The 65,774-nt window shown below is 42.6% G+C and overlaps 2 protein-coding genes across 9 annotated transcripts; one reads left to right on the plus strand and one right to left on the minus strand.

Annotated features, from left to right (window-relative positions):
• The first annotated feature begins 3,400 nt into the window (after positions 1 to 3,400).
• On the plus strand, positions 3,401 to 7,977 carry Pcbd1 (pterin-4 alpha-carbinolamine dehydratase 1). Of its 5 annotated transcripts, none has more exons than XM_070020902.1 (4): positions 3,401 to 3,504; positions 5,751 to 5,882; positions 6,356 to 6,436; positions 7,446 to 7,977. In XM_070020902.1, the coding sequence occupies exons 1-4, from the start codon at positions 3,502 to 3,504 to the stop codon at positions 7,542 to 7,544; spliced, it is 315 nt and encodes a 104-aa protein (XP_069877003.1). In that variant the 5' UTR covers positions 3,401 to 3,501; the 3' UTR covers positions 7,545 to 7,977. The 5 variants fall into 5 exon arrangements, with proteins under 5 accessions (XP_069877003.1, XP_069877005.1, XP_069877007.1 ...); XM_070020904.1 differs by lacking the exon at positions 3,401 to 3,504 and adding an exon at positions 3,939 to 3,961; XM_070020906.1 differs by lacking the exon at positions 3,401 to 3,504 and adding an exon at positions 4,489 to 4,507.
• A 4,551-nt stretch (positions 7,978 to 12,528) lies between these two features.
• Positions 12,529 to 58,253, minus strand: Sgpl1 (sphingosine-1-phosphate lyase 1). Of its 4 annotated transcripts, none has more exons than XM_070020909.1 (15): positions 58,197 to 58,253; positions 57,603 to 57,675; positions 39,855 to 40,020; positions 35,894 to 35,961; positions 33,163 to 33,310; positions 31,706 to 31,782; positions 29,992 to 30,120; positions 23,193 to 23,281; positions 21,242 to 21,347; positions 20,547 to 20,645; positions 19,730 to 19,879; positions 18,039 to 18,277; positions 16,997 to 17,143; positions 15,867 to 15,987; positions 12,529 to 15,217 (listed from the first exon to the last, which is right to left on the minus strand). In XM_070020909.1, exons 2-15 carry the CDS (start codon positions 57,627 to 57,629, stop codon positions 15,077 to 15,079), a joined length of 1,707 nt encoding a protein of 568 aa, XP_069877010.1. In that variant the 5' UTR covers positions 57,630 to 57,675; positions 58,197 to 58,253; the 3' UTR covers positions 12,529 to 15,076. The 4 variants fall into 4 exon arrangements, with proteins under 4 accessions (XP_069877010.1, XP_069877012.1, XP_069877009.1 ...); XM_070020911.1 differs by having other exon boundaries at positions 39,855 to 40,017; positions 58,141 to 58,227; XM_070020908.1 differs by having other exon boundaries at positions 58,141 to 58,227.
• Positions 58,254 to 65,774: the final 7,521 nt, after the last annotated feature.

Raw genomic sequence — 65,774 nt, forward strand, 5'->3', positions numbered from 1 at the left:
TGGTTCATCAGATTTTCTTTTCTTTGTTTCCTTCTTTTTTCTTTCCTTTTTTTTATTTTGGTGGTACTGTGGTTTTTAAGTCATCGCCCTGAGCACCTGTTTTAATTTCACAAATAGGTTGTTCTTGAGGCTTTTTTGTAATGGGGCTTGAAATAAGGGCCTGGGTGCTGTCCCTGGGCTTCTGCACTCAAGGCTACTGCTCTATCCCTTCCAGCCACAGCACCACTTCTAGTTTCCGGGTGGTTAGTTGGAGATAAGAATCTCATGGACTTTCCTTCCCAGGCTGGCTTCAGATCTCAGCTTCCTGAGTAGTTTAGATATTTTGTAAGACCTGTAATCCATTCTATTGCTTCTGCCTTTTGATGCTAGTGCACAACAGTGCACAACCACACCTGGCAAGCACAAGGCTCTTGAGATTCCCCCATGGTTGAAGGTGACAGCGGCATGATCCTTTCTATTGCTGAGTGGCCTACCAGAGGATGAATGTGCCAGCCTTTGTTTATTCCTTTCCCTGATGAGGACACTTGGGTTGTTTTAAAATGTGGTTGTGTCAACGTCAGCACATAGGCTTGGGGTGGACATGTGTTCATTCCACTTGGAGTGAGGATGCAGCCCCATGAATAAGTGTATATTTAGCTGCACATTGTTTTCCAAAGTGGCTAAGCCAAGTGTTTCCCTGGTGATGTCTGAGTTTTTCATTGCACATGGTGCCTGGAGGCCTTTTCTCTAGAAAAGGTGTGCAGCAATGGCTTCTCCTGGTGATATTAATGATCATTTCCTCAGTGACCCACAGCAAGGGTGTCTCCAGTAATCCCCATACACATCCTCCCAGGTGACCTGTCCCACACCCACCCATCCCTACCTGGTGCTGGGCTAGAGATGGATGGTGAGCAGTGGGTCTGTGGCCCTGGGCAATGGAGCTTTCTCAGACCTCCTGTTCCTCATCTCTGACAGAAGCCTGTCTTCCATCTGGACCAGTCCTGTGTGACTGCTTCCAGCTCTTCCTTTTCTAGCCTAGTCCATCCAAACCCTTGGGCAGCTGGAACAGGTTTTTATATCTACAGTCAACCAAGCACAGTTTGGAAATATTTGGGGAAAAGACTTTCATCAGACACTTTTCTGCTGTTTCTTTTTTTCCCTAAACACACAGCATGATCCTTATTTACATTTACTTTCTATCAGGTATTATGAATAAACTAGTGATGATTTAAAGTATCTGGGAGAATGTGATAAGTTCTATGCAAAACTACAAACTTTCTAATTCTTTCTTCATGTTCTGGTACTGGGATTTAAACTCAAGGCACTTTTGCTCAGCTTGCTCACTCATGGATGATACTTTACTACTTGAGCCATGCCTCTAGTCTAACATTTTGCTGAGGGGACTCTCCCTCCCTTGGACTTTTCTGCCCAAGCTGGCATTGAACCTCGGATTACAAGTATGAGCCACCAGCCTTTTGCCCACACCATTTTATAGAAAGGACTGAAGTATTCTTGGATTCTGGTAGCCAAAGCGATCCTGAGCCAATTCCCTTTGGCCACCAGAGGGCAGACTTTGCTTGTTGTTACTGTGGGAATAACAATTTTCAATTTTCCACCTTGTAGGTAGAACCAGGAACCTATATTTGTTTTTTGGGTTGATTTTTGTTGTTGTTCCAATCCTGGGGCTTAAACTCAAGGCCTGAGCACTGTCCCTGAGCTTCTTTTTGCTCAAAGTTAGTGCTCTACCACTGAGTCACAGCTCCATTTCTACCCATTTCTACCTTTTTCTGAGTAGTTTACTAGAGGTAAGAGTCTCACAAACTTTCCTGCGCAGGCTGGCTTTGAGCCTCAATTCTCAGATCTCAGCCTCCTGAGTAGCTAGAATAACAGTCATAAGTCACCAGTGCCCAGCTGCCTAGCTTGTTTTAAATTATCCTTCTGCCTTCTCTTGCCATCCATTTAGAAATTAATACACCTCTTAGAATCAATAGGATTGCTTGATGGCTTGTTCTTATAGTTGCATCCTACTTTTTGATGACAACCTTTGTTCCTGTTGTCTACAAAATATCCAGAATTTGGTGACTTAAAACAACAACAACCAGGCTGGGAAGTTGGTTCAGTGGTAGAGTGCTTGCTTTGCATGCATGAGGCCCTGGGTTCGATTCCTCAACACCACATATGCAGGAAAAACAAAGTCGGAAGTGGTGCTGTGGCTCAAGTGGTAGGGTGCTAGCCTTGAGCTGAAGAGCTGAGGGACAGCACAGAGGCCCAGAGTTCAGGCCCCCCAACCGACCAAAAAATGAAAACAAAAACAAAACTCTCAATCTTCCTACCTCAGTCTCACAAGTGCTGGGATTACAAGCAAGCACTACCACAGCTTAAAACAAAAATTGTTCTTCCTCATGTTTCCATGGCTTGACTGGTCTCCCTTGGGATCTACGATGGGGTGGAATTCAGGTGCCTGCTGGTGCTGGGTTAGCAGGCCTTGAGAGTGGTGAGCAGAAGCCTTGTTGGTCAGACCTCCTTAATCAAGTCAACCAGGCACAGGGAAAGGATCTGTCAGATGTGACATTTCAAGAAACAAGCCTGAGAGGTGCTTACAATGAAGACCTGTGATGGAATTAACATGGTCAACATTGGCAACAGTACTTCACATACCTTACCTCTGGGCAGAATTGTTCCTTCTGATCTGCCTCTCTACCACTTGGTGAAAGCACTGTGACATTTTCCTAGTAGCTTCTAAATAAATGCACACCTGCCTTTGGACAATCCCTGGCAGTCCCTTCCTAGGTGTCAAACCAAGTACAAAAAAAGCATGTGTCCATCCAAATTCTGTTAAGTGGTTGTTCCTAACAACTTTTACTTTAGATGTCATAGCCCAAATGTCCATCCACAGAGAACTGGTTAAAAACAAACATACAGGCACTAAATAATACTATCCACCGATCACACTTCAAAACAGGGGACTAACATATAGGCATCATGGAGTCGAACCTCTGAATCCTGCGGGTGAGTTGCTACAGGTGTTTTCATCCACATAAACATGTAGGAACTGCCGTGGGTGGGTGGAGGAGAGGCTGGGAGGAGAGGGGGCAGGAACAGAGGAGGGAGGGAAGACTTCAGGGCTTCTGGGTACCCTCCTAATCATCTCCAGCGGGCTGAGGGTTCCACGGGAAACTTTTATCAAAGACTGTGCTTTCAATAGGTGCAAATTCATGTCTGTGCTAGCAGATTTGGTTTGAAGAAAAGGTGGGGTGGCTTTGCACTTTGTGGCTAGTTGGCAAATGACCATAGCGGGCTCTGGAGGGGTGGGGGGCGGCGCACCTCTGTCCGCTTGGTGCTTGCTGGATTGCGCAGCAGCAACAGCACCGCAAAGGGCTGAACCGGCGCCAGGCTCCGTCTGCCTGCGGTTAATCATTACCCGGTGCGGAGGGAGAGCGGCTCCGCCCCGGGGCGGCCTCCCGAGCGACCGGCCCTGCGCGCTCCTCTCCGCCGCCACCTGCTGCCAGCGCGCGCGTGGACATGGTGAGCAGCCGCCTGCGGGGCGCAAGCGCCTAGGCCCGGGGAGCGCGGGGTGCGGTGGAGGGGGGCAGGTGGGGGATCCCCGGGAACCCCCTGAGGAGCACGGTTTGGGGGGGGCGGGCTTGCAGAGTCGGAGTCTCTGGCCGCTGGCTCTTGGAGAAGCTGGGCCCCGGAAAGGGGCGGTGGCGGTCGGTGGCGAGCCCAGCGGGGCGGGCTGGCCTCCCAGGCCCGACTGCCAGGCTTCCGCTGCCCGGGAGGGTGGATGGGTGCGTCCTCGACGTGCCGGCTTGCTGCCTCTCCCGCCTGCACTTCGGGGTATGGAGTTTGGAGAGACTTGGGGCTCTGTGCACACTTGGGACACATCCTGCGTCTAGTCTGCACCCCTCGGCGGGGCCCGTGGTAGCTCAAGATCGCTGCCCCCAGATTGGAGGAGTTCAGGGCCTTTGCACTGCTTGTCCAGGTACCTCGAGACCCCCAGCTTTACCAATAAGCCCCTTTCTGGCCTTCTAGGCTAAAGCCGAGGACTTCAAGGTTATCTGGGTGGCTGCTGTGGCTTGGGGAAGGGCCCTAAGGCCTCAATGATGCGTGCTTGTGTAATCAGTAACCCCCTCTGCACACTTGACTGGAAGCTGACCTGATTTACTAAGCAAACAGGCACTTCCCCCTCTGACCCTAGAGCTCAGAGGTTGTCAGTCAGCTGTGAGATTTGGAGGCTCTAGAAAACCCCAAAGAGAAAGCTCCCTCCTTTCAAGCCATCTGATGCCTTGGCTGAAGTCTGGTTGCCCTGGATACAAAGCCTTATCAACCCCAGGAAAGGACTAGCTCTGGAAAGGAGACCTGCTATTGGGCCTTGGATGATGCGTATCTCTGCTGTCTACTCTGCAGCCCTCCACAGCCAGGGCAGGAGAGGGACCACAGCACCAGGAGAGAGGGAAAGGTTTCCAAGAGCGCATACATCTGTCACACCCATCCCAGGCCTCCTCCATCCAGGAAGCACTTATAACATGCAAGTGATATTTACTTGATAGTGCCCCAGTGGCCCCTCCTAATATGAGAGGTAGAGGTTCTTACCCTTCATCCAAGAAAGCAGGAGATATGGATGCCATTTGAATGGTAAATAGCAAAACCGAGCCCTAAGCCTGACCTGCAGTCCAGCTCAGACTGTGGGCTGCTTACAAAAGCTCAGCTCCCTCCCTCAGACGGAGGAAATTGATTTGCAGTTTGACATTCTGTCTGGGATGGGTGGATGGGGATGTGTGTCTATTTTTAGAAGCCTGGAGTCCTAGGGTCTCTTAAACTCTGAGACTGGGTGCCATGATGCTTGCTTCTGTGTTTCCTTTGCAGTCCACTTGTAGCCTGAATCTGGTGACGTGGGGGCTGCCTTGAGCACTTTCCGCACAGTAGGCAGATAGGATGGGCCACTGGGTATGCTGTCTGCCATCTCTGGACCAGCTACCCTCACGTTGGGACTGAGTACTGTGGCCTCCCTTCCTAAGCTGTGGCAGGAGAGAGAAAATCTGAGCCTGGTAGCTAGGGAACGGGAGGCTGCGTGGGGGTTTGATCAGGTACCTGTGGAGGTATGCCTGTGCTATCAACTGCAGGGTGGCTAACAGTGTCCTAAAGTCCTGCTGTGAATGCCCCAGGGCTGGAGATGCACAGATCATACTTTGAGAAGCTGCCTGTGCTGTCATAGTTTAGAGATGGAGGGAGAACAGTATGCACAGTGTATTCCCCTCTAGGCCCATTTCTTCTAAAGTACAACTGAAAGCTCTGGGTCAGTGAATGGGAGTAGACAGGACAAAGATGATAGGAAAAGGCCAGTGAGTCTTCCTGACAGGTCATCATAGAAAGCTGGATCTGGGATGGATTTGTTTTAGGCCCTCTTACCATAACAGAGCTTGCCTGGGGAGTCAGCCTGCTGGGGGTGGAGTGGGAGGGTGCTAGTATTTCTCTATCCTGGTGATTGGCATTTGGGGAGGGGGTCTTTCCCTAGGGGAAGTGTAACACCCAAGATCTGCAGCCTCACAGTCCACTACCACCTGGCAGGTGAGCGCCACCCTAAAGACCTCTAGATTTGTCAATGCTCCCTGGACTGTGTGAAGACCTGTTGAGGGGTCACCATGGTCAGAGCAGCTGGAAGGGGCTGATGAAATTCCCCCAAAGGTCAGGTCAGGAGTGATCTCCTTTGCCAGCCTGGACCTAATTCCCTATAAAAAGGAATGCCCTTGGACCTCTGTTTTGCCCTCTAGGCTGGCAAAGCACACAGGCTAAGTGCTGAGGAGCGGGATCAGCTGCTGCCAAACCTGAGGGCTGTGGGGTGGAATGAGCTGGAAGGAAGAGATGCTATCTTCAAGCAGTTCCATTTCAAAGACTTCAACAGGGTATGTGAGCTAAGCCTGGGGCCACACTCCAGGCTTGTTCCTCCCTTCCTGGGAAAAGAAAATGGCTGGGGGGTGGGGGGGCGCGGGGGAATCATTTCCCAAACCTGGCCAGGGCCATTCTCTGAGAGTGCAGAGTGGGAAGATGGGCCCTCGCTACAGAGAACTTAGAGAAGATAGGTCAGATAGCAAATGGGTGTACCTCTGAAGGCATTTTGATAGATAGCCAATGACTGGCCAAAACTCACTCTCTGGTGCATCTGCTGTTGTTAGCCATCTTAGCAAGAAGACCTTTTTCTGCTTCAGAGACAGCCTCTAACTCTTGCCTCAGAACCGGGTAACAACTCAGGATGTCACTCAGGAAATGACTTGAGCTCAAGGGTCCTTTGTAGGAAGCTAGGCCTTAACTGGCCATAAAAAGGTGCCAGGAGTCTTTCTCTCAGAACACTTAAAAGGGTCTCTCTTTCCTGAGATAGGCTTTTGGCTTCATGACAAGAGTGGCCCTTCAGGCTGAGAAGTTGGACCACCATCCTGAATGGTTTAACGTGTACAACAAGGTGAGCGGTCCTGTGTCCCTACTGTGTTCTGCCCTGTCTGATTCTGAAAATCACCAACTGATTGTGAAGGCTCTCCCTTGGACTTTGGCCCAGGCCTCTCCACCCATAGGTTGACTGTCCCCTCAATCCGTTCATCTCCTTCCTAAAACCAACATAAACATCTCTGGAAATGGTCAGTCTCTTTACAAATTAAGAAAATGCAAATTAGAACACTGAGATACTTGTGTTTGGAGCAGATCTTGACAAAAGCCCACAATACCTACGCATATCTAACAGATCAGATTGTCTACTTAATGAATTGAAACCATCATTAAATGGCTGCCACCCACCTATAGCTTTCTGTTGTACTGCTTTATAAAAACCATTAAAAAGAGGTAGGTGCCAAGGGTTTATGCCTGTAATCCTAGCCACTCAAGAAACTGAGATCTAAAGATTACAGTTCAAAGCCAGCCTGGGCAGGAAAGTCTGTGAGACTCTTATCTATAATTATAACCAGCAAAAATCTGGAAGTGGATTTGTGGCTCAAGTGGCACCAGCCTTAAGTAAAAAAGCACATCCAGGCCTTGCCAGTACCTGTACAAAGAACAACAACAACAAAATGCATTAAAGAAGAAGAGGTTATTTGTAAGTGGGTAGTGTTTAGGAATCTGTGACAGGTGTGGGTCTTGCCTTTAGCACTGAGGTTGCCTTTGACACCTATGTATTAAGGTTTTAATCTCAGTAGCTGACATCATTATTTTTGGAAAACATCTAAGGGAGATATAGAGGATGAATTTTGCATTGTTGTTACAGGGAAGTAGTCCCTAAGGACAGTATTGACTGGCTACCACCCCCAGGATGGAGCAGTGACCAGCTACTATCCCCCAAAGCACTGTTAGTGACTGGCTGCTGTCGCCAGAGGAAATGGCAGTGACTAGCTACTGTTCCCAGAGTAGACTGAGACAGCTGGAGGCTCTGTCTTCAGAGAAGTCAGTGGGTTGCAGGCGCTGAACTTGTGGTTTTGTTTCAGGTCCACATCACCTTGAGCACCCATGAGTGTGCAGGCCTGTCAGAAAGGGACATAAACCTGGCCAGCTTCATCGAACAAGTAGCAGTGTCCATGACATAGACATGGCTCCCCTCTGCAGGCCTCAAGGGAACAGGGTGATTCAACAAGGCAGCCCGTGTTCCCCAATGCTTGCTACAGTCAGAACGGCCAGGCTGACCCTACTGCCTCTGTTTAGGAGTGTCCTTGGCTGCCAAAAGATGCCAGCATTACTGCCAGCCCCAGGAATCGAGACATTTTCCCACCCTCCCCCTCTCTCCATCCTTGGAGCTCTGTTACACTATGCTAATTCAACAAGCTCTCCCTTTGCTTGCAATTTCCCAGAAACAGTAGTGGTGTCCTTTCTGGGTTATGTCCTATTATCTGGCTAGTTCATTTCCATGACTGAGGGTGAAATAAAGTCCCCTTGCAGAAGCCAGAATCCTAACAAACCCCCTCCTGTATGACAGAAATGCCTGTGCTTTCATGCTTCCAATAAAACTACTGTATCACTTCATCTCTGGCTCTAGAATCTTCTTTCGTTTCCACAGGTCAACCCAAATTTGGCAGTAGCCATTAGTTTGGTTTTCAGGTTATTTCTTCTTGCAGTTATGAGGATTAGACTTGCTAGGTGAGTGCTGTACCCTGAGATGTACCCTAAACCAATGGGCATTGAATGGAAAGTGCTTACTGTGTGTAAGCTGTATTCAGGGCACCTTCAGGCTCATTATCATGTAGGGCAATCAAACTGGAAAACCACTGACTCGTTAGGATTGACCAGGGCAATACCAGATGTCATGATAACAAACAAACCAGGAGCCGGTCGCCGACAGCTCACACCTGTAACCCTAGCTACTTAGGAGGCTGAGAACTGAGGATCTCAGTTCAAAGCCACCTAGGCAGGTAAGTCCGTGAGGCTCTTATCTCCAGTTGACCACCTTAAAACCAGAAGTGGCGCTGTGGTTCAAGTGCTAGAGTACAAACCTTGAGCAAAAAAGATCCCAGGAATAGAGCCCAGGCCCCAAGTTCAAGCCTGAGGACCAAGAAAGAAAAAAATGAACCAACAAGACATAAGAAAGTAATGGTGACAAGAGTGCATCTGAAACCCCAGGGTTCCTGAGACACAGACAGCCAGGTGGCATGGGAGCACAGGGAAAGTACATAGGGATCTATGTGTAGAAAGAAAGGCAGCCAGGGTCATATTTTCTTCCTACTTTAATGGCTGAATTTTCCTGTCAGCATGGCTAGGCCATGGAAAGCCCAAACATGATTCTGGGTTCTATGTGTGAGGGTATTTCTAGATGAGGCCCACGTTTGAATCCGTCCCTAGTAAGGCACACCACTTTCCCTAATATGGGTAGTGGTCTCAGTCAGTTGAAGCCCTTGGTAGAGCAAAAGGACTAATCTTCCTTCAAATAGCAGAGAACTCCTGTCTACCTTGAGCTGGGTCATTCATCTTTGCTCCTAGACTCAAACAGGAACACACAGACTTGCTGCAGGCCTTTGGACTGACAAATCAGCTCTCCCGGGGCTCTAGCCTCTGTAGACATAGGAGTTCATTCCTTCGGAAGTCTCCTTCCTTCTGTGTAAGTTGGTTGCTTCCCTGGAGAACTCTGACTGATGCACTGGCTCTAGTGTCAGAAGAGGCGATTTCTAATCCACGTGGCTTCCTGTTCTCAGATTGTCAGTGGAAGTCTCTATAGAGAGAAGACACCACAGTCCACGACACTGGCCATCTACCACCCAAGCAGCTAGACACTGTTATCAAGGTCAGGCCCCCAGCCAGGAGCAGAATATACCTAAGATGTACCAGGATGGGAGAAGGGTGTTTGGTGCTGTCTCTCACACACGTGCACAGCATACAAGCACCATGTCACTTGTGTCAGGCAGGTAGTCTTCTCCCAGCAGTCCTCACTAATGACACAAGATGTGACCCGCTGCTTGGGCACTGTGTGCCCAGGCATCTAGCAATGAATATCACAACCGGGTTGGCCTGAGTCCAAATGGAAGCAACATATTGTCAAACGGGTTAGCTGGATCCCTTCTAGGCATCTGCTAATCCAATCAGCAATACTCCATGGGCAACTCCACTGCAAAGCTTAACAGACATCACAACTTGGACATTGCCTCCTCTGTGCCATTTCTGACAAGGTTTCTAAGTGTGTCCTGATGAAGTGACTTGAGAGTTAAGGACAGCCACCATGGAGTTATGGGCTATGCTGTCATATAACTTCCTCAAAACAATACCCTCAACTAACAACAAAAAGATAACAGGCAGCTCTTTGGAAACAACTTTATTCAAAAGCTAATCTGAATAGCTGACATTTATAAGGGAGGATTTATGACAAGAGGACACACACACAAGTGAAAACAAGGAAGGGCATTAAAATTCCAAGTCAGGAAAAGGCTGAGGAAGCCTGATTGCTGTGGCTGTCACACTAGGTCATTGCTCCTGTCACTATCGCATCTAGCCGAATCCCAGAGAAGGCAAAGAAGTGCGCAGCTGCTAGGGAAGCCACCAGTATCCTCATCACTGTGTGAGGTACGCCCCTCCTGACGCAAGCATACCCCAGCCTCTCAGGCTGTGCAGGTGCTCAGGGAAGCAGGCTATTGGGTGATAACTACAGCAAATACAGCATTCCTTGCCTTCATTCTGGCAGTTGGAACACTCTGAGAGCCAGAACAAAAACTGCACTACCTGACAGCCTGCTGATCTGGACTAACTTTACTTCAGAACTTACCAAAATGGACCAAGATGCTGGGTGGCTATGCATGTGTGAAGATCATCCACAGAGTTAGTTCCATCATCCCCTAAACCAAACGTTTAGGCTTGAAATCAGATTAGGCTGGTTTTGGAGGTTCTCTCCAGCTGGGCAATGTGGCTCTCTGACCAAAGGATACTATCAGTAAGATGTAGGCCGAAGTGGATGATTAAGATGTCAGAAAGCATAAGAAAGGTTCCTGGGCCTGAGGATGTAAGGCCTTGAATTCCAGACTTCCACAAATAGGTCTGTTCTCACTCCTGGTATAGAGAAAGAATAATTAGCTCCCTATTAAAGCATGGGTTACTGCTGTCTTAGTGGTAGTGTCAGGGGCACACACAATTTCGCCAGTAGGGGGAGATCTCATGCCAGCAGTCCATCCAAAAGCCACCACTGTTTGCGATCTCATGTGTGCACAACACAAGAAAACAACAAAGAAATACACTATCCTTTTGAGGGACCTCCATGCTACTTTCCAAGTTTACACTCCCACCAACAGTGTAATAGGGTTCCCTTTTGGCCACATCCCCTCCAGCATGTTATTAGATTTCTTGATTATAACCATTCTAACTGGGGTGAGGTAGAATCTCAAGTTGTTTTGATTTGCATTTCTTTTATAGCCAGAGATGTTGAACATTTCTTCATGTGTCTATTGGACATTCTTATTTCCTCTTCAGAGAAGTCTTTGTCTTTAGCCCGCTTATTAATAAGAATTTTGTTTTGGTGGTGGTGGTAGTGTCATGGGGCTCGAACTCTGGGCCTGGACACTGTCCCTCAGCTCTTCAGCTCAAGGCGAGTGCTCTTCCACTTGAGCCACAGTGCCACTTCCAGTTTTCTGGTGGTTTATTGGACTTTACTACCCAGGCTGGCTTTGAACCGCTATCCTCAGAATTCAGCCTCCTGAGTAGGTAGGATTACAGGTGTGAACCACCAGTGCCCCACAAGGCAGTTTTCTTTGAAGATTTGTTGTTGGGGGATTTAATGTTTTGAGTTCTAAATATATTTTGGATATGAGGCCCTTGTCTATTGTATGGCTAGTGAAGAGCTCCTCCCAATCTGTGGGCTTTCTATTGATCTTGCTAGTTATGACTTTTGCCATGCAGAAGCTCTGCAGTTGTATGTAATCCCATTTGTTCAACCTTTCTTTGATTTGTTGTGTTTCTGGGTCTTTATTTTAAAGAAAATTTCAGCCTGTGCCAATGTGCCAAGGAACCCTAGAGTTTCTCCTATTCCTTCCTGTAATGTTTTTAGGGTGTCTGCTTTGACTTTGAGGTCTTTGATCCATTTGGAGTTGATTCTGGTGCAGAGTGATATATAAGGATCGAACTTTAATGTTCTACAAGTGTTTAATTTTGCCAGCACCATTTACTGAAGAGGCTTTCTTCCATCCTATTTTATTTTGGCTCCCTTATCAAAGACTAGGTGGCCATAGATCTGCAGGTTAATTTCTGAGTCTTCAGTTCAATTCCATTGGTCCTTAGGTCCGTTCTTGTGCCAGACCCAGCAATCCTACTTCTGGGCATTTACACAAATGACCACAAACAAGGCCATACTAAATTAGCTATGTTTATCACAGCATTATTCACCATAGCTAAGATGTCCTGCAGTAGATGAGTGGATCAAGAAAATGTGGTATATATACACAATGGAATTCTATGTTTTAATTACAAAGAATGACATTGCCCCATTTGTAAGGAAATGGAAGGACTTGGAAAAAAAATCATATTAACTGAAGTAAGCCAGACTCAAAGAAACATAGGTCCCATGGTTTCCCTTATTGGCAATAATTAGTATATGTCTAGGATAATCTTATCAGATAAGCAGAAAAGCTCTAAAGCTATGTACATATGACCATATATGATGCTAAGTGAAACAAACCCCAAGATATGGTTCAAAGAGGTTTTCTTTTGTTGTTCTCAACGTACTAGGTGATTTCATTTTTCTTTTGTGTTTCCCCCTCTATGGTTTATCCCCTGTTCTCACTGCATTTGATTTTGGTACACTAAGTATTTTATAAGTTTGTATCTGAATTAGGGAGGAAAAGGGAACAAAAAAATGGTGAGACAAAGGACAAAGGGAACCAATGCAACAGTGATACTCACAAGACACCGTGTTGGAAATGATCTTTATAAATAAACTTGGGGGGTCAATTAGGGAGGAGGGAAAGTGGGAGAAAACTGAGGGTGTAACAAGTTCAACAAGAAATGTACTCACTACCTTACTTATGTAACCATAACCCCTATGTACATCACCTCAACAATAAAATCTAAATTAAAAAAATTAAAGAAATTCACCATCCACAATGGTTACAATTTGGGACATTTAATTATTTAATTGCTTTTTAAGAAATTATTGCCGTAATTAGAAATGGGCATAGGGAAGAGGTTAGAGAAGACAAAACAGATTTAAAAGAGGCAAGTACCATTTTCCAAGTATAAAACTGGTAATATTAAAAGTGACATGGTAGTACATTCACAGGACTACTATTTCACTTTTCTGTTCTATCTGGGGATGGTACCCAGGGTCTGGGACATGCCGGGCAACCACTCCACCAATGAGCCATCCCGCAGGAACTACTTCCTTCTAATGCAATAAAAAGACAGTATAAAGTTTTACAGACTTTGCAGAAGCCAATGTGACTTCCTAACATGATATCACAAAGTCAATCTACTCACTTCTGCCACAGACTAGGTTTATGTGCACACATAAAATCACATATACAAAATGAAGAGCTCATAAAAGTGTTAAGTCAAACTAAGGCTCTGAATCACAATTAAAAGTGGCTATGGTAGGTCCCTTTAAAAACACCCTCATCCCCCTACCGCTCCCTAACCCCCCCCCCCACACACCAATGCTGTGACAGCATAGAGGAAGCAAGTGGCTCAGGTCTGGTCCCAGGGAATCGGAAGGATGCGTGACGCTCTAGGTTAGCTGCTGATAAGCCACAGCGGTGCCTTGTGGGGTGGCTCTGGGTCCCTGGGCCTCCTCCAACATGATGCACTAGAGACTGGAGACAGCTGCCACATAGCTCTGACCACAGCTACTCTCTCGAGGCTCCCTCCCTGAAGAAAGCATGTAGCTACAGATTTCAGCTACTCCTTGACACCTGTACACAAGAACAGCCACGACTCCTGAACCCTACAGTGTATCGTAAGGCAAACAGGAGGTAAGCATGCACGCACGCACACACACACACACACACCGCCATACGAAGCCATGGTCAGCTAGTCACAGTTCCTGGTGAGAAGTGCAATGCTAAAGAAAGACTGCTTCCAACAGATGTGCCAGAAGGAAAGCCTGGTGTGGAACTCCCCTTGCCTGCATTCCCAGTGAGCACACCTAGAAAACAAGCCAGGAGAGGATGAGCATTCAGGAGCCCTGGGCAGGGGAAGGGAACTCAGCAAAGCTTCTCCTGACTAGCCCTAAGTTCTCTTCTACCCAAACAGAAGCCTCAAGACTGGCCCATCCCCTATGAGTCAGAAACAGCTCACTGCTGAGGAGAAAGGCACATAGTATGATGTCATGAGAACAGGATAGTGACTCTACTTAGATCAAGGCCCCCAAAACAGAGAGAGTAGGAAGTGGACCCAAGGGTTTGGGCCTGTCCTGTACCATCCTGAGCAACTCGTCTTACAAATCAATCCCAGGCTGTGGGATGGCCAGGGCCTCCTACAGCTGTCTGCCACCATATTCTTGTAGCCCCCAAAAGGTTATCCCATTCCACAGTGCTCCATCAAGCCTGGGCAGAAAAAGGAACCGTACCTGAGGTAACTTGTCATAGTACCTCTGGAAGCTGAATAAAGGGTAAAGGCAGGAAGAGTACACTATTGGGGAGAAAAAAAATCTCTCCTATACCCTCCTCACTTTCACCTAAGATAAGTCAAGGCAACTTATGGAGATGCTTCAAGCCTGTCCTGCAAGCAAATATACTCTCATTACATCATGGCTTAAGGCAATGGGAGAAGGAGGCCCACCACCCACCACATGAGCCTGGGTGCTCAGCTATGCTGCTATTCAGGAAGGCACAGCAAAGGCTCTGACTCTCTCACCACCATCCAGGAAAGGGCCCAGCTGTGCATGACTACTGCCACTACTCATCCAGCAAATACTTAATTCTCTGGAAACCACATTCCTGTCCCATTCTACAACAAGAACAACAAGCAATGGGTGTATCTGCCAACAAGCATCTACAAAGATGGTGGCAACCAAGGTGAAGCAGGGCCTGAAGTACTCCCAGCCATGCCATGGGAGACTGAGCCATGTGCTCAGTTGCTCATCCTGCACCACACGCACCAACCACTTAGCCAACCTGGGTCCTGGAAAAATGAAACAAGTGGCAATGAAAGAGATTCTAAGAGACAACTGACTTACTCATAAACAGAGGGCTAAAATGGCCTCCTTCTCAGGACACATTTAATACCCACCTGGGGAAACATTAGTTACAAAAATGCCTCCCATCTGGCCACCAAAACATCTGCCTGAGGTAGCAAAGATCCCCATATGCTATCTCCTGGCTTTCCCAAGGGATCAGGACAAGTCAGAATGGCCACTCAGCCATTAAATAGAGATGAAAGCTAAAGAAGTTAGAAAAGGAAATGGCTCAAACAATTCCTAGGGCAACGTTTATATAACAAGGGCAAATTCATTATACTATGAAGAATCCTTCTGGGTCTTCCAATTGAAAACCCACAAAGTTAACAAAAGAGGAACCCAAATCCTGAGGCTGAAACTGTTACATGATCAATCTCGTGCCCTGTGGAGCAGGACCAGATGTCAAAGTTGTGTGTGGCCTGTTGCATATCCCAAGAACCTTCTGAAGGCCATAAGCCCCCTGGGACCAAAAAGGGCCCAAGCTCAGCGGGGTTTTGGAGAGCCATTCATCTGGTTGCTCTGAGTTATAGTGTCCGTACTGTACAGGCTGTCCAAGTAGATTGAGGAGAGTTCTGCCACCAACTTCCTGTCAACAACTGCCTGGGCCATCCCATAGATGGCACCCTGTGAATCCAAACAAAATGAGTCATTAGTGAGGATGCTGTGGATAGGACCCCTTCTCCCACCAGTGTTAGCTTCACACCTGTAAATCACAACCCGTCCTGCCCATTTCCTGCATCCTTTCATCATCAAAAAACAGCTAGCATGATTTTTACAGGTACTTCCTGGATAAAAGCACTATTCTGTGGGATACTCTGTGTGTGTGTGTGTGTAAAAGCACTATTCTGTGGGATACTCTGTGTGTGTGTGTGTGTGTGTGTGTGTAAATCTAGAGAAAAACTCCTGTCTTTCCTGTGTCAAAATTTTCTTTGCAAATGGACAAAACCACCTCCTGCTATATATATACATATATGTATGTGAGTGTATATGTCTCTATATGTGTATGTCTCTGTATGTATATGTATGTGTATGTGTGTATGTATGTATATATATATATATATAAATCTGAGAAAAAATGCTTATTGACTTTCCTGTATCAAAATTCTTTGCAAATTGACAAAATCAACTTCTGCTTTTGTAAAACCATTTCTAATTAACAAGGTACACCTCATCTTAGATGTCAGACAACCCTGGGAGAGCCAATATTATCAACAACAACTAACTTCTATGCCAGCACCCAACTTCTATGGGAAATTTCTCCAGGAGTTCTTACCATTCCTGTGGTCTTGGCTTTAGGGTTCTTCATGATTTGAGTGACAGATTCCCGGATGTCTTTTAGGAACTGGATTGCTACTCGCTTCTGGGTATGCACTAACGTGATGCAGAAATGAATGCTGCAGGGGAAGAAACAGAGACATCATTCTAAAAGCAAGCAGACCTGGATATGGGAGTTTGCTGACTGCCTCTTCACATTATTTCTATTGTTCCCTATCCTGGCCATTGATGTTCTCAAATACTTTGGTTGTCAAGTCTGAGTGGTTGAGGGCTTCTCAGCATGGTCAAGAAATATCCTCTGTTCTGCCTGCCCCAACTGTCAACCATGATTCCTTCAGCCATGACCTCTGAGACTTTTTTTTTTAGTGCAAGTACTGGGGCTTATCTGCCTGGACTAACTTCAAACCATGATCCTCAGATCTCAGCTAGAATTATAGGCATGAGCCACTAGCACCTGGCTTTATGAGACACTTTTACTTTTGAGGACATGCTTTCACAGGAAAAGGACCATATGGCTGGGGTCTCAAAGAACTGAATGAAGAAACTGTAAATCCCTGGAGGGATGATAGGGTGTAGAAAATTGTGAAGAGAAAAAGAGTCCAAATGGAGCTGGTAATGGCAGCAACCTTTGAAGAGTAAGCTGTACATAAAGGACACAGGACAGACCTGTTTGGTCTGAGGGGAGGACTTCATGGCATCATGGAAGGTTAGGTTAGAAAAGCATAGTGAAAAACACAGAAGCATGTCTGAGTGATCAGACACCTCCAACAGAATTTTAGCAAAACATTGTTCAGGTAGCATGCATCTTACATGCACAATTTCATGACTGTGTACATGAAGAATGAGAGTATGAGGTTGGGGAGAGGGGGAAGCCCACATGACCAACTACTTGTCTCAAGATGCTGGCACCCAATTCTACCAGCCTAAGGCTAGGTTCTTTCTTGTTCCTTATGTCTAATAACACCAGGTGGCATGACGGCAATCCTACGCATCATATTGCTGCTCATAGAGCTGCTACTGAAGTGCTAGAGCCGAGCAGCTAAACTGTGTGTGTCGGATCTTCTCACTCCTCAAATTGCCAAATGATGGGGAGCAAATAGGGAGGACAAGAGTCTTCCTCATGCATACCTGGGGGGGAACTGCAACTGGTTCAGGTTCCACCCCTTAGCAGTCATCAAGTTAGACAGTCGGTAGATATCAAAGTCCCGGGAGCCCAGTGCAATGACTGACAGTTGGGGATTCCCGAAAACAAAGATGCCTTTGATATTTTCTAGCCTGAAAACAAACAAACATAAAGGAAATTCAGTCACACAGATTCCTCTGACCGTATCTTTTAATCACCTAGTCTTCCCTATAACACAATCTGACATTCTGGAGCTTAACCTTCTCATCTTCTACACTAAACAGAGACAGGCTGGGATCAGTGGAACTTAGAGATCACAGTCACACACACAAAACCTTAGAAACAACCCATGTCCAAAACTCAAGACCTAATGAAAATGAACCCTTAAATATGTATTTTAATGTTTTCGTTTCTTTCATGCATGTGTTTCTAATGCATTTATAAGATTATTTCTTTGTTGCTTTGTATGTCCCTCCCCCACAGTGTAACCCCCGCTTTCACTATATTTGATGTCAGTATAACATGTGGAGGAGATGGGGACAAACAAGTCGTTTAAGGATTCAGGTGGACCTGTTGCAACAATGAGAAGTACAAAATGTCATGTCAAAACCAACTTTACAATGTCGGTGTGGGGGGGGAAGGGGGGGTATAATTGGGTGGGGGGAGGGGGGAGGCTGGGAAGGGAGGTGAAGGGTAAACAAAGGAGGAGGCTGCAATGCTTGGTAAGAAATGTATGCGTTATCCTCCCATGTAATTGTAGCCCCTCTGTATAGTATGTTCTCAAATAAAATTAAATTAAATTTAAAAAAAAAAGACCTAATGAATCAGAACCACTGGCTCACATATCTCTACATCCCTCCCAAGCTACAGCAGAGAAAAAAAAGTCCCTCTCCTCCCCCCAGCACTAACTCCTGCACTGCTGCCCTCAGCCCTGGTCCTTAAGAAGGTGATCAATAGACTAGGGCTAGGTGCACAATTAAGCACACACCCTGAACTGACTAGCAGAAAAAACAAGAGACAAGACAGGATCCCGTTCTCCACACATACTCTGACTTGAGGAAGCGAGTGGTTTTGATGATCTGTTTGGTAGCTTCAACATAGCCGTTCTCACCGAAGTACATCAAGGCGGCCCAACAGGCTGCAACAATGCCACCAGGTCGAGAGCCTGCAATGGTTGGGGAAGCGTAGATGCCACCCTGCCAATCTGTGTCAACGAAGAACTGGTAGCTCCTATACTTCTTGTCACTGTACAACAGCACTGATGAGCCTTTGGGGGCATAGCCATACTGAGGGGAGAAGCACATGGGTGAGAACGTAGCTCTGCCTGGAGGACCCAGTCACCCTCCCTTCATGTGTGCACACATGTACACACATGCACATACCCAAATATGACAGAGTCTCCAAGATGCTTCCCACTCAGTGAAAAGTTCAAACTACAGTGTTGAGGGGGAGAAGGAAACCTCTGTGTTGGGGCTGGGAATCTGATGTTAGGGAAGAGCAGTCTGGGCAGTGAATGGAATTCTGCCCAGTGTGTGGCTCTCCTTGTTTAAAATCTTTCTCTGAGGTGATGGGTTAGGGTAGAAATAAGGACAGATTTCTACTGCAAGCCAAGAGGAATGGGAACCAAATCACATGGAACAACTAAAATCATAATCTGGCTTACATCCCATCTTTTTTGCTGTGTGTGTGTGGTGTGTGTGGTGTGTGTGTTTGTGTGTGTGTGTGTGTGGCTTACATCCCATCTTTTTTGCTGTGTGTGTGTGGTGTGTGTGTGTGTGGCTTACATCCATCTTTTTTGCTGTGTGGTGTGTGTGTGTGTGTGTGTGTGTGTGTGTGTGTGTGTGTGTGTGTGTGTGTGTGTGTGTGTGTGTGTGTGTGTGTGTGTGTGTGTGTGTGTGTGTGTGTGTGTGTGTGTGTGTGTGTGTGTGTGTGTGTGTGTGTGTGTGTGTGTGTGTGTGTGTGTAGAGTAGTGGTGCCTGAACTCTGGGCCTGGGCACTGTCCCTTAGCTCTTGAGCTCAAGGCTAGCACTCTACCACTTGAGCCACAGTGCCACTTCCAGCTTTTTCTTCTAATGTGGTACTGAGTAATCAAACCTAGGGCTTCATGCATGCAAGGCAAACACTCTACCACTGAGCCACCTTCCCAGCCCCTGCACTTTCTTTTAAGAACAGAATGGTGCTAGAATATAGAGTCGACCCAGAAATCACACTGTGTAGCAAATGTGGACTCCTAGGTAACTCTTGCTGAGCTAACAACATGGAGCTAATCTGCTCCCAGACCCATACAGAACTAGATAGTTAAGGAAAAGGGCACTAAAGCTGATTGGGAAGGACAGATTCTGTTTACAAGTTTATTGTAAATAACTTCAGATTTTGAAGAGCAATCTTCACTATTCTAGTTCAGAACAGTTATGAAAATATAATCTGAACCAGGTACATAGTCTGAGCCCACTGACACTTTTTCCATCTCTGAATATTTGCAAGAATTGCCAAATGACCAAGACTTCACCTCACAACATCAAGGGTTGTGAACACAGGCATTTCAAACTTTGTAAGCCAACCATTCTAAGTGTATGGGGGTCCTCTTCCCAAGGAAAAGGACCTATATCACCTATATCCTGTCATCTGAATGCCTTGCCTAAGACCCTGATTTAATTTTGTACTTGTCAATTTATTTTGTGGTTAATAATCAAAATAAACACCCACAAGCATTTAATTTTATCTCCTCCTTAGCTCACCTTATGGGTATCAGCTGAAATGCTGGTCACACCTTTCACCCGGAAGTCAAATGGTTTGTCCAGTGGGTATCCTGCTTTCTCCATAAAGACAATGAGGAAGCCCCCCAGACAAGCATCCACGTGAAGGGGTATTTTGTATTTGACAGCCAGCTAGTTCCAAAAAACAAAGAAGAGAAGAGAATATAACTTTTGCAGAACATGGGTTGCACAGGTATGCTATAAACACAAGGCTATTCTGCATGTTCTCCCCCCCACCTCACCCCATGTAAGAACTTATTTCTGACATCTGACATTCCTAAACAAGTTTTATCTTTCAGTAGTATTTAGCCTTCAAAACAACCCAACTGGAATGTGACATCTACTTTATAGTTAAACATGTGCCATCTCAAGCTGCCAGCACCACTAAGCAGGAAATGAACAGAGCTGTGACTTAGGGAAAGTCCTCCTTTGCTACTTAAGATGAAGTGTGTGGAATGCTGGTGGGCATATATGCGGATTCTTCCTGATGAGAATATAAAAGTGAACACATTCTAGAATTCTCTTTCACAATCAGGCCTTCCCCAAGCAGATGCCAGTAACTTCAGAAGCTCCAAACAGAGCTCCAGGGCTTACTCTAACTATTCTGTGGTCAAATCTAAAATCAAACTGCCTCTAAGGGCTGCTTATTTGGCTAAAGTGGTAGAGCCTAGCAGGTGTGAAACCCTGGAGAGTTCAAACCCCAGAACTGCCAAACAAAAACTACTACTATTTGCCAACTGCTGTGCCATTCGATTCTATTTTAAAATTTCAATCTGTTGCAGTCTAGCTCTCTCATCACCTTGGCCACTTCGCAGACAGGATCTATCACACCATGAGGAAACTGTGGGGTGGAGCAGACGAGCATAGCAGTGTTCCTGGAGATGGCTCTTCTCATCGCCTAGGGATTTAAAGTTGAAGGGAAAATGAGAGTCCATGTCACAGATGTTCTCTTTTCTGCCACAAGAGGAAATGTGGGTCACTGACACAGAGTCTGGTCCACTAGTAGCTGCTAGTGGCCTGTCCATCACATACCTGGAAGACACCTCCCACTGTAGGGCAGGAGGTCAGGACACAGACATTGTGCATAGGAGCATGAGGGAAAACTGGCTGGGAGCACAATGCAACACTGTGGAGCTAAGGTCCAAAAATCCAAATGTTAAGTCCCCGCCCCACAAGCTACTAACAAACTCTAACCCAGTAAGGACTCACTCTCATTTATGCACTGCACTAACATAATAACTTCAGCAAGTATGGTTCTGATGGTATTCTAAAAAGTGCTTTTCTAAAATAGGGGGCATAAAAACAATTACTATTAAGATGACAATGAGTCTTGGAACAAGTTCATCCATTTGCATTTTACAAAATCTAAAGAAGTGCACTCATCAGCACAGCCACTGACAACTTTTTTACTGCTCCAGCTGTTACATACTTTTTTGGAGGGTGGGGAGAGGCTGTTTGTAACCAGAGAGGCAGTCAGTATGGCAAAGAACTCACCCGTATATCCACCTCCATCATCTTGTTCAGTGGAACCCGTACAATCTTCATCCCAAAGTAACAGGCTGCTTTGTCAAATGCGGCATGGGCACTTTGGGGAGCCACACTACATGATGAGAGGAGAATAATGAAACAGACAAAACAGGATTCAAGTGAGGACACATTAGCTAATTGAAATCACTAGGAGGAAAGTTCTGATTATTTTCCCTCAAACACATATCGTTTATATATTGTTTTCTAAGTATAAAGAAAAAGAGGTTAACTAAGTTTTCATAGAAACTTTCTCTTGCTATTTAGGAAGTTGTTGGCAACAAGAGAGAGAACTTAAAAAATAATTCTAAATGGAGAGGATCCAAGGTATGAATTGGGACTGACAGGACAAAGTCCAGGACCAGCAGGTTCAGATCATGGTGAAGGGTTAGCTACCAGTGTACTTCAATAAGAAGCAAGCTTCGAGACCCATGCTCTAGCAGACCTGTGAAGTTGCTCAATAGGGATGGGAGAGCAGAAGTCAAGCACAATCAGGCCAATGGATCCTTCCAAGTCAAAGACCACAACCCTACACAAAACTGAAATCTCCATTTTCCTACAAGTTCAAATTAGAATTGTAAACAGTGTTGAAAGAGAAACAGTCACAAGTACATATTTGCTTTCTGACCTCCCTCAGTTACTCCACTCTACAATTACTCTATTCTCTTAAAGGGAGAAATCACTCTATCATGAATGAATACCAAATATAAAACTTACCTAGGATGCAAATGGCAGCCTGTTATGTTCTCGTAAGGTAAATATGAGCCATACAGATTTTTGAGATCATGAACTACCCTAGTGACTGAGACTTGCAGTAAAAAAGATTAACCCAAGGGCTAGGAATGTGGCTTAGTGGTAGAGTGCTTGCCTTGCATTCATGAAGCCCTGGGTTTGATTCCTCAGCACCACATAAACAGAAAAAGCCAGAAGTGGCACTGTGGCTCAAGTGAGAGTGTTAGCCTTGAGCAAAACAAACTTAGGGACAGTGCCCAAGGCTCTAAGTTCAAGCCACAGGAGTAGAAAAAGAAATAACAACAACAACAAAAAAACAAAAACAAAAAGATTAACCCAAAATGTATAGTATAAGTACAATGTACAGGAAACAATCTAATGAAAAAAAAATTAACCAAACAATACAAACATACAAAGGTGGTAAAGTAAGGAGACTGGGTCTATGTTTCCCCTAGATAATTAGCCCTTGATTTCCCCTGTTAGTTCCCTAGATGGTTTGGTTTTCTATTAGGTTCATCTGGTTCACTTTGCTCATACATAACACTTCACACACTTTATGTGGTTTTGGCCTATATAAGCTTAATGCTAGCTGCATTCTGGGCTGCTGGTCTTTGAGACAAGAGTCCACCAGCAGTCCTCTGGCTTTCCAACAAAAACTAACAATTGGGCCTCTTAAATGGTGGCTTCTCTGTTTCTCATGACTGAGTTTCCTTGTAACAGTGGCAACATGAATAAATCTCAAAAACAGCATTAAAGTATTTTCTCCCAGAAACAGTTCTCAGACAGCATTCCCTAGGAAGCACCTGAGGTAACCTACGACATTTAAGAAATGTATACTCAAGTAAAGTAAGTGAACAGTTTTCCTTAGGCTCCAGATAACTTAAAAGCATTTAAGTTATTAAGGATTTAAAGTTGTGGCTCCTAAGTGGGTCCCCTCTGGAAGGAGGATCCCAAGTGATTGTGGTATAGTCACTACATGTAAAGGGTCAGGCAAGGTCTGTAATAGTAACTGGAGGATCCATTCAAAATTCTGCTAGATGTGAAAGGGTAAGGCAGAGGGACAAGGCAGAGAAAAGAGGACTGGAGGGCAAAGGAAGAGAAGCAGCACAAAAACAGATTCATGGGCTATTTCATACAGCAGTACTCCAAAGGAACAATATCAGAAAAGGAAACAGCCACATTTACATACATTTCTGGAGTCTTGATCCCCTTCTCTAAGGCCAGGTCCCGATAAGCTTTGCAGGCTATTAGGATGCTTTCTGTTCCCCCAGAGGTAACCTACAATAAATAAGAAGAGATGCAGATTTGAGCATGTTCTGCCACTTTGACCTTGACAATCTTTGATGAGGAAACAGATTAGGAGGTTGACTACATGCAGGAGAGCAGCTTCTGCTTTCTCTCTCAGAAGAAAACTTGACTTTGTTGCTAAGCCCAATTTTGGTTCAGAATGATAACTACTAAATAAGAATGAGTGGGCACTTAGCACTGTCTACAAATACCTACATTTGCCCACATACAACCCGATCACAATCCACTTATTTCTTCATTGAATCATTTCTTTTCGATAGGATAGGACATTTTGTACCACTCAAAATACCAGAATTACAATTTCCTCCCCAGTGTTGATTATCAAACTCAAGGCCTATGCATACTAAAGTACAAGTTTACCACTTAGGCACTAGCCCTAGTCTAGGATTATTAACTATAATTATTTGAGGTTGGGGGGGGGGGCATTCAGGGCTTTGTGCTTACTAGGCAGGTAGGTGTTCTACCACTTGAGCCATACCTATTTTTCAAATAGGTATGGCTTAATGCTCAGGCGGTAGCTGTGATGATAGGCAAGTACTACCACACTCATCTTTCTATTGGTTGAGATGGAGTCTTACATTTTCCTAGAAAATGTTGATGGCCTAGAACTTTTATTTCCTGATCTACACCTTATAAGCTGCTAGAATTAAAGCATGAGCCACCTCATCCAGCCTTCATTTTAATTCAGATTTCTACGACTGAACTGGGTAAGGTGGCTATGACCATAGATGTATGCCTATAGTACCATCTACTGGGGACACTGAGGTAGGAAGAGCACTTAGACCAGGAAGTTGGGTATACCATAGACAACATAGTAAGACTCCTATCTCAAAAAAATTTTTAACTCAATAGTGCTGAAAAATGTCCAATTGTAAAGTTACCATTCTAGTCAATTATGCAATACATTAGAAGATCAGAGACACTGGCTTTCCAAGGTGAACTAACTGCTAGGGTTTTTTTGTTTGTTTGTTTCTTTGTATTGCCAGTTCTGGAGCTTGAACTCAGAGAGGCTCAAGGACAGTGCCCAAGCCCTGTGCTCAAGGCTAGCACTCTACCATTTGAACCACAGCACCACTTTCGGCTTTTTCTGTTTATGTGGTACTGAGGAATTGGAAGCCAGGGCTTCATGCATGCTAGGCCAGCACTCTACCACTAAGCCATCTTCCCAGCCCTAACTTGTAGTTTTAGTAAGTTTGAAAGGTAGAAAAAAAGTGGAAGTTCCTACTTAGAAGTTTGTTTCCTTACTTACTTAAAACTGAAAGAAAAATCCTAATGTTTTAAGTGAAGCTGAAGTTTTCCTAAAGCTAGGTCCAGCCCTTCTGATGGACTGCTTGAATTCTACCAGAGCTGAAACAAGAAGGTACAGAGGTCTTTTCCTAATTTCCTAACTTGATAACAGACTTAGGCAGGTCAGAGGCCAATCTGTTCCTGACAATATTCCTTATACTTAACCTAGCAGTTGATACCTAACAGAGTTTCAATCAACATTCCTTTGTTTTGTTTCTTGAGACAGAGACTTGAAATATGTAGCTCCAGGTTGGCCTCAAACTCAAGATGTTCCTGCTTCTGCCTCTGCAATGCTAAGGTTACAGGTAAGCAACACTTCTTTTTCAGAAAAGGTCTTCCTATGTAGCCCAGGCTAGCCTAGAACTTATGTAGTTAGGATACTCTTGAACTTGTGATGCCTTGTCTCAGTTTCTCTAGTTTAAGGAGTACAGGTATGCAATCAGGCTTCAATCAGCAGTTTATTTCAGGTTTGTTTCGGGGGAGGGGTATTTTTTTCCAACTGTGGTGCCTGAACTCAGGGTCTGGGCACTGTCCCTGAGCTTTTTCACTCAAGGCTAGAACACTACCATTTTGAGCCTCAGCACCACTTCCAGTTTTTTGGTGGTTAATTGCTGATAAGACTCTCACACACTTTCCTGCCTGAGCTGGCTTTTAACCACGAATCTCAGATTTTAGCCTCCTGTAGCTAGGATTACAGGCATGAGCCACTGAAGCCAAATTAAACCAACATTTCTCAAAGCCTAACTTGACTCTCAATAATCTGTGACCCATACAGGCATGTCCTAGCTAACTGACTAGCTTTTGGTAATATCCGAGAATAAATAATTCTAAAACAAACAAAAAGCTATAGCACTGAGCTTTATTACCATCTGTGAAGTGAACTTTCTTTTTTTTTTTCTGGGGGTCCGGTCACGGGGCCTGAACTCTGGGCCTGGGTGCTGTCCCTCAGCTCTTCAGCTCAAGGCTAGCGCTCTACCACTTGAGCCACAGCGCCACTTCCAGCTTTTTTCTTTTTTGCTTATGTGGTGCTGAGGAATCGAACCCAGGGCCTCATGCATGCAAGGCAAGCACTCTACCACTGAGCCACCTTCCCAGCCCTGTGAAGTGAACTTTCTATGTTTTAGTTTTTTGTGAGATAGACTGGGAAAGAGTGATTACTAAGCTTTTCTAATATCCACATATAGGACAAAAATAGCATTGGATACAGAATCCCAGTGGTCAAGAACTGTATGGAAGCTTAGCTCAAGAAAGTCATTTTTTTGCCCATTTAATTGTAACCCCTCTGTACAGTATTTTCACAATAAAAAAGTCATTTTTTTTTTTTAACATAGATAGACTTGATGAAACGTGACCATGCTAGGATGGGACCCTTGTTTGTGGATCTCTACATTTCTATGTTGGTGAAGACTAAGTACTTATAGCTAAGATCAACTCTACAAGTCATGAGTATGTCTTGTGTCCTAGCACAAAACCACAGCGTGTCACATGAGAAGCTGTCTTCATCTTCACAAGATAGTTGTTAAGACAATTAGGGAAGACATAGAAAAGTCAAATCTCTAGCACACCACTCTCTTACTAATGGCAAGTAATAACCTAAACAAAATATTCCCCACCAAGGGGTTTCCTTATCTTCTGACCAATGACTGTGTTACTAGGGAGAAATGAGCAACTTGGGAGAAAGAACAATAGGCTTGACTCTATATATCAGAATTACTTCAGGGGTACAGTGTAGATTAGTTCAGTAGTTGAAGTTTTAAGTATGTAATTACTTTCTTCCAACTGGGCAAAGAGAACTTTTAATAGACTCTCAGAACAGATCTAGAAATTTTAACACAGAGCAAAGCTTTAGAGGATCCCTGCCTCCAACCAAACAGGGACAGAGAAATCACCCAACCATCTGGATAGAGCCACCTCAGGATGCATCAAGGTGAAGAAAATGGCAATTACGTAAATGTGGAAAGAGGAGATAGGGGTGTGTGCACATTAGAAATTAAAGCCCAACTCAGAAGGAAATAAGCTGAGGGACAGAAGGCATTTCTTTGTAACTGTCCTTCATTCTACGAAGAAATCTACAAATCATCCTTCAAGAAAACAAAGAGTTCAGATTGGACAACAAAACAACAAAATGAGACCAAAGACCAATGAAAGAAAAGTAGCAAATGGCACTAATACGGAACTAATCAATCATGGCAGGAATACCAAGAAGCATAACAAACATGGCTAAGAATGAAGCCTTGGCTTGAGGGGGGAAAAAAGTCTGAGATAAATTTAGAGGACCCAGATTTAGAAAAAGCTCAAGCCTGAAAGATCAGTGGTACTCCTCATGCAGAGAGCTGTGTTCATCTGGCCAGAGATGACTGGGATGGCTGCACACTCATAAAGTCATATTAGCATCTGCATAACATAGAAAAGATGTGGGAATGAGAAGGCTCAGAAAGACCTTCATGTGGGGGGAAAACAAACAAAAAGCACTATAATGGAACTGCTAGATCCAACAATATATATAAATGCTGCAGCAACCCTTCCAAGTGAAATAACTTAAAAGCTTGCCAAAACATTAAACTGTTGTTAGCCACCACTGAACTGAAACAAAGAAATATACCAAACACTAAAAGAGAGAAAAACCCAGAATCCTACAAGATAAAGTATCTGCCAAAGCTAGATGTTTCCCTCAGCGGGCACCAAGCCTGAAGATGCCTGAACCAAAACAAGGTATAGTGAGGGCCTACTCAAAGTCAGAGTCTAATAAGGGACGGCAAAAACTACCACACTTTTCCATGTGCAAGAAATAAACCTCACAAACACAAAAGAAGGTTTCTTTTCTGAACCCGACACTCAGAAGAAGAAAATCTCTCAAAACTATGCAAAATGATAGTACATAATGTGAATGTGATATCTGAATTCACAGTGCCTCCATGGTACAACATAGCAAGGGAAGATGGGCTTCAACTAGTTCCAGTGTAGTAGCAATTTCCAGTACTTCACAGCAACTGGAAAAAGTAATTTAAAGAATTTCTGTAAGTTACCAAGAAAAGGAGTAGCTCATATTGCAATAAATAAATAAATAAATAAATAAATAAATAAATAAATAGCACAAGTGTAAGGAAATCCACCCAGAGTGAAAAGCAACAGAATCAAGACAGGTAAGGCTCATGGACCTTGGAATTATCAAACACTGAATATAAAGTATGTGCAATATGCCTAATAAATGAATATAAACCAAAGAAAGGGATTATAACCAAACAACTTAAAAGAATTTTTAAAGTGAGTTCTCAAGAATAAGAAGCAAAGCCAGGTGCCAATGACTCATGCCTGTAATCCTAGCTACTCAGGAGGCTGAAATCTGAGAATCACGGTTCAAAGCCAGCCCAAGCAGGAAAGTCCGTGAGACTCTTATCTCCCATAAAACACTAGAAAACTGGAAGTGGCACTGTGGCTCAAGCGGTAGAGTGCTCATCTTGAGATGAAGAGCTAAGGGATAGCGCCCAGAGTTCAAGCCCCACAACTGACCAAAAAAAAAAAAAAAAAGAATAAAACACATACCATATACCATATGAATTTAAAAGCTTAATGGAAAAACCAGAATAGATGAAATTGAAAAGAGAGAACTCATAAAACCATCTACATATCATCCAGCTGAGATGCTCTAAGTAAAAGGCAATCTTTCATCTAAGCCATGCCTGCCCCAGCATCTGCTGCTGAAGAATACCTGTGCTTCTACCAGTCATAGTTTTCATGTTATCCATTTTCTCTGGCTGCTGTCAAATACAATAATGTGTGTTGGCTCTTATGAAGTACCTCTGAGCCTCTCTTTTCTACTTGTTTCTCTCTGGATTATTGTTAGGTGCCTTGTGTGGGGTTTTTTTGGGGGGGGAGAGGGTGGAGGGAGGAAGGTGTAGATGACAAGGAGGGGTCTGTTTTGTTCCCTAAGTATAACTTTGAAATCATATAAATATTTTACAGAGTTCTAACTCAACCAGCGCTCCTTAGAAAAAGGGTGATTCTAGATCTGGAGTAAGATAACCCGAAATATTTTGTCAAAAAGAAAGAAAAGCTTTCAAAGACTATTTGGACAGCTGGTTTGTTAAAAAGTACCTTGGAGCCAAAATGGAGACAATCCTAGTGGCCAAAAATGAAATACTTTGAACATCATGCAGACTGATCACTGCAATGGCCTCAAGCACACGGTGCCTATGATTTTCTCTATGCTGGACATGTATGTGAATTATTTCCAGTTCTGGCGCTCATAAATTAATTGCTAATATAAGTGCCCATGTACATACATCCTGATGCACACCTTTTTTTTTTCTATAGCTTATCTGGAGTAGCCAAATTTCTAGGTCACAATTTACTAGGTATCTTCAATTTAGTAGGTAAGGCCAAGTTGTTTTGTGGCTATTTGATCTGTGACCTCTTAAAAGTTTAGAAAGACACTAATGACAAAAAAAAAACCAAAACGTGTACATTATCACCATCTCTGTCCATGAGTTACCACATTTAGAGTGTAATTCATTGCCAGATTAGTGATGGTTCAGTTTCTCACAATTTTGGAATTTTGTTTTGAAAATAAATGCCAGACATACTACTATTGTTAGGTACCAAATACTTGATTATGTTGATTTTCATGGTGAAATGTAATAGTAAAATTAAAAAAAAATACTTGCTGTTAAAAAAACTAAAATAACATTTTTGTCTTCTAATGGGTCCCCCATAATTAAATATGCAGACTTTATTATGATTGTAAAGTATAAGACAGGGTCTCTAGGCTACCATCCTCAGCACATTGAGTCAAATCTAAGCTCAGTTTGTTCTAGAGGAGGCAATATGACAGAGTAGTGACAAACCTAAGCAGAAGTTCATCTATCATCGTTTAGGAAAACTAACCATGTCTACTTGAAAGAGCAGAGAACACGAACTCCTCATGTATGTCCAAGACAGAATGATACCAACTAAATCAGTCAGTTTACAGCAAAATAATCAGCTTCTGGTTCAGGAAGAGTGAAAAGACATTAGAAAGACTGGTAGGGGGATCGATAGAACTATAAACATAGAGGTTGTGGAATAGGGGTGTAGGTGAGAAAGAATGACAGGGGGAGCAAAAGAAGTGGAAAGACAGAGAAAAATGCTGACATTGCTGGTGTTCTCTATACCATCCCAGCATCTTTATGGAGATTTAAGTATTATAAAGAAGAAGGGAAAAAAAAATGTCTAGAAGAATATACACCAAAATGCTCATGTTCTAGATTACAAAATTTCAAGTAACATTTTAAACTGTACTTTATATCAATCTTTCTACAATAACACATCAATTACTTGTAATAAAATAGTTTTAATGGTCTTCAATTTAAGGTTTAAAAATGTACCATCATTTTATGGCACCCACAAATACTTACACACCCACAGCAATCTGGGCCCCCATTGAACAGGGAGCAGCTCATCCTCACAATTTCTGCTTCTAGCTTACGTAGTCCTGGGAAGACATCTGGATGCAGTGGGTTACTCCATGCAAAATTTCCATAAGCCTGTAAAAAAAAATGCAAGGAGATGCAAGGTAAGAGTATTACCTTGCACAGAATAAAGCGTCATGCACTAAAAGTCTCTAGGTATTAAGCCCAATGCTAGGAATTAGAAAGAGAAGATACTATTCCTCTCAGAATTAGAAAGAGAAGATTATTTCTCTCAACTTAAAGATTAAGCCAGGTGCCAATGGCTTTCACCTGTAATCCTAGACCCAAGGAATGTAGTTCGAAGCCAGCCCAGGCAGGAAAGTCTGTGAAAGTTATCTCCAAATAATCACAGAAAAAGCCAGAAGTGGCACTGTGGATCCCGTGGTAGAGTGCTAGCCTTAAACAAAAAGGAGCTCAGGGACAGCGCCTAGGCCCAGAATTCAAGCCCCAGGACTGGCACAAAATTTTTTTTAAAAAAGATTTAAAATATAGTGGAAGAGACAACATCAAATCTTATAATGTGGCAAGGTAAGTATAAATGTAGTTAAAGGTAGGCTATAAAGGTGGACCAACGGACCACTATTAAGTCACCGCTTTGCCTATTATTCCTAATTAGATGTGCACACAGTGCTAAGGGACACAAAGAAGAAATAGCTAACACCCTGAGTACTTCGGAGGTGTCTGTTTAGTGGAACCTTGAGAAATGAGTTCAAATTTATCATCTAGAACAGGAGGACCAACAAGACTGAGCATAAGCATTTATTTAAAAATGGCAGAATACTCATTTACAAGGGGAGGTGCAGAAATAGTTAAAATAAGATAGGAGAAAAGTAGCTCATGAAGGAACTCATATGCAAGCACATGAGAACATGATCAATATAGATCATGTAAACTTGTGAAAGACTTCAAGAATAACCAAATTTAGTCAAGCAGAACCACTAATACTTAGTAAGGTACATGCAATTTTATAATTATAGACATAAAGGCTTTAAGAATCAAGAGTCAAGTCGTTATGTGGGGGGGGGTGGAGATTGGGTGGGGGGCGGGGGGAGGATGGGAAGGGATGGGAAGGGGAAACAAAGGAGGAGACTACAATGCTTGATAAGAAATGTACTCATTGTCTTGCCCATGTAATTGTAACCCCTCTGTACAGTATTTTCACAATAAAAAAATTAAAATTAAAAAAACAATAAAACAAAAAAAGAATCAAGAGTCAATTCCTGATATTATAGGATGATCAGGGTTTTTTTTTTAATTTAACTAGAAATAAAAAACAGCTAAAGACCGTTCTAGGGTCACCCAAGAATAATTAACACATAAGAGAAACCACTGCTTACCTTGAGCTGTGTGATTTGAGGCTCTCCCCTGAATCTCCTTATCGAACAAAATTATCCTAGCATCAAAAATCTCAAATGACAAGATACCCCTTTATAGGAGACTGCCTTCTACATGGGCCTTGTAAAGCCAACAAGCATAAATTTTGCTTTTATACTGAGAAAGCATTTTTAAATACTATTATGTATATTTACTATATCTGCACAAGAGAAATCTTCTAAACCTGTTTTATATCAACAATAAGCTTTCCTGAAGTCAGAGGGAAGGAAGAAAGAGTGCAAGTAAACTGGCACAGAGCTCAAGCATCCACCAGCATGACACTCACCTGCACCAGCAGCTCTGTGAGCTTCTGCTCCCCACTGTACACTGTTCCCGAGGCTCTCCCTTCTTGCCAGAGGACATCTGCAGAGAAAGTCAAGGTCACTTGGCCAACAAGTGGGTAACTCCAAGACAGTTAAGTTCTAATAAAGAAGATAAACCCTCTGGACACAGAAATTGCATAGAAATCCAATGTCATTCTTAAAAGAAAATTATTTCAGTAAAGCTCTAGAGTCAAAATAAAGACAAAAGATTATGAACTAGTGTCAACCACAGCATGAAAAGTTCAACAGCATTAATAGTGTAACAAAGGTAAAAGCTCATTTAATAAAAACTATGTAGCTCAAGCAGCAGAGTACCTGCCTGGCAAACACAAATCCCTGAGTCCAAACTCCAATATTGCCCCCAAAACCCAGTATTTTAATATGATCTTAAACATGCATGTGTTTGTGTTCATAAGAGCAGTAATAACTAACATTCATTGAATACCTACTATATACCAGATACTATACATTCCCATGTATGATCTCAATCACTATAATCATTCTTCTGATGAAGCAGAAGTTACAAAAAGTAAATATTCTTCCTAAGATCATAATTTAAGTGGCAAAACCATGCTGTGATTGCATAGGTTATGATTGCATAGGTTATGCTCTTCAACAGTAAGCTATCTGGTATACTTCTCCTCATATGAGCTCATGCTCCTATGTGCATATACTATACAAATACTACTAACCTTTTGAGATAGATGGCAATTAGATAGGTAGGTAAATAGGTGGGTGGGTGGGTAGGTAGACAAATATCTCTCTGTAGGCATAGTTACTGATGTATACAAATGTATCTATCTAGATATATGTCATCTGTCTTCCTCTGTTTATGATGGAATGTGATTTTTTATTTTGTGGCTTCATAAAAATTTTACAATATTAGCCGGGCGCTGGTGGCTCACGCCTGTAATCCTAGCTACTCAGGAGGCTGAGATCTGAGAATCGCGGTTCAAAGCCAGCCCAGGCAGGAGAGACAGTGAGACTCCTATCTCCAATAAACCACCAGAAAACCAGAAGTGGCGCTGTAGCTCAAGTGGTAGAGCGCTCACCTTGAGCTGAAGAGCTGAGGGACAGCGCCCAGGCCCAGAGTTCAAGCCCCACAACCGACAAAAAAAAAAAAAATTTACAATATTGACATCTATACTTTACTGTATTATATATGTACTTTTTAAAATACAAATTTATCTGTTTTATTCATATTGACAAAAGGAAATGGAACCAAGTTCTACTGTTTGAAATCTACTTTCTCTATAGATGAAAGATAAATCAAAAAGTAATTTTTACAGTATGAGATTCAGTCTTTGAAACAGGAACAGGACATCCTGAATACAGTAAGCACCAGGGATGAATTACTCTTAACCTATGGGAAACACAGAATGGTAACAAGGAAAGAGAGTGCCTATACCAAGCATCTTACCCATGGAGCTGTATTCCTTGAGTTTCTCCAGAACTGCAGGTGCACTCAAACCCTGGGAGGGCAGAGCTTTCACATACTCTTTGTCCACTTTCAAGAATGACATGTTCTTGCTGATATCCTCCTTGGCCTTATTCAACTTTTCTTGGATCTTGAAAGTTATAAAAAAAAAAATCTCATTTTGATTTTTTTGATTATTTGTTTTGCCCATCCTGAAGCTTGAACTCTGGGCCTGGACACTGTCCCTGAGCTTCTTTTACTCAAGGTTAGCAATCTACCACTTGAGCCACAGTGCCACTTCTGCCTTTTTTTGAATAATTTCGTGGAGGGAAGAGTCTCATGGACTTGCCTGCCTAGGCTGGCTTCAAACCACGATCCTCAGATCTCAGCCCCTTGAAAAGCTAGAATTATATGTGTGAGCCACCAGCACCTGGCTCCTTTTGATTATTTTAACAAGAAGATGAACCTGAAGTACAGAAGTGCAGAAAAACCCAGGTATAAAATATTCTAGTGAACTATGACATCTCTTTCTTAAAGAGATGTGAGTTATCAGAGATGCACTCCATTTCCTCATGCCCCTTTCCTGACATGGTTTTAGCTGGTTTGCATTTTCTGCTTTAAGTGCTGATCTGAGTGGAATATTTGGCCCCTTGTATTGCCTAAGCAGCAGTTGTAGTGAGCCAAAGAGACAAAAGGTAGAGTCATGAAACCAGCCAAGCCACAGTAAAAGGGATCCTGTTCAATGTGCAAGCAATAAGCAACTTCAACCAACATCCAAGGAGGTCCCATAAAACTCCTTCTGTACAAGCAGAGATGTTAGGAAGAGCCAGGGTGACTATACTGACCAGGTACTGTCTGACCCTGAAATACAAGGGGGAGCTAAGGTCCTTTCTGCTACATATGTTATTAGTTACGATTATTTTTTTCTAACTTCCTAGCCACAGCTTCTGAGTGTTCATCCTGTCTCTTTCTCTCTCTGATTCAACAGGTATTTACATTCTAACACTCTCACTCTCTCAACATGGTATTTGCTAAATAATTGCTGAAGGCCAGGCACAGATACATGGTAAACAAACTTAGGTAGTGAGATGCATGATGAAAAACCCCTCCTGGTCTCATGAAGCTTATTTTAGCATGAGAGACAGAGAGGAAGTCAGGTAATAGAAAAATGCTACGATAAAGTGAGAATGTGTAGACCAAATTGTAGAGCTGAAATTATAAAAAGCTTGAGTGGAAAGTGTAGAGAGAAAGGCTATATGTCATAATTAGTGTATGGCAAGATGCTGTGGCTTCATCAATGTATTTGGTAATGTCTGATGCCCAAGATCTTATTCCAAACAACGTGAGATTAGAATACACCAGAATCTTCTCAGACATGGCCTTCAATGAGACCACAGGAAAGCTGCTCCTGGAAAGCTCACCATCCTTGCTTGTCCATGCTGTGTTATGTTGAGATATGCCATGGACATGGGTATATTAAGTTGTAAATTAAAAATTCTGTGCATACACTGGGTTATTCTAAATTTTAAAAAATTAAAATGAAAAGTTTACCAAAAAGGACAGCAAGTACTTTTTCACCCCCCAATTCTTACCTCTATATTACCCAATTTTAATTTCTTAATAGTACTTATTTCAGTGATGTCCTTTTTTTTTTTTTTTTTTTGCCGGTCGTGAGTCTGAACTCTGGGCCTGGGCACTGTTCCTCAGCTCTTCAGCTCAAGGTGAGCACTCTACCACTTGAGCCAGAGCGCCACTTCCTAGTACTTATTTCAAAACAATATTTATATGCATTTGTTTACTTGTTTACTTTTTGTCACTTCTACTATCAATTCTACAGGAGAAAGAATATGGTACTGTTCACCACTTTCTCTTCAACACTCAGAAAAGTACCTGACATCAAGCAAGTACTCAAGAAATATGTTCACTGAGCAATTGAGATGTGAGTTTATATATATACAGACAGACAGAAACACACACACACACACACAGAGAAAATACCATTCTGTCTCTAAAGATTATCCGATCTCCATTTTTCAAAAGCAGATTCTTAGGTTTAAAGAGTTTCCAATTCTATTATCTTACAAATTTTATCTCAAAAAATCTTAAAACTGAAGGAAAAAAGTGAGGTGGACAAGATGAGGGAAAATGCAGGGAAGACTCAGGAAGGTCCCAATTTCCTTTGTCATAGTTTCTCCTCCATATTATCTCCCTTCACCCCAAGAAAGTGAAGGCAACAGTAAAAGAATACTTAAGCAAGTAAAGTTGAGGGACAGGGCAGAACACTGGGGCAGATAGGACACTTCCTGAGCCTGGCAAGGAGCCTGCTTGGCATATCTCCACCTGAGATATAAAAAAAAAGAAAACCACAGAAGAGAGATAATCTGAGTATGACAGAGGGCAGAGAGGACACTATGGCAAAACAGGCACAAAGAGCAAGCTATAATCAGGAACCAAAGCTGCCTGCCTGCTGTGTTTGTGACTGTTTTTCCTGTAGCACAGCCAGGCTCACTCTTTAACCTGTCCACTTCTCACACAATATATGCAGTATAAATATTTGCTTTACAGAAACTTTACCAATCCCTTATTCCTTAGGTGCCCCACTCCACCAAGTAGAGACAACATAATTGCCTCCAAACATGGCCAACATACATTCTTCCCCTTAAAACTATTAGTTATAACAAACAGAAAAAGGCATGGTTCTAGGAGTGAAAAGACCTTTGAAGATCCCACCTACCTTACGACCAATAATTGGCATCTTCCTGATGACTTTAAAGAATTTCTTTTTAAACCTTGACCATAAACCTATGAGAAATAAGTTTCTATTAGTCCTATGAACTTCCAAGAATGTGACCTGATCATCAATAGTGAACAGAGTAAATTATATACTCAAACACTGCTAAGAAAATCAATTTTTTTAATCAGTCTTGCTTGGTTTTTTATTTTTTATTTTTTTGTCAGTCGTGGGGCTTGAACTCTGGGCCTGGGCACAGTCCCTGTGCTCTTCAGTTCATGGCAAGAGCTCTCCCTCTTGAGCCACAGCACTACTTCCTGTTTTCTGAGAGTTAATTGGAAATGAGAGTCTGACTTTCCTGCCCGGGCTGGCTTGAACCTTAATACTCAGATCTCAGCCTCCTGAGTAGCTAGAATTACAGGCATGAGCCCACGGCACCCAGCTCTTATTTTGTTTTGCCACTCCTGGGGCTTGAACTCGGGCCCTGTGCACTGACCCTGAGCTTCTTTTGCTCAAGGCTAGCACTCTATCACTTGAGCCACAGCACCACTTCTGTTTTTTTCTGTTTATGTGGTACTGAGGAATCGAACCCAGATCTTCATGCATGCTAGGCATGCATTCCCAGCCAAGAAAATCTATTTTTAAGTGTTTTCACCATGGGGGAAAAAAGGGTATGTAAGTTAATGAATATGCTACTTAGTCTGATTTAGCCAGTCCTTATCATACACATCCTTCAAACATCATGTTGTACATCATAAATATAACCTTTGTCAGTTAAAATTTTTTAATTTAAAATAACAAGTGCAAGTGTAAAAACAGTTCATGACTTTTCATAATTCACAAATTCCTCTCGCAGACCCAATACTCATGTAACCCATGATTATTGTGATTAAGATTACTATGCCCATTCAATTATGGGGAAACAGGCTAAGAGAGATTAGGGTGCTGCCCAACACACCCACAGACATCTAGAGTTTATCCTCCCCAACACATCAAGCTAACTGCTGCTGATACACTGTAGACAACCTCACAGTTAAAACCAGAACCCAACAGTTCAGGAGCAAGCCATGAGCTGATGATCACAGAGTGCAAGCAACTAAGGGAGGCAGTGCCCCGAGTGCTATCAGCTCTACCTCTAGCTCCCAGGATCTAGCTCAACCACTTCTCCTCCACTTTCCATATTTTGTTCCAGAACTACCCTCTCCCCCCTCAGGAAGGGATTCAGAGATTAAAGCTAAATTTAATATTAGTAGATTTCAGCCTCCAGTAAAATATACTAAGCACTACAGGATTGTGTTCAGTAGCTCACAGCATACTTCTACTTGAGTAAGATGCTGGAAGAAAAAGGTGAATTTATCAAAATTGTCACTAATCTTTGGAGAAAAGATATCCTTAATTATGTCTGGAATTCAATTCAGAAATTATTTTGTGTGTATATGTGAAGCAAAAGGAAATTGTTAATATTCAACAACTCTTGTTGGGGGGGAGGGTGTCTGCACTTAGGATCTCCAACTTGTTAGGCTCATATGCTACTACTGGAGCTCCAGACCTGACTTTTGCTGCTGTTGTTTTGAGAAAGGATCTCAAAACTGGCAGTTAGTCCTCTAGCTCTCACACAAATTACCCCTCAAGCCAGCTAGAATTACAGGTGTGAGTCACCATTACCACCCAGTATTCAACAGTTTTTTACCTTTAGAAACTATACTCATAAGTCAGGCACCAGTGGCTCATACCTATAATCCTAGCTACTCAGGAGGCTGAGAACTGAAAACTGAGGTTTAGATCCAGCCTAGGCAGACAAATCAAGAGATTTTAATCTCCAAATAACCAGCAAAAAGCCAGAAATAAAGGTGTTGGGCCAAGTGGTAGAGTGACAAAATCAAGAGTACAAGGACCTGAGTTCAAGCCCCAGCACTAGCAACAAAAAAGGAAAATAAAAACAAAAAGTATCCTACACTCATGTTCAAAGTGATTCAGACTGACACAAATATAAATAAACAGTATCACTTAGTAAGAAGATCATTTGGTAAACATGTATTCTTATTACTAAACAATACATATTATTAAAAACCAACCAACTAGGCTGGGAATATGGCTTAGTGGTAGAGTGCTTGCCTAGCATTCATGAAACCCTGGGTTCCATTCCTCAGTACTACATAAACAGAAAAAGCCAGAAGTGGTGCTGTGGTTCAAGTGGTAGAGTGCTAGCCTTAAGCAAAAGAAGCTCAGGGGCAGTGCCCCAGCCCTGAGTTCAAGCCCAAGACTGGCAAAAAAAAAAAAAAAAAAAAAAAATGACTTATGGTTCATCCCAAATAGTTTTATATGGCACATCTCATTAGTATCTTTCTGCTAACAGTTTTCTCCTAGAAAGCTAGGGTCAACAGATAAGTAAGCACCAGGACCTAAGACGGCCACACTTGAGCTAGCAGTTAGCAAAACAAATAACACAGTGAGCTGTGAGAGTAAGGACAGAAGGAAATTCCTGAGCCAAAAAATGTGGGAAATTTTACTAATCCACTTCAGTAATTCCACAATATGTACATATTCTAAAACATCAGGTTGTATACAATAACAAATTTTATTTGCCAATTAAGTAAAAATTTTAAGACACAAATACTTAAAAGTATTACTAATCATAACAAATGAATAAAATCTCAACAGCTCTAACTTGAATGATTTGGTTTCATAAATTTATCATAGTATACAGAATGGCTGTTTCTAGGGGTCTGGAAAGAAAGGGGAGTGAGAATGTTTTTTTTTTTCCCTTGTCTGTCTTTACTGTTGTTAGTATGAGGCAGGGTCTCACTATGTTGCTCAGGCTGGCTTTGAACTTTTAGACTTCCTACCTCAGCCTCCTGAGTGCTGAGATTAAAGGTATACATATATAATGATGCCTGGCTCAGATATTTTTGTCATCTCAAACTAAAACTGTGTCATTAAACAAAAACTTCTAGGATGAATGGTAGTGCTGACTGTACAACAATGGGAATTTACTTAATGCCACTGAACTGTATACTTAAAAATGGTTAAACTAGGACTGGAGGCATAGGTCAAGTGGCAGTGGTGTAATACAGGTTGAGCAAGTGCAAGTGCAAGGCCCAGAGTTCTAATGACAAATGTTTAAATCCTTTGTAATGTTACTGCCTTCTCATACCAAGGAAGTTAGGCCTGACCCACTAGTAAAAGTGGGGAAGGAGTACAGAGTAGAGTTACAGAAAACCCACCTCCAACTTCCACTACTGGATTTAGGTATAATCAAACAAAACTTAAGCAAGCACAGCCTGTGGGGGCACATTCCCCCCAGGTCTCCAGGTGAGGAGGAGGTAAGGAGTAAGAGAAGGGCTTAGACCTCCAGAAGAGTGCTAGATTTACAAGCAGATCATTAAGAGACTTGTCAGATGCACTCCCTGAGAATGGTCTCCTCCTTCCCATGTCTATCTTGCTCCTGACTCACTACCACTGTCCCTTGACTACAAAGGACAGGGACCCTGTCCTACTTATGCAAATATCCCCAGAGCCTAGTACATGTTTACACACAGCAGGCACACAAACAGTGTGGAGTGAGTGCTGGTCCAATATCACCTAATCATTACTGAAAAGGATGGCCCAAAATGAAGCAATGAATTTCTGCTCCATAAACAACTATTACATTCTAGAGAGGACACTGGTCCTGATGAGGCTTTATACATACTAAGACATCTGTAGACCCTAACAATGACTAATTTGGGGAGCTTTTATAAAAGCTGCAAATATGCAAAAGAAAAATCACTGTAAACAATCATTACACATGAGCCCTATTATAATTTTACCTACATGAAGACAAAATTCCAATTGCCATTTAAACTAAGTTTTAAAATGGAACCCAACAAAAGGCAAGAAATTAGTTCAAACCCATCAGTCATGAGATCCAAGACCAAGAGACATTTACTCTACTATACTTTCACAGAAGAGACAGTGTACTTACTCTCTGGCTGGAAAACAAACTCATACACCCAGACTACCAACAGGGTCCATGCAACACTCCATGCAATTAGCTGCCAGGGCTCATATTTGGTGCAATGTCCATTGACATAATTCTTGGCTTTGGTGGAGTATGCTTCCAAAATCTCGAAGTAAGGCTCAAAGGCCTTCTAGAAACACAGGTGAAAAAAGAACAGAAACATAACACTCAGAGAGAAAAACAAAGGTCTAGTTTGTTCTTCAATTCACACTTTCAAAGGCAAGGCCATTTCACAATATGGTCCACCTCAGCATTCATCTTATCAAAGCCCCATACCAGTTGCTCCCATATAATACTACCACTTATAACCTATGAGGACTTTGACACGCTTTTTTATCTTCTGCTTATTTTGTAAAATAGAGGAATACACTTGATCATGTCAGCCCTAAAGTTTTTATGTGACTGTCAATTTACTCTGGCAGTCTTCAAGATGAATCTCTATAAAAACATATACAGGCCCATCATACACAAATGAAGTATGAATGCCATTTCTCTTCTTCATTTGAATCTTCCATTCTCTAAAACAGCCATCTGCAGACCAGTCATATATAAGTAGTGAATATTTCAGATGATGCAAACCAAACATTATGTTATAGCTACTCACCTCTCCTGCAAAAGTCATAAAAATACTTACATTGTGCAAATGAAATACGGCTACATTCCTACATAATTTATGCTCACTGAAATCAGAAGTTCATATAGTTCTTCCATGTCACAAAGTATCCTTTTTTTGACATTTTTTTAAATCTAGAAATCAGCTAACTGCCAGTGGCTCTCACTTGTAATCCTTTCTGGTGAAATCCAGAGGCTCAATCACATCTGAAGCCAGCCCAAGCAGAAAAGCCCACAAGACTCCATCTTAAAGAAGCAAAAAAGCCCTGCTCTGGTGGCTCAAACCTGTAATCCTAGCCACTCAGGAGGCTGAGATCTGAGGATCACAGTTCAAAAACAGCCTGGGTAGAAAATGTCCTCATAAGACTCTTATCTCTAATTAATCACTCAAAAACCAGAACTGGAGATGTAGCTCAAAGTGGCAGAGTACTAGCCTTGGGTAAAAGAGAGATAGCACCCAGTCCCTAAATTCAAACCCCACAACCACCACCACTACCAACAACAACAAAAAAAACTCAGCAAAAAGTGGGGCTGAAGATGTGGTTCATGTGATAGAATACCAGCCAAACAAGCAAGCTGAGCAAATATGAAGTTCTGAATTCAAACACCAGAAACACCAAATTAATATAATAATAATAATAATATAGAAAGTATTCTTATTTCTTAGGCTATACAAAAAAAAAACAAGCAGAGTATTCATTTAGCCCCCAGGCTGAAGTTTGAACAATCCTTACTCTAAGAATCAACTTAACTACAAAAGTCAGGGGCATTATTTATCATTATTGCATACCTCTCAATACCTGACACAAACAAGATAAGGAACCAGTAAAATTACAAAAACTCATCTCTCCCTTTAAAGTCGAAAGTAGTCACTTGTGATAAGCTTTATATGGAGCAGAGCTTATCACAATGTCTTATAGTCTACTCATCTACTTCTTATCTCTCTGACTACACAGTAAGGTCCTTCTATTTACCACCCCCATAGCACTGTGCAAAACTAGTTTCATCTGAGAGCTTTGTTATTCAATTCACCTTTCCAGTGTTTTTAAGACACTAAGTTGGGAAGCACTCAGGTAAATGTCACAGGTCCATGTCCTTGCTGAGTGTGTCTGTGTACACATATACGCAGGTGCATCATACACAAATGACTAATCAGAACTCTTCAGGGAAAGACTATAGGAGGAGGCCAGTACATACTAAAAGAGTACTGAGAGAGGCTCTAAAATTTAAGCTAAAGAGAAAAAGAAAAAAGGTCTCTAGGCAGGAGAGTTAAAAGAAACAAAAAGCATACCAGATGGCAAAACAACAACTGCAAATGCAAACAGAGATGGGAATGGGCAAAGTTCCCTGTGCTAAGAATAAAGCTACATGGGGGCAGGACCATTTTTTTCCTTATCCAATGCTAAGTCCCAATCACATAGCAGAGTGCCTGAACAAAATGTATACTGAACACAAAGCTGGGCAGTGGTTGACAGTGCCTGAGTAAATGAGGAAACAAGTCAGAGAACTTAGCCTGCAAAAAGGATACTAGGTCCACAGTAAAAATGGGCTTGATAGGAATGGGGGGAGTGGCTCAAGTGGTAGTGTGCCTGCCTAGTAAGTGTCATGTACTGAGTTCAAACCCCAGCACTGCCAAAAAGGGGGCAGAGGGGAGGAAGAAAGGGAAGCGTTGAGAATGTAACTCAGTGGTAGAGTGCTTGCCCACAAGCATACAGCCCTGAGTTCAATCCAAAGAACCACACAAAAAATAAAGTGAAATGTAGGGGAAAACAAATTATGAAGTATAAATTTGGTAGAACTTTTTATACAACAATTTATTGGCATTTACCAATATTGTAAATGAATGCTCATTTTGACACAGAAATGCTAATTGTCAGCCCCTACAGATGTGCACAGAGAAATATCAAGGAAATTCATCCCGATATTCTTTGTAATATAGCAAAACAAAATTGTAAAAAATGTCCACCCATAGGAGAAAGGCTAAACTCTAAATACACAGTATTTTATGTACCCCACACTGTGAACCACTAAAAAGAGAGAGGACAGACTATATTTTACATGAAACATTTTCCATAACAAAACTGAACAAAAGGAAGCAAACAAAATTTTGGTTGCAAGGTTGGCTAGAAAGTCCAGGGAGAAACACTCTAGAGATTTTAAAGAATAATATGGATTTCAAAGATATTTGTGGAGGCAAACAGAATTTGATAACTTATTAGACATGAAGTTAACATAATACAGGTAATTCCACATTTTCAAGCTCAAGTTCAAAAGACTAGTAATGATGGTACCATTAACTATGGTAATACTAGAATAGCTAGGGAAGCTGAGAAAAAATAACATGGTTTGAATTGTGATGTCTTAGATATCCATCTGTACCGCAGTAGTAGGAATGTAAAAACTTAGGAGGAGGAGAGGTGCTAAGCAAATGCATTTTTAATCTTTCATGGACTGAATGCTTATATTCCCCTAAAACTTCTATGGTGAAATCTATCGCCTAAGCTTATGCTATTCGAAAGTGGAACCTCTGGGAAGTGATCAGAAGATGAAAATGCAGCCCTCATGGATAGGATAGTGCTTTAGAAGACACCTCTTTTTCGTAGGAATAATTTCCTTTGTTTGGCATTTTGTTATAATGGCCCAAATGGACAACAACAATACCCATAGTAATTAGACTGTGGTAAAACACAATTAACACAAGGGAAGTACTGGATCCCATGAGGGCTGTCCATGGAAACTGCCTATCAGCAGCACCTCTGCCACCAACAAAGTTCTTTGAGACCATTCCCGAGAGCCCATTGTTGCCATCAACAACTTCAATTTTGCCAAGCAGTGGCAGTTCCAATGGAAACCTGGCCAAGACCAGAGATCTCTGTCATCAAAGGTATGCCATGACTTCCATTAGCTAAAAAGTCACCTTGTGTTACAGCTGTGGTCACTCTATAATTAAGCAGTGTGGTGTGTATGCATGGAAAGAATCATGACTCCAATCAGCTTTCCTTCTGCAGACATTAATTTCAAATTAAACATTAGAAAGTAACAATGTCAAAAGATGTCTGAAGACATCAGCAACTCTTCAAAGCATTGACTGAAAAATAACAGAACCACTATTAAAGTTAGCCAAGAAAATACAAATACCAGAAAATACAAACCAATTTTTAAAGGCCTTTAGAATAATATATGAAGACATTCTTCATTAACATTATAAAAATTAAATTAAGCAAGCATACATGTTTTTGTTATTGGTTTGATTCTTAATACAAGCCCTGGGATTCAAACAAATACTTTTAAGAAGAGATATAGATTAGATATCTGTAAGTTTTCTAAGTCCAGAAACAGAATAATATGTTTAATGTAGTTGGGTGGGCCTTGACAATCTTATTGAGTCAGCATCTAAGTGATCACAGAAATTTCATCTGCTGGCATCATTCTAAGTCCCTCTAGGTTACCACAAATAACCTAGGCTCAGTCCCCAATGAAAAAGCACCTCACCACACCAACACTCATTGTGCTCATTGGGCTCTGAGTGATACAGCTTTCTCCTTGGAAAAAAAGGGATGAGGCATTTTTGGGGGGCCTTGACAACAGCACAAACCCCAGAATGGGCCCTGATGCAATTCTCAGCCCCTGGGAAGCATAGAATCTAGCTGCTGAGGAGAACCTTAAGTATCTAGTGCAACATTCTCACTTTGTAAGCAGAAGCCAAAGGGAAAAAGGTGTGCCTAAGCTCATTCATATAGGCTTGTGAGAGAGCAGAGCTCAGGAATCTAAGCCTCCTGACTTGGTTTTTTTCTCAAAACTCCAGTCCCTTTCTTCCTCTCACATTCTTCACTTCTAACACAACTGCAAGATTTAACCCCAACAGTTTTCCCAGAAGAGTAGAAGTCTAAATTTTAAAGCAGGAATGGCAGGGAATGAGGGAGAGATTGATGAAAAACAGTTTTACCAAGTACTTAGAAGATTCTTAAGATCATTTAGATTAAAGACCCAGCATCACTATCCTTACTCTATTTCTGTCCTAAAAATACAAAAACCAAAGACTGTGGTTTTCTTCCATAAAGTACACCAGTACACAAACACTATTGTCTTTGGTGACTGAAATAGCATTAGTATTATCAGCAAAAACAGATCACAAGCCCAAAGGAAAAACTCCCTTGGGTCATTAAAGAAGAAGTGACAATTGAGCAACAAAGCCAAACAGCTATTCCAAGCAACCAGTAGTGATTATGACAAAAATGTTTGAAGTAACAGATTCATCATTTCTTAGGAGATCAAGAGCAAACCACACACTTCCTCTAAAATTCTACTATGTTGGTCAAGATGCCCAGAATCTGAGAGTTGGTCTCAAGAAGTTTAATGATCAACAGGTTCCCTTCCAAATGTACCTGGTCAGTCAGAACTGTCTGTCACTAAGTACTATTCCACACGCACTTCCAGGTTTACCTGCTCAGCACCCAGCACTGGAGCACTAGGGCAATGCACCTTTCTACCACTAAGATAGTAAACCACCTGGCCTCAGAAAGGAGACAAAATGCCTTGTTTCAAATCATCAGAAGTGCACTCATGGAAAATCAAAGCCTTTAAATGTATAAAAGCTGATGGGACAAAACTACTAACAGTTTGTTTATATCAAGACAAGGCATCAAATAAGGACAGATGCCGATTCCTTTAACAATTCCAAGTACTTGTAAAATACATCAACAGGTACTGGAGGGCTCTTAAACTAGGAGAGAAGAATAAAATGCATAAAACTGAGTTTAGTAAGCAGAATTGCTATGAGCTGTAGAGATTAACAGTAACTACAGGGTTTGCAGGTAATACACTATCTAGCCAAGTGGGCAAGAAGAAAGAGAAAACATATTCAAGCATGACCCTGGTGTCTAAATAAACTGCACCATGAGTTCCCAAAGTCCCCCCAAATAAATAACTAACTGGCTTTCTGTGCAGGCACAGAGAAGCTATCTTTCAAAGCTCAAAAGAAAGGCATTATCCTTTAAAGACAAGAATAGAGTTCCTTAGATAACAAGCAATATCTATTGAAAAAGTCACCTATTCCTCCCAAAGGAACGTCTATTCCTCTAAGCAATTGGAGAAGTGAGCTAAGCTTTTCCCTTACTATTAGTATTATATATCTTTCAGAGTTAAAGAAACCTAACAAATTTTAACTTCTTATAGAAATGCTTTCCCTATAATAGTCCTGCTATCACAGACAGCAGATAGATAAGACATAGATAGGTACTGAAAACACATAAAACCTAAGTTGCTGAGACTACTTCCCTCGAGATTTCTGACACAGAATTCTGTTCAAAAGATCAAACAGTGGCCCATCCAAGTTCTCTGATAGACTTCAATGACACCAATACCTTTGGAAAGTCTGTCTTTCAAATCAAGACATCAGCAAATGACTTTTAAAAACTGAAATAAGCAAAGGAGGAATTTAATCATTGGAAGAGTTTCAGATGTTTTGATAACATGAAAGGCAAGTGTGGGCTACCTGATTCTGACCAGAAGCTAACTCTTATAAAGAGATTTTAACTTTGTAGATAATTGATGGAAATGCAAACAAGTTTTCATTTGTAAACAAGCCAATTCTGCAAGATTGAGTAACAGTTCAGCTGATTCCTTCCTCAGTGAGGAAGAACCTAGTTTTGCTGCCATTTTGCATTTATTTCAATAGTCCTTACATAAAAATCCTTCTGTGTTGCCGGGCGCCGGTGGCTCACGCCTGTAATCCTAGCTACTCAGGAGGCTGAGATCTGAGAATCGCGGTTCAAAGCCAGCCCGGGCAGGAAAGACCGTGAGACTCCTATCTCCAATAAACCACTAGAAAACCAGAAGTGGCGCTGTAGCTCAAGTGGTAGAGCGCTCGCCTTGAGCTGAAGAGCTGAGGGACAGCGCCCAAGCCCAGAGTTCAAGCCCCATGACCGACAAAAAAAAAAAAAAAAAAATTAAAAAAAAATCTTTCTGTGGACTTCTTTTGAAAACATAATTATCTGCCTAAGTAAATTCAAATCTTTAGCACCATCATTTTATATCTATCTAGGAATCACATTTTCACTTTATTAAAACTATCTTTTAACAAAAGCTAGAAATTACAAAGACAACACCTAAATTCCCACCAGAAAATGCTCATGAACAAAAAATTTTGAAAATGAATCACAAAGAGTTCAGGACATATTCTCCAGTCAATAACACCTTCTCCACTGAATTACAGAGGTAGCCTTAGTATGTAAAAAGGTCACATTACATGGAAACACAATTGACTACAGGAACTACTTAAATTCCTCTAGGAAAGCTCTGCAATTACAGAGTGCAAAGATCCACACTACAGGGCTAGGAAGTTGGCTCAGTGGTAGAGTGCTTGTCTTGCATGCCTGAGGCCCTGGGTTTGATTCCTCAGTAACACATAAGCAAAAAGAAAAAAGCCGGAAGTGGCGCTGTGGCTCAAGTGGTAGAGCGCTAGCCTTGAGCTGAAGAGCTGAGGGACAGCGCCCAGGCCGAGTTCAGGCCCCACAACTGGACCCCCCCCCCAAAAAAAAAAGATCCACACTATAAAAGGATGCCTGTTGAAAATGTTACAATGAGAAGGGGAAAAAAACAAGAGACCACATAATTTCATATGAAATTATTAAACACTTGAATGAAAGCACAAAAATCTATAGGCAGAAAAGAAACTGGTAGTCTCCTGGGACTGAGGAACCAGGGGGAAATAGGGAAGTGACTGCTGAGTACAGGTTTCTTTGGAAAATGTTCCAAAACTGGCTGTGGTAAATTGAGCACAGTGGTGCAAGCTTGTAATCCCAATCCCTAAGAGGTAGAAAGGAGGACTAGGAGTTTGATGCCTGCCATACACAGCAATTTTCAGGCCAGCCATGGCCTACACAGAAATCCTGCCTCAAAAAAAATTTTTTGATTGTGGTAATGGCCAACACAGCTCTGTAAATATACAAAAATTCACTCAGTTACACATTTCCAAAAGCATGATAGCCTAGCAATCCCCTCTGTGGTCACCAAATGTTTTCTCAGTTGAAGCTAACCATCTAAGATTCTTTGGATTCATTGGCAATCTCTCTTTCTCTCTTTCTCTCTCTCTCTCAGAAAAAAAGTCTGCCTTTTTAAGTTCTAAAAAAAATGGGCCAAAGACAGACATTGTAATTTCAGAAATACAGTGTAAAATTCTGAATACATAAAAGCAGCCATAAGTGTCTAGGTAACTTAGAAATTTACAGATTATATTATAAACTAGATACAACAGGTATTAAGCTATGGGATTTTTTAGAAGAGTCTATGAACAGAATTACTAGCTAAAAGGATGAAACTTTGTAAAACTACATTTGCACTGGCAATTCCTGAGTATAGGAAAGTGAGAGAGACAGTGACCTCTGAATCCTCCCTCCTTGGGTGGTGTGGCAGGCAAGCTGGCTGCGATGCACAGTGGCAGTTGTGTGGTCACAGAAAGTCACCACTGAGAATAAAAAGCTTTGGCTCTACCTCAAGCCCTCACCTACAGGCTGTGATTATTAGCACATTACTGAACTTCTACGTGACTGGATTTTGCTTGATTGTAAAAATAAAGAGTTCAAAAGAAAAAAAAAGGTTGTTATGAATACTAAATGAGAAAATGACTGCAGATAATAAAACACTTATTATTAAGTACTGGATGAATCTGAAATCACTGATGATAAATATTCCCCTTTATTCTTCATAAGCAGCAAGAGAAAGCAATCTTAACAGAGTCCAAGCCAAGTCATAAAGAAGCTGGGAAAAGCCTTAACTAGCTAACACCAGTGTTTATGTTGTATTTTCTTGCAGATAGATGGTAGTAATAAAATACTTCTTAGTAATGAGCTCCCTTCAGTTTGGTAAGAAGTATGCAAAGACAACTCTTAACCTTTATCAATCTACCAAATCAATCAGAAGGTTTCAAGTGCCCTCTTACCTACCAAAAAACAAGACTAAACCAGTTACCTGCTATGTTTGTGGATCATAAACTTGTATGTTTCAGTAACCCAAACAAATTGCTGTTGACTACTATACGGTCATGACTCCTAAGAGAGCATGGGAAAATGCATTTAGAAAGGGCTGGCTAAGGGCTGGGAGATGTGGCTCAGCAGTGGAGCACTCACCTAGCCTGAGATCCTTTGTTCAAACCCCAGCCCAGAAAAGGAAAGATATATATGGATATACATTTATGGAAATAATAAACTTTCCCATTTTAGACCCATCTACTGACATGCAGTTTACAATAGTAAATTTGTTTCAGAAAGTTTCCAGAGAATATGCTTCTCTAATACTGGATGTAAAATGTAAATATACTACAAGTGTCACTAAGATTCTAAAATATCCCAGAGGGATAATGACTATGAATGGTGTTTCACAACTCTAAATTCACTCAACAGGGCCTAATAATATCAGTAAGAACTAAGGTTGATAAAGATTTATTGTACTCATAGATTGACATGTTGAATTGAAACCCTTCTGCACAACTATTTAAAGATATTTAAAAATAAATTAAGTAGAAACTGTGATGTTTCAAAAAAATAAGGTTACTTTATTCCCATCAAATGTTTATTAATATTTATAGACTAGATAAACAAGAATATGCTAGGCATTGCTCTCTGGAAGAACTACAGAAAAGAAAGGGCCATTTCACACTTACAAAGTACCTATACTACTTCACAAGGAGTCCTCAATGCTCTCTTCAATGTGGTATGTAAACATCAAAAAATATTAATAATAATCCAACATTTGTTGCTCAAAACAAAATCCAAAAGTTATATATTAAGACAACCATAGGGCTGGGAAGGTGGCTCAGTGGTAAAGTGATTGCCTTGTATACATGAGGCCCTGGGTTCGATTCCTCAGCACCACATAAACAGAAAAGCCAGAAGTGGCACTGTGGCTAAAGTGGTAGAGCACTAGCCTTGAGCTGAAGAGCTGAGGGACAGCGCCCAGGCCCATAATTCAGGCCCCACAACTGACACAAAAAAAAAGAAAGAAAGAAAGAAAGAAAGCAAACCATAGCAGGACACTGGTGGCTCATGCCTGTAATCCTAACTACTCAGGAGGCTGAGATCTGAGGATCACGGTTCAAAGCCAGCCCAGGCAAGAATGTCCATGAGACTCTTTATCTCCAATTGGCCACCAGAAAACCGGAAGTGGCGCTGTGGCTAAAGTGGTGGAAGGCTTGCTTTGAGCTGAAGAGCTGAGGGACAGCGCCAAGGCCCAGATTTCAAGCCCCACAACCAACAAAAAATAAAATAAAAAGAAAACCATGGTTGGGCACCAGTAGCTCACCCTGTAATAGCAGCTACACAGAGGCTGAGATTCAGAATATCACAGTTCAAAGCCAGCAAAAAGCCAGAAATGAAGCTATAGTTCAGATGGTAGAATACCAGCCTTGAGCAAAAATGCTAAGAAACAGCACCCAGGCCCCGAGTTCAAGCCCTATAACTGGTGTGTGTGCGCGTGCACACATGCACACATGCACACATGCACACACACACCTACTACTTTAGGTTTCTCTGTTATATAAAGTTAAATCTAATCCTATCTGATACCGTGATTTGGAAATACAAGGAACTTTCTAACAATGCCATCCAATAGAAGGAAATGCCTCCCTAAGAAAGGATTCAGGACTCAATTTTGCTAGGGCACTGTGCAAAGAGTATCCTATCAGCAAGAAAGTTGGGACTTCAGGCTTCTAAAAGCCCTTCAGGAAAGCAATTAAGATTCTAAGGCTACTTCTGGGACAGAGCAGCTCTGGGCTTGCCAGAGTTCTGGCAACAAAGACTCTGCCTGTGAATCTATGCTTCTGGTATGACCTTTTCTGTAAGAATTCTAGCCTATCCATTTTCAAGATTCTGTTCAGGCACCAACTTCTCATTTGTGCCTTTAAAAACTATCTTGTACTCAACTTCAACATGCTAGGCATTCTCCCTTTCTCTTCTACATTCCCCATCCAACTTTTTCCAACTCTGCCATGTGCCTCATGAGGCTGACCTGTATGAATTAAATCTACGCTGCTTTCCAGCTGGGTTGGACAGATGCTTTGCTCCAGTCAGAAATGAGAGGATGGGAAATCAGTCTAATTTGCTTCCAGCGGGCTCACTGCTCCCAGTGGCTACTTCTTCCCCACCCCACCTTTAGCTAAACTTCCAAGGTTCCAGACAGTATTCCCTTCCTGGCCCTTCAAGCCTGGGTGATAAAGGCTTGCTGGCTGATGGATGGATGTCCTGCCATCCCTTCAGCTTTCTTCAGGCCTGCCCAGCCTTGGACAGGCCCTTGATACTCTGTCACACTGCTGGAGTATGCCAGATGACTGACACAGCCTTCCCTACTCCTTCCCAGATGGCTCCTATCTCCCCCTCATCCCACAGCAGGATTTTTCTCAGTAATTGGACTCTGGTATGTTTACACACACACTCACTACAAATCAATTCCCTATGGAAAAGTCTTAACCCCAAGCTGCCTCTCAACTCTACTACCTCTGTGTGCAAACTGTATGTAATATTAGATTGAACAAAGAAAGTCTAATTAAGAAAACAAATGTTACTAAAAATTCCTGACACACAGATTGCAAGCTAAGTCAGATAATGGGGTTTGGGGTTTCATCTATTTATAACTCCACTTCTCTTTAGCAAAAAAGGCTGGATAAACTTAGTTTCAATTCACTTATACCATGCTCACTCTCTAATGGTCACTCAAATGTGAACAAACATGTCCCAAAGAATTTCCCTTTGCCTTAATCTTACAAACAAGAAACCAGGCTCAAATTATAGAAATGAGCTTTCAATGTTCATCTTCAAGCTTACTGCTTAAATACCACTTAGGATTCAGAAAGAAAGCATTCTTGACTTGGAAAGATTAGTTTTAGCCAAAATCCCAAACTAAGTGAGGTTTACTGTTTTCAAAACATGGAAAGAGTACTGAAAAAAAATGTTGAAAAGTATTTGGAGGAGGCTGCAATGCTTAGTAAGAAATGTATGCATTATCCTGCCCATGTAATTGTAATCCCTCTGTACAGTATGTTCACAAATAAAATTAAATTAAATTAAAAAAAAAAAGAATTTTGCACTAGGGCTGGGAAGGTGGCTCAGTGGTAGAGCATTTGCCTTGCATGCATGAGGCCCTGGGTTCGATTCCTCGGCACCACATAAGCAGAAAAAAGCTGGAAGTGGCACTGTGGCTCAAGTAGTAGAGCGCTAGCCTTGAGCTGAAGAGCTGAGGGACAGCGCCCAGGCCCAGAGTTCAGGCCCACGACCGGACCCCCCCAAAAAAAAATTGCACTATTTTTCTTTTCTTTTTGTCTTGTTCATTTATCTTTGAGGGGACAAGAAAGCATAGAAATAGAGGTACAGAGGGAGAACAAATGCAGTAGTGGTACTCAGTAGACACTATGTTGAAAATGAACTATACAACTTGTGAGTAGAGACAGGTGGGAAAAATAAGAGAGCAAAGGAAAGGGGGGACATTATGGAAAAAGAAATATACTCATTAGCTATCTTATGTAACTGTAACGTACCATTTTAAGTGACGTACCATTTTAAGCCAGGCGCTGATGACTAACACCTGTAATCCTAGCTACTCAGAAGGCTGAGATCTGAGAATCAAGGTTCAAAGCCAACCCAGGCAAGAAAAATTCATGCGATTCTTATCTTTCACTAACCACTCAAAAACCCTAAGTGGCTCAAAGTGGGAGAGGCCTAGCCTTGAGCAAAAGAACTCAGGAACAGCGCTTAGACCCAGAACTGAAGCCCTATGGCCAACAAAAAAGAACTCTGCACTGCTACTAATGGAACCAAAGGCATAACCTCTCTGAACATTTAAAAGACTATTAAAAATGAACTCCGGGAAATGGAAGCATAGGTTTTTGTTGTTGTTGTTATTGGTGGTGGTGGAATTTGTGTTTTGTTTTGTTTTCCTTTGGAGGGCCAAAGGGGAGCACAGAAAGGAAGGAAAGGTAAACAAATGCAAGCGTGCTATTCAGAATACTTTATGTTGAAAATGACCTCTGTAATTGTGGGCAGGGATGGGAGGGAAAAATTGGGGGGAAAGCAAAGGAAGAAATGATGTTGTCCAAAAAAGAAATGTACTTATTACCTGGTTTATGAAATGGTAATTCCTCTGTACAACCCCTTCATAATAATAAAATTATATTTTTTTTAAAATTTTATTTTATTTTATTTTAGAACATACTGTACAGAGGGGCTACAATTACATGGGCAGGATAATGCATACATTTCTTACCAAGCATTGCAGCCTCCTCCTTTGTTTACCCTTCACCTCCCTTCCCAGCCTCCCCCCTCCCCCCACCCAATTATACCCCCCTCCCCCCCCCCCACCGACATTGTAAAGTTGGTTTTGACATGACATTTTGTACTTCTCATTGTTCCAACAGGTCCACCTGAATCCTTAAACGACTTGTTTGTCCCCATCTCCTCCACATGTTATACTGACATCAAATATAGTGAAAGCGGGGGTTACACTGTGGGGGAGGGACATACAAAGCAAAAAAAAATAATAATAAAATTATATTTTTAGACAAAGAATTTTGCACTGCTACATAGATTGTGGTGTATATTCTCCAAGATACATTTGCAGAGTAGCAAGACTTGATCTGTGGGCAAAATAACCCTAAGTAACACTAGAAGAGACCCATTAAACACTGACTCATTCCCACAGACACTGGAATGAAGAGCCCTCACTGATACTCTTTATCTTTGTTACAGACCTTAGACTAGGGTTTCTCAATCTCAGCAGGACTGATATTCTACGCCAGATCACTGTTGGCTATGGAGGACTGTGTACATTACTGGATCTTTAATTGCATCCCTGGCCTCTACAAATAGATACTCATAGCATTTCTCAGGTGTGTCAACCAAAAATGTCTCCAGAGATTTTTTTACAAGTCCTTGGAGAACAACATTGCCCTTGGTCAAGAACAACTGCCCTAAACAAACAATTATCCTCAAAGGCCCAATACTAACTGTGATTCACCTATGAACACTAGCCAACTCATTTATCTACCATCTTCCAATGGGAAAAGTACCTTTTCCATCTTGAAAAAATTACAAGTGTTTGGCAACTTGCACTGAGAACACAGATGAAAAGAATGGCTGCCAAGGTAAGAAAAGCTGCCACACAATTGCCTGGTTTGACTACCCCCTGGAAGCATCACAAGCCTCAGTAGATGAACACACTCATGTATGAGTTTCCCTAAGACACAGGTAGAAATATTAGAGGCCATGACATGTCACATAAGCACAAACAAACCACCCAAATTAAACAAGGACAAAACTCAGGAAACAGCCCAAGCTCCTTGGACTCAATGGAAGCTGTTATGTGTGGGCTCCAGGTTATCTTCACATTCATTTATGGTAGTATCCACACAAGTGGTTTTCATCCCTATCAGACACAGTGCTTTAAAAAAAAACACACACACACACAAAAACCACAAATGTTTTCTAATGTCCTTCAAAGATTGTAACACTGTATCTATAGACACAAATGATTAAATTTCAAAATAAAGTCCTAGTTTCATGTAAAAGAAAATAGACAAGATTTTATAACAAAACACACAATTTCAGACAAGACTATTATAATGAAGTATCTTCTCCGAACCCAAAGCTCACATTTCCAAATTGATCTAGGGCAGAACAATTCCACCCCTTCTGTCTATCCAAACCCTCTCCTTATTAGTCACAATAGTCAGCAACTTCTGACCCCCTACTAGGAATGGAGTCCAAAGGCTGTGTCACAAAGTAGATGGGGGAAGGGATCTGAAGTCAGACCACTTCAAGTAGATGGGGGAAGGGATCTGAAGTCAGACCACTTTAAGATAACTGCTCTACTTAACTGCAACGTAGTCACGAAAGTCACTATAAACCTAGTTTTTCATCTATTAGTGGGGGATGCCAGCATACTTTTCGAGAGTTTGTTGTTTGTTTTGGGATTTATTTTTATTTTTTATTTTTATTTTTTTGCCAGTCCTTGGGCTTGAACTCAGGGTCTGGGCACTGTCCCTGAGCTTCTTTTGCTCAAGGCTAGAACTCTACCATTTGATCCACAACACCACTTCTGGCTTTTTCTGTTTATGTAGTACTGAGGAATCGAAACCAGGACTTCATGCATGCTAAGCAAGCCCTCTACCACTAACCCACCTTCCCAGCCCCAGAGCTTTTATAAAAGTTAAATGAGAGGGCTGGGATGGTAGCTCAGTGGTAGAGGGCTTGCCTTGCATGTACAAGGCCCTGGGTTTGATTCCTCAGCAGCACATAAGCAGAAAAAAGCCAGAAGTGGCACTGTGGCTCAAGTGGTAGAGTGCTAGCCTTGAACTGAAGAGCTAAGGGACAGCGAGCACCCAGGCCCAGAGTTCAGGCCTACAACCAGGGGGAAAAAAAAAAAAAAGTGAGAATGTAGAGAAGCTACTGATGCACCTACAGTGCATATACTTGATAAATTTTACCTATAGAAGTTGTATTATTATTCTTGAATCCACAGTTTCCTAACTTTTGCTCATTTTATTCTAGTAGAAAGGATGGGTGACTGAATATCTATTTATCAGAGACAGTTTTTCATTCACTTATGACCTTTCATCCCAGTTGGAGAGCCAATCTGCCTTACATGTCATAAAGAGTAGATAACCTGGAGCTCAGATTATAGGTAGTTTCATGTACAACTGATACCCAGCCACGGTCACTGTCTCTACATAATTTAGGCCCATACAGTCCATTAGCCAAGAAAAGATGACAACTCTTCCAATAAAAGTACTACATGCAACCTGTATGTTGTCTCAGAAAATGACTGTTGAAGGCCACTCATATCTATGTGAATTAATTCCTTAGAGCCACAAACACCACCCCTAAACATCCTAGTGAGAAAGTTGACAAAGTATGGCAACAGCTAGAGACATATTTTAAAATAAACTTATTCCAAATAAGTATTCTGAATAAATATAATCATAGCACATACTTAAAGTAAGTTCATGGGCCCCCAAAGAAATAAGCACAACTCTGTACGTGGAGAAATACCCTACCTATAAATAGAAATGGAAGCTGTAATTTACATAAACACCAATCTATAAGAAGAAAACCAGAAACTGCCAATTGTTACAAGCCATCCTACGTTAACCCTCCAAGATGTTAACAACTTCTGCTGAGATTACTAAGGGACTGCTGAGGGGTGAGCAATGGAGGGATGGGAGGACTTGATTCCTTTGCTTATTTATAGTTTCCAATGTTTCTAACAGTGCTCTTATAAATAAAAAATTTATTGTCTACTGAAAATTCATGAGATTTGGGGCAAGAATTTATTTTAGGTGAACTCTTCCTTAGACTCTGAAGGATAAACCAAGTATCTCTATCTCTTACACATGGCCTAAGATTACTCTTGCTCCCCTCCTTAAACCAGAAAGGCTCACAACTTAACTGCTTTCTTCTTCTTTTTTTTTGGTCAGATGTGGGCCTGGGTGCTGTGCCTGAGCTTTTCAGCTCAAGGTGAGCACTCTACCACTTCAGCCAGAGCCACTTCCTTGGCTAACTTCCTTCTTCTTCATCCTCCTGTAGACCTCACAGGTTTGCCACTATAAGAAGGCAGCATGGGGTACAAGAAAATCTCACCACTAGTTTTGGCTAATTTCTGAAGGACAACAGACAACACTGTGTAGTGAGATATTGTTCCTAAATCACTGACACTGCATAAGGGCATATCCACCTCAGAGGAGTGACTTACTAAATAAAAACTAAACCCAGATTTTTTTTTATGTTGCTATTTGAAACCTATAGGCTCCCCTATATTTTCACACCAAAAGCTTATGTGGAATAATATGTGTGCCAAGAATAAAAAACCATTCTGATAAGCATACATTTGGATAGTTAGCTAGGGGAAAAAATACACCATGAAGATGTCAAGAGCCAACTGGGCAGTGGCTCAGGCTTGTAATCCTAACCGCCCAGGAGGTGAATAGGGAAGATGTCAACTTGAGACCTGTCTGGGCAAAAAGTTCATGAGAACCTACCTCACCCAATTTAAAAAAATAAATAAATAAATAAATAAAAGGTAGGCCAGTCACAAGAGGTTTACCCCCTGTCATACTAAGGTACTTAGAGGTGGAGGAAGATAGTGTATCTGGGGCAGCCATAGCAGTAAAGCTTCTCAACAAAAAGAAAGTGGGCATAGGAGTACACAGCTATTATCCCAACTATGGGGTGGGGAGAAAAAAATAGGATTGTCAAAGTTCTAGCACATGCCAGAGCAGAAAGACCCTATCTTGATTTTTTTTTTAAATAAAAATTTTTTAAAAGGCTGGAGGCATGGCTCATGAATTCCTGAGTTCAAACCTCAGAACTGTCAAAGATGAAGAAGAGGAGAGAAAAACTGACCTCCATCAAAGTAGGGAGCAACAGAACTTAAACTCAGACTATCTGAAGCCTTTATTAAAAAGGTCCTATATTCAGAGCACTACAAAAAGATACACTAGTTGTCTTCCAAAGAATCCTGACTGTAGTCTAAAAACTAGTGTACTCAAAACTAATACATGGCAGACCCTGATAAAAAGTAATACTAGTTTAAAACTGTTCTAATAGTATAAGAGAGGAGAGTCACCTGCAATAATCTTGGGAAAAAAAGGCTTAAGAATTATTTGTATGGGGGGTAGGGGTAGAGAGATTCTGGGGATTGAACTCAACACCTGCACTCTGTCCCTGAGCTTTTTTGCTCAAGGCTATCATTCTACTACTTGAGCCACAGCTCTACTTCCAGCTTCTTGGGGGCTGATTAGAGATAAGAGTCTTCTAGACTTTCCTGGCTGAGCTGGCTTTGAACTGTGATCCTCAGATTTCAGCCTCTTGAGTAGCTAGGATTACAAGCTTGAGACATTGATGCCAGGCTTTGATTCCAGAATTTTTAAGTTCTACCCATAATGGATTCCTATACTTAATCCAGCCATTTATTCATCCTGGTCTTTATCCCCAAGTAAAAGGTGGCAGAAATACTCAGCCACCAAAAGCAAACCTCATAAGGTAAAACTCACCATCAGAGCCTTTGGGCTAAAAAATACAAGTTAAGGAACAAGGGCCTTCTTAAGAGGCTGGGACTCACCAACATCACAAGGTCTGTGGCTGGCATCTTCCTCTCCCGAAGTCCCAGCCCTGAACCCCTCCTTCAGCAGTGTCTGTAAAAGGGGAACAGGTCTGTTTACTTGGTAGAGCTTTATGGAGTCTCCCCAGCCCGCCTCGATTTCCAAAGCAGCCAAGTCCAGGTTCTCTCTCCCTCCTGGAAGATTCACACTCCACCCACTCAAAATGAGAAAACCAGAGTCCTGCTGCTACTGGCAGCCAGACGATACTAACCCAGACCCAGACTCCCACAAAGCCCGAACCTGGGTCCCCCCCAGGCTGGGCATCTCACACCGAGGGCGAAGGGAAAGGGTCCCCAGAGTCCAGCGGAGCACCTGCGTGCCTAGCGCCCCAGCGCACCCCACTTCACCCCGCCACGAGCGCGGGGCTCCCGGAGAGCTCGGTGCACCGCGGCCTCCCACCGCCCACACCCGGAGCCCCAGCCCACCAGGCCTCGACCACCCAGCCGCCTCACCCAGCCGGCCCGGCCCGGCCCTCCCCGCCAGAGCCCGCGGCCGCACCTCCAGCTCCTCGGGGCAGCCGCCGCCGGTCAGCTCCTCCCTCCCAGAAAACTCACCTCCCGCGTTGCTTCCCCAAGCGCCACTGACCCCGACTGCCTAGCGCAGGCTCCGCCCACCGCCGCTGAGATTGAAGGCGGGACCCGAGGCCCCGCCCCGTCCTCCCGGAAATGGCCCCAGAGCCACCTCCCTCCTGGCGTGCACTGGGCTCCTCCCACCGCAGAGGACGTCACGACGCCGGCGGCAGACACACCCTTTCTCCCTCCACCCCCGCAGAACGTGTGCGCCGCCTACCGGCGGGCTCGGAGCTTTGTGTTCCACCTGGGAAGGTCTCTGGTGGCTTGAGAAGGGCCCTCTGTCTGTCCCTGAGGGTTACCTGCTTCTTCTCCAGCCTACCCTTGTTGAAAGCTGACTTTCTGGATGCAGTGGGTGACTCTGAGCCCCTAGAGAGTTTTCCCACAGAAAAACTGACCCCACCAAGCTACTGGACCTAGGTGTCCAGAAGAGGCCTGTGAGAGTTTCATGGGTCTCTTCCCTGGGTTAGAGACCTGACTTGTCCCCAAGGTTGATGGAACCTGAAGAAAACTACATGCACAGTTGTTCAATGGAAATAACATCCCCAAACTTGTCTCCCAAAAGAAAATAAGGACTATGGGTTCTTATTTTCAGGAGCGATATTGGGAATCAACTAATATTTAAGTCAAAAGGGTCCAGGGTCACAAAGGTCACCATCCATTTCCAGCTGAAAAGCTAAAATCGACTCTCAAATAGGTTTGTTACCACTGATTGACGTTGTTAGGATACTTATTTAGGTGAAACAGAAGGCAGTATCTTTGCATCCGTGACCTGCTTACAGTATGCTTTTTTCATAGATTACAAAAAGTCTAGATGCACTCTCAGGATCCAAATAGGAATTAGGTACCAACGAGTTACCCAATTCCATATCCCCTCGTGAAATACTGCTAGGACGCCCAAATAAAAGCCTTATCATCACTACCATCATGTTTTTCTGGTGCTTTTAGGATGAAATTCCTTGTTATCAACACCTGCCCTCCTTTGCATTGTTTCCCAGACAGAAGTGAGTGCCAAAGAAAAAAGGCCCCCAAGAAAATCAGCCAGGGTATCATTGGCCTTCCTCCTCCTTATTTTACCAGAAATTACAGATATCTATACCCTCCAGATCCCCCTGCTTTCCTTCTCAATCAATACACAAACAGCAATGTCCAGGGGCCTCCTACCAATGCCTGCTCATCAGGAAATACATAACAACATCCCTCCCTTTTCACCTCCCATCCCCTCCCAGGTTTTATTTCTTCTTCTGATTACAGGAAACCCCTCCCAGTCTCCTTAGCTTCCACTTCCTATTGTTTGATCTAGAATTTATGCACCCAGACTGGCAGAATGAGAACTGATTCCTTTCTGACACCAGCAGGCAACCTAATTCTTCCAGAAGCACAAACTGTAACAATCATTGATTGGTCATGACTTTCCCTTAGGTAGATTTAGATATACACACTTCATACCAGTAAATCTGGCTCTGATTAAAATGGACATTGCCCATGACCAAGTTAATGAAGCCCCACACTTCACACATAGGCACAAACTCCCACTCTAAAAAAGTGGGTATGCCCTTCCCATGCCTCCACTCCTGTCCTTGACATCCTTTGCTCAGCTGGAGTCCTTCTTTGGTGGCTCACCTCAGGTCTGGATGGCAGGTAGATCTGAGGAGGTTTGAAGCCTGAGTACTGTACTAGAAACAGTTGGCCCACAAGAGAATCCCTCGCAGGAAACCAATGAACAGTTCACAGAATACCAGAGCAGCTGCAGGAAACCAGCAAACAGCTCCAGCTCCAGTCTGGGTGGATCACAACAGAACTGTCCATCAATGAGGAAAGAGGCATAGGGAATATCCACAGCAGAAAGCAAATGCCCAGAAATTGCCACCCAGCAAGGAGTACCAAGACCCGAGTCTCAGTGCTCTGATGGCTTGAGTGAGATCCTTGGCCTTCCCAGATACATGTCGCAGGTGCCAATTTCCCAAGTCACTGTGATCAGCCCTCAGAAAACTATAAAGTATTCCCAAGGAAATACTTCCCAAAGAGACTCTCATCTTGGACTATTCAGCCAACCCGGAAAAACATCAAAAACAGAGGATGACTTTACCAAAAATCAAACCAACACAAGCTTCCTTTGGCAGAAGGAAACCAGCAGGAACCACAGAACAGCTTTGAAGGCAAGTAGACAGTCTCTACTCAAACACCATTGTCTTTGACTCATTTTCATCCAGATGTAATGCTTGTTTGGGTGGTACTGGGGATTGAACTCAAGCACTCTGTCACTTAAGCCACACCTCCAGCCCCAGATTTTCACTTATTTGCATGTTGAAATAATTAAAATTACTTGAATATAAAGCTGGCACTCAGATTAAACCATATGTTGCAGCCTGCAGGACATCTTGGACAGCTTGGCTTTTAGGTTTCATTCACAGCCCTCTGTCCAGCTCTTCCTTTACCAATATATAAGGTTTTTCCCCCCTCCACTGCCAACCAACCCAGCAGGTAGGAGGGGGTGGGTGCTGCCTTCAGAGATTCATGATTCTTTAAGATCAAAGGGGAAACATGACCATATCCAAGCTGTACATCCTGTGAGGCTAACAGCTAAAAGAAGTCAAATAGGACAGTGTTTGTGGAATGCACAGAAGGTAACAGCCTCATACTCCTGATTCCTAGGGCTTGGTTGCTTCTTCTGTTCTTTTGTTTTCTTTTGAAGGCAGTTGATTTTCCTCATTTCTATCATCTTCAATTTCAACTTACTGGATTTTGCAAGCCAAAGGCAAGGTGATTTTTGAGTTTGTTTTTGTGCTAGGAGAGGGGCTTGAACTCAAGGCCCAGGCTGATGCACTACCACTTGAGACACATCTCAATTTCCCAATTTTTGTGGGTTAATTAGAAATAAGAGTCTATTGGATCTGTCTGCCGGGGCTGGCTTCAAACCTGGACCATCAGATCTCAGCATCCTGAGTAGCTAGGATTACAGGCAGAGCCACTGACAACTGGCAGCAAGTTATTCTAACTACATGAGTTGGCCTTCTGGTTGCAAAATGGGGGTTAATAATATTTCTCTTATTACTATTGTGACAACTGTACCCACGTTTATGTACATGTGTGACCTGCCCCACAACTGGGTATGTTCAAACAAAGCCCCAATCAGAACTTTGTGATGTTAAGACCAATGTAGCTTGACACATTGGTCAAGACCTAATTCTAACACACTGAATTGTCCTTCTAGCAAGCCCTACCTCTCTAGGACTCCCCAGTCTTGCCTGAAAGCCACCAGATTTCTGTATGTCTGCTGATCTTATTGCTTATAGATTCTGAGTCCCAAACCCACCAGACCCAACACCCTTGTTTATAACAGCTTGGTGTTTGGGGAAGGGGGTTGTTTTGGTGATAGTTGAGGTTGAAATCAGGACTTCATGCTTGTTAGGCTGGTGTTCTAGTGCTGAGCCATGCCCCCAGCCCTGTTTTGTGGTGGTTATTTTTAGGATCAAGTATACTTTCTGCTCAGCTAGCCACAGTCCCTGGAATCACAGATGCACACTACCACATCCAGCTTTTCTCAGTGGACATAAAGTGGGCTTACCTGGAACCAAGATCCTCCCAATCTCCGCTTCCCAAGTACCTAGGGTTGCAGGTATTATCCCTGAAACCAAATTATTGGATAGAGGAGAAATTTTCTCTTATTTTTTCTTTCTTTTTTTTTTTTGGGGGGGGGGTCTTGTCATGGGGCCTGAACTCTGGGCCTGGTCGCTGTCCCTCAGCCCTTCAGCTCAAGGCTATCACTCTACTACTTGAGCCACAGCGCCACTTACGGCTTTTTTTTCTGCTTATGTGGTGCTGAGGAATCAACCCAGGACCTCATGCATACAAGGCAAGCACTCTACCACTGAGCCACTTTCCCAGCCCGAGAAATTTTCTTTCCATCTTCCAGGAGTTCAATAATTTGTCTAAAAAATGTGAACTGACAGTAGACAGATTAATGGGAGAGAATCATATGGATTTATTCTCTGCCTATGCTTGGAAACGCCACAAAAGATGAGACTTGAAGACAGTCAGAGTTGAAGCTTATATAGCATCCTGAGCTACAGAAAGGACTAGGAGCTAAAGATTCTGGCAGGGTGGAAGGGCAGCAGGTATGAGAAGAAAAGGAATGATAGGTAAATATCTTGTTATGCAGAAAAAAAATCAAGCTGCAGAATTTCCTCAAAAGGAAAGTGCTAACTGTCATGAAGTCTGCTAGGACCACACACTTCTCCTGCAACATAGATAATCTTCCCTCGTTGACCAGATTGCTGGCTGAAGGGAGCGATACAGGACAACTAAGTTCCTTGTTGGATGGTCTATCTTTAAAAGAATTCTAAAGAGCCTTTCCCTATGCCTCAGAGCAGAAAGAGGGGCAAGAGACTGGAGAGGAGAAGTTCAGAGAGACCTTAGTTCTTTATTTCAGAGCCCACACTCAGCATGCCAAAGCAACAAGGACTCAATTAGAATTGTCCCATAACTATGCACCATCACCGTGAGTGGCAGAGCTACAGGTGCAGATCTGTCAAGGAGCTTGGCTTGGCTGAGAGTAGGCACAGAAACCTGAAATAAGCCAGGACCCTCCTCCCCACTTTACAGGGTATATCCCAGCGATAAGGAAAACCAGCCACTGTTAAAAACCAGCTTGACCAGAACAAGATTGAACTTTAGCTTCTATAATCATGCTTGCTTTCTGCATCATTTCCTGCATACCCTATAATTTCTGAGAAACTGTCACATATCTGCAATTTTCTGAAATTGTAACTTTGGGGGGAAGACTGAAACACACAGCAACCAAAATTTCTGTGTTTTACTCCTAAACTTATATCTTCCCTTTGCAAAACAAGTTATTCTGGGAAACTTGACCCCCATGTACATCCCTCTCCAGACCTAAACCTGCTTACAAATATTCTGTAAGCCCTGTACTCAGGGCTCAGACTTTGTGGCTAGCCTAATAAACCTGAATTATTTCCACTTCTCCTGGTGTTTTTCTTGGTTTCTCAATGGTCTGTTCATTTTCCATCACATTTCAAGACAGAGGTGTTGTCTTGGTGACGAAGTCTACAAGCAGTCGTCCATAGGGAATGTGATTTTCCAGAACTATAGGTTAAGAGCTGACAGAGCTTTAAACACAATGACCATGACAACTACGTGTAACAATACTCCTTACTGCAGGAAGAGCATAGAATAAAACCTAAACTAACAAAAAGAAGAACCACTTCTCAGATTGTTGCCTAAAGAGACATGTTCTGGCAGGATGGAAGACATTAGCTCTTGGGACAATTCTACATTGTGAGGGGCTGCATTCCATCACTGAATGCTGGAAATTCTTTATGCCAGGTGCTGGTGGCTTATACCTGTAATCCTAGCTACTCAGATGGCTGAGATCTGAGGATCACAGTTAGAAGCCAGCCTGAGCAGGAAAGTCTGTGAGATACTTGTCTCCAATTAACCACCAAAAAGCCAGAAGTAGAACTGTGGCTCAAGTGATAGAGTGCTAGCCTTGAGCAATAAAGCAAAGGGAAAGTCCCTAGAGGTCCAGTCCCAGTCCCAGCACACAATAAAGTAATAACAAATAATAACATCATGATGATCATGATGATTCCACCTCTCTGTCTCCATTTTCCAGGAAGGGCTGACTGTCACCCAGTTATTTGATTGAGTAGGTATCTGTCCTGGTTTGCTGTGGGGATAAGCATTGTTGCTGGAATGCCCTGGGATGCCAGGCCTACTTGTTGACACAGATGGGACCTAATAAAGAGGCTCAGGGAAACCTAAATCCTAGGTAAACAGAGGACCTGTGGGGTAATTACAAACCTGGGCACAGTCTCTCCTTGCCTCACCCTGTAGAACCGGTTTCCAGATTGACTCAGAGGAGCTGGACTTGGAAAGGCTGGGCAGACAGCATCTCTATCTCCAGTGCAGAGATCACTGCCTTTCATCCTTTCATATCTTTAAAAACTAAAAAAAGAATTTTGCCGAGTAGGTTTTTGAAAGTCTAAAGGCACAGTTCTGTGCATTGACCCAGGCAGAGCGATCAATCAAGGACAGCCTGAGCCAAGAGCATAGGACAGCAAATTAGCCCAGCAGAGGATCCAGGGAGAGGTCCAGTTCAGCCAACTGAGGATCCAGGGAGAGGTCCAGTTCAGCCAACTGCACAAGCTCCCCGCAATGAGACAGGAAGAGGCAAGAGGAAGGAAGGGCCTTCTCCGAAGCTGCAGGTGTGCGGGGTAGGTGTGGCAGATGCACATGCCTTCTAGGCCTAGGAAACACATGTGATCTGCCTCCACCTGGGAATCTAGGTCTCTGGCTCAATTCATTTGCTCACTCAAGGCTAGGTTACAATATCCTGGGTGTGCAATGAATCACTGAGCAAAACAAAAATCTTAGCCCTTGTTCAACAAAGCAAACATAATAAATAAGCAAACTAAAGAGCAAGTTAAAAAGTGCTAGGACTAGGAAAAGAAGAAAGCCAAGCCAAGTACAGGGAGTAAAGAGGGTAGGTCACAGGTCATGAGCGCTGAAATTTTAAACAGAATGATAGGAGACACTCAATATTTCCCTCCCCCCCCCCTTTCTTATAATACCCTGCTTTATCCTTCCAAGTGCTGGCATTACTGCTGTAACCATACCTAGCTTGAATTTTTCCAAGACCGATATCTGTTTTTCCCCGTAAGTTGTCTCCATTTTATTTTTACTTCCTCCGTTTTCAGAGATGCTGAGGATCAAATCCAGGGCCTCACACATGCTCAGCAAGTACTCTACCACTGAGCTATGTTCCCCAGCCCTGTCTTAATTTAAAATGTTCATTGTCCTGGGGGCTTACTAGGGTCAAGGGCTAGTCTCTCTGTTTTCCCTAGGCCTACTTTGGGCTCTTTAAGCAATGGGAATGGTTTGGGTACTCCAAAACAGAACCCAGGTAAAAGGCTTGTTCCTGCTCTATGAACACTCTTCAAATGTTACCAGCAATGCCTCTTCAACTTATGGTAGAGGGGATTTCCTTTTTCCCATATTCCCTAGATGTTTAGAACTCCTGTTTTTTATTGTTGCATTTTGTTGAGGCAGGGCCTCACTCTGTGGCATAGACTGGCCTCACACTCTCCCAACTGCTGGATTACAGGCATGTACCTCTACACGTGGCTTGAACTTCTGTTTTCTCACGGTAGGCACAGAAGGGTTTCCCTCAGCCTCACTGCTTTCTCAAGCACCAGGTCTCATCTCCTCCAAGTGCTGGAAGCAGATTCAACATGCAGGCCACACTTCATTCTTAGCAACAGGAAATGGCAAGCAAGTACTATTTTTGGATGAAAGAAACTTTTATAGGTCTGTGTTTTTTTCTTGTTGCAATCTGCAACAAGATTTATCTTGTGACCATGATGGAATGGCTAGAATCACATCTGTTTGTTAACTCCATCTTTCCCCTTAAAATGTGGAAGGAGGGGGAAGGGTACTCTATAAATGTGGTCAGGAGATCTTAATTGTCTTAGAGGGGAATATGACCAAAGGAAGTTCCAGAACTTTAGAAAGCAAACTGTTTTGAAAGGGATTCTGTTGTTG

Source organism: Dipodomys merriami, unplaced genomic scaffold (assembly GCF_024711535.1).
Source record: "Dipodomys merriami isolate MVZ:Mamm:240054 unplaced genomic scaffold, mDipMer1.0.p SCAF_14, whole genome shotgun sequence".
In the NCBI taxonomy this organism is placed as follows: domain Eukaryota; kingdom Metazoa; phylum Chordata; class Mammalia; order Rodentia; family Heteromyidae; genus Dipodomys; species Dipodomys merriami.

Bases quoted from the DNA above. Each gene is read 5' to 3' on its own strand.
- Pcbd1 (XM_070020902.1), top strand. The intron at 5,883-6,355 runs GTATGTGAGCTA...TTCCTGAGATAG, and splicing joins ATTTCAAAGACTTCAACAGG to GCTTTTGGCTTCATGACAAG. The intron at 6,437-7,445 runs GTGAGCGGTCCT...GTTTTGTTTCAG, and splicing joins GGTTTAACGTGTACAACAAG to GTCCACATCACCTTGAGCAC.
- Sgpl1 (XM_070020909.1), bottom strand. From the start codon at position 57,629: ATGCCAGCCACAGACCTTGTGATGTTG. The intron at 17,144-18,038 runs GTATGTGTGGAG...GTTTGTTTTCAG, and splicing joins ACTCGCTTCCTCAAGTCAGA to GCTAGAAAATATCAAAGGCA. The intron at 15,988-16,996 runs GTATGCATGAGG...CTTCCCCTGCAG, and splicing joins CAGTTGCAGTTCCCCCCCAG to CATTCATTTCTGCATCACGT.